Here is a 72,089-nt window from a genome sequence, read left to right as displayed (position 1 = left end):
TACAAATCGGTGATGGTTTATCATTTTTTGCGTGAAAAATAATACCTAAAAGAGTTTATAATTTATCTCGTGAAAAATAATGCAGAAAACCAAACTTTAGCGTCTTGGGTAACCGCCCTTTAGCATACATAGAGGGTGGAAGCTAACCGCCGACGAGAGAGAGAGAGAGAGGATGGTGGCCCCGACTAGAGAGAGATAGGGGTTCTCCTGCCCGTGTAATGATGCGATCACCGGTCGGCGGGCCCGATCCGCGTGACATGGGCTAGACCAATTAGGGCAATGTTGGGCGTACGTGAGAATTTGTGAAGGGAGAGGGCAAAACTGAGTAGTATCAAGAAACCAAGGGCAAGTGAGTAGTAAACAGACTAAGGAATTCAAATATGAGATTTAAAAAATGAAAAATGCGTGTTTTGTACAATGAAACCCATCTTGGCCTACCTCAAACTATTTGCAATACAAATATACATGAGTGTGAAAATTATGGCCTCATTCAGACAAAGTATGTTTTGGGGAAAGCTGTTTTGGGTAGGGCTTATTGTGGAAAACCATGCACCTTCATAGCTACTAGGTGATTTGAGAAGTGGCAATTTGTGGTAAAACTTGATTTATCTACGATTTATCTATGATTTGAGAAGTGGCAACTTGTGGTAAAGACTCCATGAGTAAGTGCCACTCTTTTTCGTAATTTTTTGCACATTAAATAACTCATTTAACTGGTTAATCCCATTTGTTGACTCTCTGTTGACCAGCCACTTGAGGGTAAAACTGAGTATATTGCACTAGCCAGTATTAGCACCCAAGGGGAAAACTGAGCACACAAAAAATGCTAGTATATGACTCGAGGGTATACCTGAGTATATCTAAATTTCCAAGGTTAGACTCGAGGACGTGTTGCGGTGCAGAAGTGGAAGACGTGCCATTGTTGACGCGTGTCGCGGTGCAAACGTGCACTAGTGGACGCGGGTCGCATTTAGGACGCGTAAGCCCCTCTCTCCCTCCCTCTGCACACAGTACGTCTCATTCTCGTTCACGCACGAAACCACGCCTCTCACGTCCCATCAACTTCTCCAAATCGAAGGAAAAACCCCAACCGCCGTACGAGCCCTGCCGGCGATGGAGAAGAAGAATGCACCGGCGGCCATCGCCCCCGAGCCCGTCGCCTACGAGCCCGTCGCATCTGAGCCCGTCGCCGCCGAGCCCGTCGCATCTGAGCCCGTCGCATCCGAGCCCGTCGCCGCCGAGCCCGTCGCCGCCGAGTTCACGCCCTTCCACGCGCCGCTGAGTTCACCTTCCTCCAACTCGGCACATCCCGCTACGTCACCATAGATCTATCGGAAGTTCGTGCAAGGTTCAAATTCCTCCAAATTCCTCCATATCTATAGGGTTAATATATTCTTATTTTCAATCTTAGTGTTGAATGTTATCTTCATCAATATATTTTAGATACTACTTCGTCGGCTTTTGCCGTGGTGTCATCGTGCTTGCCCAGAAGAACCCGCCGCACAAGATACGGCTTCTGAACCCACTCACAAAGGCATCGAACACTATGTTTGAGGCGCAGATGCCATCTGTTTTTGTGAATTCAGTCGCTGTGATCAAATCCTCGACTATGGTCTTAGTTTGCTCACATTACCCGAACGAAATTAGTTGGGTCGATGAGAGCACTCCAACTAAGGATATATATGAAGATTGGGGAGATGGTAGTTTTTCGATGGAGAACCATAGTTTGCGTTGCATTACCCCGTTCAATGGTGAACTGTATGCAATAGCTGTGGATAATTTTGAGTCCGGAAGAATAGTGTGCACCAATGTACAGTTGCAGCAGCGCGCGAGCACTGTCAAGATGGAGACACTAATTTCATTTCCACAACTTGGAAATGACAAGTTCTATCTTGTGAAGTCGGATGGTGATCTGCTGCTTGTGTTGTTGGACAACATGCTTTTGGAGGACCAACCATTGGTGTACCGTGTGGACACTCAGAGCCGCTCTCTCCATCCGGTCAGTAACATTGGCAGTCATGCCTTCTTCGTGCATTATATCCGGTGTATCTCCATCGACACCACAGTGCACCCGACACTTCTACCTGGCTGCATCTACTACGCCGATTTGGGTTATATCAGAGAGTACATTCATGATACAAAGGCCTGGGATGAGTGGCCACGATATGTGAATAGAATGGGAAACTACGGTCTGAGAAATGAACACAGGCCATACCGTATGGAGGATGTATTGGCCGCATACTGCAGACGGAAGGAGTTCAATGAATATTTCCTTGGGATAATGCACGGATGGGACGACAAAGAAATATATGAGCAATGAGGAATCTTCTAGCTGGCCATACATTGCGTGCGTCTTGTATTTTTTTTCATCTTAGTTTGTCGTGAACATTAACAATGTTATTGGCTGCTTTTGGCTGCTGTATGCAGTTTATGTATTATACGTTTTCTGATTATGCTGCTGTGAATTTATCATATACTAGCTTCTAGATTTGCTGCCATATTGGGCAAAAAACGAGGGTCAAAAGGCAGAAATAGAGAAGCTTCTCTAGATTTGATACTAATTTGGTGAAAAAGACAGAGAGAGAAAGAGGAGAAAAGGTGCTCTTAAAAGGGAAAATGCCAATTTGGGCCGAGAGAGACAAAACTGAGCTCCTGCTCACGTGCAACCAAACGCTATCTCGTCCTGTCCCACGCGGTCCCTTTCTACCAGCTCCACGCGACGAGGGCCCACACGATGCGGCCCCACACGTCAGCACAGCACGGAACGGTCAACTTAACGGGAATCCTGCCGTCTGAGCTGCTTCTGCGGGTTTCAAACAAGGACTTGGAGAAAAGTGAGGAAAAACTAAGGGGCTGGGGAAAACTGAGCACAACTAAGGAACCGAGGGCACGAAAATAGAAATCCCAAAATATAATGGCTTTATTTTATTTTATCTCATCATTAATCCAACAAAGTTTGGATACATCTCTTGGATACTTCATCATCACTATGATACTCCAAGAAACGTGAGTTGTAGAACAATTTCATAACTCTCTTAGATGTTCGCTAAAACTCGTAATTCAAATATTTCCACCATGATCCAATCATAGATATTTGACTTTTCTATTACGATGATTTCCATTTCATGCTGAAAATTATTTGAATCCATTTAAATGTTTCAAACTTCTTCCTTATCGAATATATCCACATATATATACTCAATTCATTGTTGGAAGTTTTCATGAAGTAGAAGGATCTCCCGCACACAACTATGCCCAGTGAACCACATACATCATCATGTATTTTTCCACTAAGTTAGTTGCCCGTTCTACTCTTGGCCTATGAACAGTATTTTAGTCATTCTATTTAGAAAAGATTTGCAAGCGCCAAACGATTCAAAAAATCAAATGACTCCAAAAATCCATTTGCATGGAGTTCCTTCATGCGTTCTTTTCTAACATGACCTAAATGGCGGTTCCACAAATAAGTGGAATTCAAATCATTTGCCTTATGGCATTTTAGCGTCAGTGTTATGTATGTGTGTTTCACTATTAAGATTTATAATAACTTATCCATCGTACATGGAGTAATGTCATAATTTGAACAACTCATTTGTTCTCATCTGACCAGAGCAAAATAACATTTATTAAGTTCTTTATTATAAATTCTAAGGGCTAGATAGAATGCCAACAACGAACATAATAACACTTTATTTTGTTCCAGACGTGTATTCCTATCATATTCCTTTTCAGTCACTTAGGCCATTATATTCTTGTCATACCAACCAATATGGTACTAATACCCAAGAATTTCATTGTGTGACCTAACTAGGAATACAACCATAACATGTATATCATTTATATACACCTGAGCTAGACTTTCTAGTCTTTTCTTTTCTTTCTGCCAAAATATCTTTTGCAGTTTCTCTTTTAGCTTTCCTCATTATTCAGAACAACACTTTAACATCATTAACTTCTAGGCTTGTTGGTCAAATACCAATAACCTTGAGGTTCTTATTTTGAAGTTGATCATCAAATGACAAGTGTTTCAGATTTCACTATTAGTAACTTTGTAATACGATGAACAATTTCACTCATAATTTTATCCATCAATTCATGACAACTTTCTGAGACCATGTCCGTACATGCTAGGCTCATAAAGTTTAACCTTAGTATTCGCATGTGCAAATCTGGCTTGCACCCGTTGTATGCACACGTAGAATCTATAACACCCGATCATCACGTGATGCTTCGAAACGACGAGTCTTAGCAACGGTGCATACTAGGGACGATCACTTCATGGATATGCGAATATCGTTAGTGCCCCAATAGATGGAGGATTGGGACGCCTTGCGTCTTCAACCTTCGTACATTCCCATAAAACTTATGAGTTTATGTAGTCTCACCAAATTATATTCTATCATCTTGCAATAAGGTCTTAGATATCACATATATCTCATACCTTGATTATTTCTGAAAACCAAATTTTCAGCTCCTTACTTTTCAAACTGATTTGAACTTCAAGTTTCACGGAGACAAGATAACTTTAGGTACTAATTGAAACCATAGCTCTTTGAATCAACAATGTGAGGTTTACTAAAAGTTTGCAATAGGACTTAATCAATTCTTGATTCTTTAACAATACGGTACCAATCCGTAAACTTTCTTGTCAGATTTTAACAGTATTTCTATCTCAATAACAAGACTAGCGCATGGTAGAAAACGGATGCCAATACTACAAAATTAATTCAAAATACTACTCAGACTATGTTTATGATAATTAGTTCATGTTTTAATCTAATTACTAATGAACTCCCACTTAATACAACATCCCTCATAGTTGTTAAGTGGTACACGATCCAAATCCACTACACCAAAACCGATCATCACGTGAGATGATGTAGCTTCAATGGTGAACATCAACATGTTGATCATATCATCCATATGACTCGTGTTCAACCTTTCGGTTTCCGTTGTCCCGAGGCCATGTCTGTACATGCTAGGCTCGTCAAGCAAACCCAAGTATTCCGCGTGTGCAACATGGCTTACACCCGTTGTATGTGAACGTTGAGTCTATCACATCCGATCATCACGAGATGCTTCGAAACGATGAACTATATCAACGGTGCATACAAGGGGAGAACACTTTATTATCTTGATATTAATGTGAGGGATCATCTTATAATGCTACCGTCGCGTTCTAAGCAAAATAAGATGCATAAAGGATTAACATCACATGCAGTTCATATGTGATATGATATGGCCCTTTTGTCTTTGTGCCTTTGATCTTCATCTCCAAAGCACGAACATGATCTCCATCATCTTCGGGCATGATCTCCATCATCGTCGGCGTAGCGTCAAGGTCCATGGCGCCGTCTTCATGGTTGTTCACCTCATGTAGCAACTATTACAACTACTTTGAAATACTACTCAACATGAAAATTAAAGACAACCATAAGGCTCCTGCCGGTTGCCACAATACAATAATGATCATCTCATACATATTCATCATCACATTATGGCCATATCACATCACCAAACCCTGCAAAAACAAGTTAGACGTCTCTAATTTGGTTTGCATATTTTACGTGGTTTAGGGTTTTCGAGAGAGATCTAATCTACCTACGAACATGAACAACAACGGTGATACTAATATTGTCAATAGAAGAGTAAATTGAATCTTCACTATAATAGGAGAGACAGACACCCGCAAAGCCTCTTATGCAATACAAGTTGCATGTCGAACGAGGAACAAGTCTCATGAACGCGGTCATGTAAAGTTAGTCCGAGCCGCTTCATCCCACTATGCCACAAAGATGCAAAGTACTCAAACTAAAGATAACAAGAGCATCAACGTCCACAAAACCATTGTGTTCTACTCGTGCAACCATCTATGCATAGACACGGCACTGATACCACTGTAGGGATTCGTTGCATAGAAAACAAAAAATTTCCTACCGCGAGAACGCAATCCAAGCCAAGATGCAATCTAGAAGACGGGAGCAACGAGGGGATGATCGAGACTCACCCTTGAAGATTTCCAAAGCCTATAAGAGTAGGCTCTTATTGCTGCGGTAGACGATCACTTGCCGCTTACAAAAGCGCGTAGAAGATCTTGATCACGGTGCCACGATCGAGCAGCACCTCCGTACTCGGTCACACGTTCGGTGTTGATGACGATGTCCTTCTCCCCGTTCCAGCGGGCAGCGGAAGTAGTAGATCCTCCTCGGAATCCCGGCAGCACGACGGCGTGGTGGCGATGGTGGTGGAGATCTCCGACAGAGCTTCGCCTAAGCTATGTGTGAGAGAGAGGTAGGAGGGAACCGCTAGGGTTTGGGAGAGGGGGCGCCGGCTAGGGCAATCTTGAGGGGGTGCGGCCATGGTGGTGTTGTGGTGGCCGACCAGCCCCTCTCCTCCCCTCTTTATATGGGTGGAAGCCCCAAGGTTTAGGTCAAAGTGTCCGAATAAGACCCCAACATAAACCTTCCATGTGACCAAACCTAGGGGGAGTGGGACTCCCCCCTTTCCTTGGTGGGGTGGCCGGCCACCATGGTGGGGAGTCCACTTGGGACTCCTCTTCCCTTAGGCTGGCCGGCCAAGGTGGGTGGAGTCCCACCTTCCATCCTTATTTCTTCCGGACTCTTCTAGAACCTTCTAGAACCTTCCAGAGAAAATACCGGATCATTTTCAAAACTAGAAAATGACTTCCTATATATGAATCTTATTCTCCGGACCATTCCGGAACTCCTCGTGATGTCCTGGATCCCATCCGAGACTCCGAACAAAACTTCGAACTCCATTCCATATTCCATATCTACTTAAACGACATCAAACCTTAAGTGTGTCACCCTACGGTTCGTGAACTATGTAGACATGGTTGAGACTTCTCTCCGACCAATAACCAATAGCGGGATCGAATGAACCATTCACATACGATACCAATTCAACGATGACTTAGTGATCGAATGAACCATTCACATACGATACCAATTCCCTTTGTTACGCGATATTTTACTTGTCCGAGGTTTGATCATCAGTATCACTCTATACCTTGTTCAACCTCGTCTCATGACAAGTACTCTTTACTCGTATCGTGGTATGTGGTATCTTATGAACTTATTCATATGCTTGCAAGACATTAGACGACATTCCACCGTGAGGGTCCAGAGTATATCTATCCATCATCGGGATGGACAAATCCCACTGTTGATCCATATGCCTCAACTCATACTTTCCGGATACTTAATCCCACCTTTATAACCACCCATTTACGCAGTGGCGTTTGATGTAATCAAAGTACCTTTCCGGTATAAGTGATTTACATGATCTCATGGTCATAAGGACTAGGTAACTATGTATCGAAAGCTTATAGCAAATAACTTAATGACGTGATCTTATGCTACGCTTAATTGGGTGTGTCCATTACATCATTCATACAATGATATAACCTTGTTATTAATAACATCCAATGTTCATGATTATGAAAATAATCATCCATTAATCAACAAGCTAGTTAAGAGGCATACTAGGAAGTCTTTGTTGTTTACATATCACACATGTATCAATGTTTCGGTTAATACAATTATAGCATGGTATGTAAACATTATCATAAATACAAAGATATATTATAATAACCATTTTATTATTGCCTCTTGGGCATATCTCCAACACCCAGAATAGACCTGGTCGAGACAGACTCGGACTAGGCCGGTCTGGAACCCAGTTGACCGGGTGCTGGGCCGGGCTGGCCGGTCTAGACCGGGCCAGGGACCGGGCGGCAACCGGAAGTGTCGCAGATGCCCTTCCGGTTGGCCCCAGTACGACGCCCGGTTGGCGCCGGGGTGGATCCGGCGTGCCGCCCAGTTGAACCGGGCCAGGGACCGGGCGCGCCGGTCTGGCGGCCGGTCTGACCGGGCGCTGGGCCGGCCTGGTCGACTTCTTCTCCTCTCGCGCATGCCTCCTGCTCCTCCCTCGCGCGTCCATGAGATATCTTCATGTCCAGCTCCATGTCCAGCTACACGTCCATCTTCACGTCCAGTTGCTCCTCTACTCCTCGTGCGATGCTCGTCTCCTCTTGATACCTGATGATACATAAGTAGTAGGACTTAGGCAGTATAAAGTTCTCATCAATCAAAGTATCGTTTAGAAACAAGTTCATCCGTTGCTTAAGTAGCTTCACACGAGCCCTTGTAATTGGTCCAATCCAAACTTCACTGGACTTGAGTTTCACTGCAGGTTCATCTTCATTTGGCAATGACGGAGGTAGTGGTGTAGTAGGGATGCCCTCATCATCTCCCCCCCCCTTCAAAAGGCGTCGACCTCGACGCTCCAAGGTCTTCTCTGTCATATGGTGTCAAATCAGCAACATTGAAAGAATTACTGACACCAAACTCATCAAGTGGAAGATCTATCGAGTATGCATTATCATTGATCTTGGCAAGCACTTTGTAAGGACCAGCACCACGAGGAAGCAACTTGGACTTCCGTAGCTTCGGGAACCTATCCTTGCGAAAATGTACCCAGACCATATCACCGGGCTTGAACAACATCTCTTTGCGCTTCTTGTTCATCCTTGCAGCATTGCTCTTGCCTTTCTTCTCTATCAACTCTTTAGTCTTCACATGGATCTTTCGCACAAAATCTGCCCTCTTGGATGCCTCCATATTAACTCTCTCATGTATGGGTAAAGGCAACAAGTCGAGTGGAGTAATGGGTTTGAAACCATACACCACCTCAAAAGGACACAACTCCGTTGCAGAATGTACCGCCCTATTGTAAGCAAACTCCACATGCGGCAAACAATCTTCCCACTCTTTCAGGTTCTTCTTGATCATGGATCTCAACAGTTGTGACAATGTTCTATTCACCACTTCAGTTTGTCCATTAGTTTGGGGATGACAAGTAGTACTGAAAAGTAGCTTCGTCCTCAGCTTTCTCCACAGCGTCTTCCAGAAGTAGCTCATAAACTTCACGTCACGATCAGAAACAATAGTATTCGGGACTCCATGTAGTCGCGCAACCTCCCTGAAAAACAAGTTAGCAATATGCGACGCATCGTCGTTTTTGTGGCAGGCAATAAAGTGCGACATCTTAGAAAATCTGTCCACTACCACAAATATAGAATCATGGCCTCTCTTAGTACGCGGCAAACCCAACACAAAATCCATACTAATATCCTCCCAAGGTGTTGTAGGTGCCGGTAAAGGAGTATACAAACCGTGAGGCTTCAGCTTGGACTTGGACTTGTTGCAAGTAATGCACCTCTTCACATATTTGTCCACATCCTGCCTCATCTTTGGCCAATAAAAGTGGTCAGCTAGCATGAGTAGCGTTTTCTCACGCCCAAAGTGACCCATCAAACCTCCAGCATGTGATTCCTGCACTAAGAGCAAACGCACAGACGATTCTGGAACACATAGTTTGTTAGCTCTAAACAAGAACCCATCATGTATGTGATATTTTTCCCATGCTTTACCAAGAGCACATAAGCGATATGGTTCAGCAAAATCATGATCAGTAGCATACAAATCACATAGTACTTCTAATCCAGGAATTTTAACATCAAGTTGAGTTAATAGCATATTCTTCCTAGATAGAGCATCAGCAACAATATTATTTTTTCCCTTCTTATGCTTAATAATGTATGGAAACGACTCAATGAACTCAACCCACTTAGCAAGACGCTTATGCAAAGTAGATTGGGCTTTCAGATATTTCAAAGCTTCATGATCAGAATGTATGATAAATTCTTTTGGCCACAAGTAATGTTGCCAAACCTCAAGAACTCTAATTAAAGCATACAATTTTTTATCATATATAGGATAGTTCAACTTAGCACCAGAAAGTTTCTCAGAAAAATATGCAATTGGGCGACCCTCTTGCATTAACACACCACCAATTCCAATACCACTAGCATCACATTCAATCTCAAATTGCTTATTGAAATCAGGAAGTGCAAGCAACGGTGCAGAAGTTAACAATCTCTTAAGTTCATCAAAAGCATGATCTTGGGCTGCGCCCCACTCAAATATAACACTCTTTTTAGTCAAGTCATTCAACGGTGCAGCAATAGTACTAAAGTTGGGCACAAATCTTCTATAAAACCCAGCTAGATCATGAAAACTTCTTACTTGACTTACATTCATGGGAGTAGGCCAATTTTGAATAGCTTCAATTTTAGACACATCTACTTCTACTCCATGCTTGGAGACAACATAACCCAGAAATATGACCTTATCTTTGCAAAATGTGCACTTCTCAAGATTACCATAGAGTTTATTATCACGCAAAACTTGCAAAACATGTCGAATATGTATAGTATGATCAGATTCATTGTGGCTGTAAATTAATATATCATCAAAATACACAACCACAAACTTGCCAATAAATTCACGCAAAACATGGTTCATCAGTCTCATGAAAGTACTAGGTGCATTAGTCAAACCAAAAGGCATTACTAACCACTCATATAAACCAAATTTTGTTTTAAAAGCTGTTTTCCACTCATCCTCTTCTTTCATCCTAATTTGATGATAACCACTACGCAAATCAATTTTAGAGAACACAGCAGCACCACTCAATTCATCTAGCATATCCTCTAAACGGGGAATAGGATGATGATATCGAATAGTAATGTTGTTTATAGCCCTACAATCTACGTACATACGCCATGTACCATCTTTCTTAGGAACAAGAATAACAGGAACAGCACAAGGACTAAGGCTTATGCGGATATAACCTTTGTCGAGTAGCGCTTGTACTTGCTTCTGTATCTCCTTCGTCTCTTCAGGATTTGTTCTATATGGTGCCCGATTGGGTAGCGAAGCTCCGGGAATCAAGTCGATTTGATGCTCAATACCTCGCAATGGTGGAAGTCCTGCGGGTAACTCATCCGGAAACACGTCGCTAAATTCCTGCAAAACATTAGAAACACCAAGAGGAAGAGGGGTCATGTCATTAGAAACCAAAACCGTACCCCTGTACAAGAGTACAAGAGGCATGGCTGTAGGATCCTCACTAAATTCTCTCATGTCTTCTTTGGTGGCTAATGAGACTAAGGAATTCACTCTCTCACTTTTCGTTATATCACTCACAACATTACAATTCTCTCGCCTATATAAAGAAGCATCCTCCAAGTTTACTTCAACTTTCTGACAAGACTCATTGACAATTTGTTGTGGTATCATAGGCTGTAAGTTGATTTTCTTGCCCTTGAACTCCAAGTGATTATATTGGCACGGCCATTGTGTTGCACAGAACGGTCATAGAGCCAAGTCCGACCCAATAATAAGTGACACACCGTCATAGGAACTACATCAAAGTCAATGCAATCCTTATACGGTCCAATAGCAAACTCAACACGCACCATGTGGTTTACCTTCATCTCACCATTGTTGCTCAACCACTGAATATAGTATGGATGCGGGTGCGGTAGATACTTCAACTTCAGCTTGGTATACAACTCCTTGCTTGCTAAATTGCGGCAACTCCCGCCATCAATAATGACCTTGCAAGCCTTGTCAGGACCAACTAAAGCCTTTGTTTCGAACAAATTGCAGCGTTGAGTAGATGCACTAGGCAATACATTAAGAGCACGTTGCGACACAACAATGGTGCGAGCATCAGACGGATATGCATCTTCACCATCAGTGTCATAGTCATCATCTTCTGGAGCATTAGGATCAACATCATCTCCAGTCTCATACTCATTGTCCTCATTGATAATCATGACTTTGCGGTTAGGAGAATCTCTCCTGAAGTGACCTTTGCCACCACATGTATGACAAGCCATATCACGGTTACGTGCAGTAGACACATTAGAGCCACTCGTACTTGCAGCATATTCGGACTTCTTTGTGTTAGACACATTGGAGACCGGCTTGCCGGTGCCGTAGATGGGGCCACGCGGGGTGTGAAACGCTCAGCTCCTGCAGCTCGACCTTTAATCTTTGCTTCGTCAGCCAACTGTGATTCAGCTTCTCTTGCATGATGTAACAATTGATTCATATTGGTGTAACTGTAGTGACGAACAATGCCTTTGATATCATACTTCAAACCATTGAGGAAACGCTGCATTGTCATCTCGAGAGACTCACGGACACGGCCACGCTGCATAAGCATCTCCATCTCCATGTAGTATTCATCCAGAGTCTTCACACCTTGTCTCAATAGAGTCAACTTATCATATATATTCTGCAAGTAATTTGTAGGCACAAAGCGAGAAGTCATTGCCTCCTTCATGGCACGCCATGTGCGTATAGGTTGCTCACCATCCTCATCGCGGTTACGAACAAAAGCATCCCACCAACGCAATGCATAGCCATCAAATTCGGAAGAAGCAAGCTTGATCTTCCTATCTTCAGTGTAGTTCGGATTTAAGTTCCATAACTTCTCAATCTTGAGCTCCCAAGTGAGGTATTCTTCAACATCAGCTCCTCCTTCAAACTTGGGTATGGAAAACTTAGTCTTACCCAAACGATCTTCCTCATCATGTCCACGACCATGGCGGTCAAGCGGAGCCCATCCTCGAGGATGATTACCACGTGGCGCACCACGAGCATTGTGTGCGTCATCTTGAAGCTCAGTGTAATGTCCCAGGTTTAGAGGCGATCGAGGGGTAGATTTTAGAAAGGGATGTGCATTGCATTGTAATTTACGGGGAAATTTCGTGCTTTTAAAACAAAACTGCATCGAAGGGGGACAGGTTTCTCTCTCGACACCTTACAGGGTTAGGGTTTCGAGAGTGCGATGAACTTGTTCCTACTTGTCTAAATTAGGGTTTTGAGAAGAGAGAAGTGAAATTGCATTGGAATCTTAAGTTGCATGATTGAATTACAAGTTAAGTTGTTTGAATGAATTCAAACCAAAATTGAATTTGAATTTCAAATTCAAACATCAAATGGTTATCACATAATTCAAATTTGAGATAATTTAACAAACAATTATCATTAAGCAAGAATATAAGAAATACAACAATTACATAAAGCTCATTAAGGAAAAATTGAGCTTTATTGATAATCACACACATAATACAATGTCATTACAATATCCAGAATAGATAAATAAATTTACAACACATTGCAAGAATTGAAGAAGTAGAAAAAGAAAAAGGAAAATTACAAGGAATTTAAATGACCTAAACTACATTGTGATCTTCATGAATTCTTTGATCAAGATGATCTTGAGTTCATCTTGAGCATCTTCTTGATCCCTGCACACACACACACAACAAACAGAACATTAAGCCAAGTGGCAAAGCCACTTGGCAGGTTAGCAAACAATTGAAATGAAGAGGATATTATCAAGTCTCTGCCGAGCTGATCCATCTCACAGGCAGAACCAAGTCCAAGTGCACAGCATCAGCACACACACACAGCTAGGCTGCTCACACAGCAGTGTGCATGCAGCACACCACACACACCGCTGGTGAGTCACCACAGGTTGCCAGGCCCTGTTGTCGACCAGAGATGGAGGTGGAGATCATATAAAGTCTCCACAGTAAACCCTAGCCATGCCATCGACAGAATTGCTTTGGTAAGCCACCAAGAACAGCCAAGAACATAAGAACAGGAAGAACAGCTTCACTGTTCAACCTGTGTAATCACACCACTGAATTAAAGCAAGCTTCACAAGCTCACCAGGAGGAGCAGGGCAAGCAAATCAACCAAAGGATCAACACAGAAGCAAACCCTCTACATCAACCACAAATCTAGGAGCTGGAGTGAGGTATACCAAGCATCATGAACAAACCAGATGGTTTTGTTCATATATAAGCATATGCACCAATCACACACAAGCAAAGGGGTGTGATACCCAATTTGTGTCATCATCTGGCTACTAAGCCATATGGTGCAAGCAAAGGTAGTTAGGCCACTAGTAAATCATCTAATGGGAACAACAGCTATGAAAATCAATGCATAACTGAAGAAATCCAGCCAGAGATGAAAACACAGCTAGCCTAGCTACACACTAAGCACCTACAGCTAGTCAGGCCATCAGACATAGACAAGTCATTGTCTATTTGGATTTCAACATAAAAAGCTACTGGCAATCCAATAAATGGAGCACCCAGAAAGCATCTAGTAAGCCACAACAAGCCAACAAGAGGGGAGCTACCCTAGGGCAGCATATGATTACTGCCAGGGTCACCTGAAACCCTAAAACAGCCAAACCACCAAGCCAAGCACTTGTATCATTACCCAAATTGGGTTCAAAGTGGAGCTAGGGTCCCCAACTAATGTTGGCATCCCTCTAGCTCAATCAAGCTAATTATAAGAGTCATCACTGCAAGCAGTTCCTCTCATTTATCCAATAAACAAGAACAAGCTATACAGATAAATGAAATTCCCAAATCACCAGTAACTAGAACACATACACATGATCCAATTGATCACTGCAAGCAACAACAATTGCTTGAGCCAACCACGGCACACACTAGCACAAGGCATGGTGATGCACAGTCACCAGAATAAGCCAGACAGGCACAGGCAGTAAGTAAAGCAAGCAATAAACAAGCAGCTGATGATCACTGGATCACCAAAGCTTACTGAAGCATGCTAGAACCAATTCTAGCATCACATTTACCATATAAAATCAACAGACACATTACTTAATGAATTGCTTCACAGTTAATCAATTAATAACCTTATGATTGTATACAGAAGCACATCAAAGGTTTGATGAACCACTGGATCATGATAAACAAGTAAACCACTTAGTGCTCATCACTGAATCATACCAGTAAGCCAACAGCAATGCTCAGATGAGCATGCTCATGAATTTGAGCACAAGAACTAGCCACAGAAGCTCAGGCACTTGCAAAATTGCAAGAATTACATATTGCAATTAAGCCATGGAAGCCTATATGAATACACTGGAGTGTCAGGCAAGCATAGAAACAAGACAGAGGCACAGGGAAGAATTCTAGCAAGAAATGCAACCTTTTACAAGCTCAAGCATGAATTCACAAGCTAGGGCCATGATAGCAGCATAGCAGCAGCATAAGCATCGCCATTAGGCGGAATAGAGCAGCACAGTAGCTAGGGTTCATGGCAGTAGCACATGCAACACCGCAGCAGTAAGTAACAGCACAGCAGCTAAGCACGGCCAGCACCTCCACGAGTAGGGAGGCCATGGCCAGGGCTACTGGAGGAGGAGGAAGAACAGGCACAGGAGGAAGAGAAAGGTGGAGCACTTACTTGGAGTCGAGCAGAACTGTGGCGCCATGGTGGCCACGGCGGCACGCGCCGGGGCACGGCGGCGCTAGGCCAAGCCATGCCATGGCGGTGCCACGGCAGCTCACGCACACGGTGGCGAAGCCACGGCGGCGCCACGACGCCAGGGGTGTCGGCGGCGACGAATCGCCGCGGAACTCCACGGCCTTGCGAGCAGACGAGTTGGGGACGAGAAGCGGAGGCGGCGAGGACTAGATCGACCCCGTAGATCTGGTGCGCCGTCACGAGGCGGTGCAGATGCGCCCCATCTCACTGCCGGCGATGGCCGGAGGTGGCCGGAACAAAGCGGCGACGGCGCAGGCGACCACCGCGTCGCGGGAGAGGTTAGGGTTTCGCGAGAGGGGAGAGGAAGAGCGCGTCTGGGTCCGACCGAGCCGGTTGGGGCGGCTCGGGTTAGACTCAACCCGTTGGGCCACCTGACAGGTGGGGCCCAGGGGTATTATGGACTTTTCACAATTCAATTAAAAACCAGAAACTTTGAAATTCAATAGAAAATTGATAAGAGCTCTAAAAAAATAATTAAAAATATGAAAATTGATCAGCATAAAATTCTCTATTTAAATAAAATACCAAACAGAATTTTTGAAGACAATTAAGAATAAGTCTTATTTTGATGATTTAAATAATAATTTAAATCACACATATTATTTTCAATAATGAAAATAAGTCCATTAATGCAATTGGGCTTTAAAAACACCTTGACAATATTTCAAGGTTGTATTTACCCTAAATCAAGTATCTACAAGCTGTTCTTAGTATTAACCTCTCACATGAAATAACAACGACATCGGAAGGGGGAACAAACCCTAAAACTGGAATCATGCATAATTGCTTCTTTAACCATTGCCCTTATCGGACAATGATTCTATTTTTCAGAGACAGAGGACAAGGGTCAGTCCACACCTTCCAACTACAAAACTTTGCAGTGTTCAGGCAAGTTCATCACTTGCTCATGTCATTTGAGTATTTCTATCAAATTACTTGCAAAGTACTATGGTTATCACTATTGCATAAAAACCAAAACCACTACTTTCATAACTATGAATATGACTATGTGGTGGGCAATGGAACCATGGATTGTGTTGATATGCTGGAGGTTCCATTGCAAGGGTTTATATCCATCTAGGATTAAACAACAAATGTCGCCAGTGATTCTTGTGACGTAATACCCGTGTTAACCATAAGATCTGGAGTGGGATGGAATAGTCAATTGTATTTCCACCTCTTGTACATCAACGGATGCACTTACCGTAGCAGTTGTATCTGACGGAACAACCGGAGGGTGGGGATCCCATTCTAATTCCCCACGGTAATGCAATGCTTACCGTAGCAGTTGTGTCTTGCGGAAAAACCGGAGGGTGGGGAGCCCATTCTAATTCCCCACGGTAATGCGGTCTATGATGGGTTGCAGCTGCCGGCGAAGGAGTTTATGGTAGAGCCCAGAACTGTTGTCGTGGTCGGGGTCCACCCTGAAATTACGGGAATAATGGGACCGGCGAGGACCCAGGGTCGGTGTTTGCAACAAAGGGTGGGTGTGCGAGGTAGCGGAGGAATATAATTGACTATGACCTTATACCGGGCCTCACACCGAAGGAAGTGTGGACGGGAAAGCTGCCCGGTTGGCACCAAGATTAAGATCTCTTATGGGTAAAGCAACACACCTCTGCAGAGTGTAAAGAACCGTGACCTGTCACTCCCTGTTCCGGGATATGGAACTGCGAAAGCGGCCGGAAAGGAGCTCCATGAAGTTCTAGTAAACCGGTGAAGGCTGACGGACATAGCTCTTTGGAATAAAAGCAATCTCTTGAAGAAATGTTTATCAAAACTTGCATTGGTATTAGACTTTCTGGTCTAATATCGTAGCTAGAGCATCAAACACCTCTTATCTATAATGAACTTGTTGAGTACGCTCGTACTCATCCCAATCTTAAATCCCTTGCTTAGATTGTCTGAATCGTCTGGAGGAGGACTACGACAACAATGAAGGAGCCGAGATCATCGGCTATGAAGAACCAGACCTCTCTGGAGGTATCAAAGGCGTAGACTACCTCATCGTCTACGGATCCGGGGAGGCTTCCGGAGGAGATCAAGCCTAGAAACATCAAGTAGTAGTAGTAGCCGAGCTGCCCGAACTCAAGTATTCAGCTGCTCGAGAGAATAAATGTACAACTTAATGAGACATCTATATTGTAAGCTAAGTTGGGTTCGCCTCGAACCCAGGAGTATTCCTCTTAGGACCCAAGAGGAGCTCCAGGACGATATGTGTATGATATTTGTAATAATAAATGAATGAGTTATGGACCTGCTATGTTCTGTTGTACTACTCTGAGGGATGTAATATTTGCGGAATGGTACTTCGTGAATGTTATATCAACGACTGGCATACTACAACATGCAGTGGTATGCAGGGTCACCACAGTTGGTATCAGAGCAAAAGCTTTGACCTTAGGTTGGAACCTATTAAATGGGACCAAACGTTAGGAGTCAAATAGGACTAGTAAAGAATTCTCTAAAAATATGGTGTATACTCAATTGAGAATAAAACAATCATATCTTTTAGTGCGATAATTCTTTATTATCTCTATTATGATGCATTATTACTAATCTTATAATCTTTCTATTTCTACAGCCAACATGGCAAGTTCACGTCCGGGACGAAACGTGAAAGTGATGGATTCCACACTGAGTGAATACGAAGGAGGACTTGCAGATATTCTACGGGCCATGTTACTTGAATTTGGGTGTGATCCCCAGATCCAAGTAAAGAAATACATGTACTACGATGGTACTGTATTGGCCAAGTGTAGGGTAGGACTGCGACTTCCCGAATCTTTGGGAATGAGTGTAGTAATGCCAGCAGGTGAAGCCAGAACTATCAACACAGCCTACCATATAGCCGTTATGAGAGCCATAACCGATATTCGGGAGCATAAGACGAAAGAGCTTATGGGTTCCGAATTCACCCACATTCCTCATATGCAGGAGGAAGAGGATCCCATGCTTAACCACTACAAATATGCAAAACGCAAACCAATAGCAGCTGCAAAATACATGGACAATAGCCGCAACTTGCTATCATTGCTCTTTCAACTGAATCATCATTTGATAGGAGCAATTGATACGATGCTAGAGGAGTTTACTGAACCCAAGGAGGAGATTAGGGGGAAAGAACCTATGGAGAATGTGGTGCACATACCAGTTTACTCAGCTGGTGATTACATTAGTATCGATCCTCTTGAGCGGGAAACTACACCCGTTACACCTGGGAACTATCTTGGTAGTTCCTATGGGGGATATGAGGGTGGAGAGGAATCCGGAAACAATCAGCGTTCCGAGACTCCTATAGAAAACTCCACGGGTTGGCGTTGGGGATCTGATACTGGAACTCATAGTACTTCAGTGTATTATGACGGAGAGATGAATGAGGATGCCACGACCCAGAACCAGAGTTATCCCAGTAATGGAGGAGTTGATGGAGGGTATCCGACACAGGTTGAGTCGGATACAAATGTTGGAAATACCTATGGTGGAACTACAGGGGAGTACACCCGATGGGTGGACTATGATGCACTTAACGATCAGTTTGTGAACACTGATTTCTCCCTAGGATCATCGTCCGATTCTGATTACCAGCCGACGGAGAGACCTTATGTTCCAGGGTCTATCAGGAGGACGACACGTTCGACCGGATGGAAGCCTGGGATGTACCGGGAGTGAAGATTGACTAGAGTTCACCAAGGAAGGCGGGACTACAATACAAAAGTACCACGTGTATTGTAGTATGTAATATTTGTAGAAATTTGTACATATACCTTAATAAGTGAGTTTGCATACTCACATCGACTTGAGTATTGTAATAAGACCACTTAAGTATGTATATACAGGGTATATGTTTTGTATGATTTGGATTTGCTTCTTGATTTCCATTGCGTGACTAGTTCTGTGCACAAAGTTGAGCTCAGAAAACTTGCGCATGGAGTAATTATGAGTATCATCTTGTGTTGCAGAACTAGGGGGTTATGTCGGGAGCGATAGGTGAGGAGACCGAAGCGCAGCGCATGGAGCGCGAAGCAAAGCAAAAGGAAGAGGCTGATGAAGCAGCCAGAAATCAGTTTCCACCACCATCACCACCCATGATGCAGCAGAATTTCGTCCAGTACATGCAGCTGGTGGAGGAGAGGCAACGTGTAACGTTGGAGCAGCAGAACAAATTCTTTCAGGAGCTGCTGCAACAGAATAGGGTGGAGAGACCCGAGAATCAGGGAGTCACTTTATCAGACTTCCAGAACACCAAGCCTATATCTTTCGCATACGCGCCCGAGCCAATGGACGCGGAGGATTGGCTTATGGATACCGAGCGAAAGCTCAATACTGTTGGTTGTAACGACCAGGAGAAGGTCCGTTATGCTACACACCAGTTGTGTGGACCTGCCGCATCATGGTGGGACAACATCGTAGCCGTTTACCCTGCTGGAAAAGTGTTTACCTGGGAGGAGTTTGCGAGGAAGTTCAGGGAATCCAATGTCCCTGAAAGTATTGTGGAATTGAAGCATCGAGAATATGAAAGTCTCGAGCAGAAGGACAAGGCCATCCTGACTTATGTCAGGGAATTCTCAAAGCTGTCCCGGTATGTTGTTGAAGAAGTCAACACCGAGGACAAGAAAAAGAAGAGGTTTTTGAGGGGGTTAAGTCCCCAGTTCAAGGTACAGCTCCGTATGATGAGAGCGATAGAATTCCAAGAGTTGGTGGATGCAGCCATCACTCTTGAAGATGATTTCAAGCAACTACAAGAAGAAAAGAGGAAGAAGGCCAAGTTTGAGCCTAAGAGGTTTGTTAGTAACAAGCCCAACACCAGCTTGAGTTTCAAGCCAAGATACAACAACAACAACAATAACAACAACAGCAACTACTACGGTAGCAGGAAGAACCAAGCATTTCAGACTGCAAATCAAATTGTTTGCAGAAGCTGTGGATTCACAGGGCATTTTGCCAAGGATTGCAAGAAGCCAAAGATTATATGCTTTGGTTGTCGCCAGGAGGGGCACATGTTGAAGGACTGCCCCAAGAGAAATACGGGAGGAGGTCAGTCAGGAGGAGGAGGAAGCCGAGGAGGAAATAATGGAGGGAACTGGAAGAATAAGAAGCCCTTCGGCAAGCTGAACTGCACTAGTCTGGAGGAGGTGGTCAACTCCGATCAGGCGGTGATAGGTACGCTCCAGATACTCACCCATCCTGGCAAAGTACTTTTTGATACTGGTGCAACTACATCATTCATTTCTCAGCAATTCATCATCAAACATGGGATTAGTTGCACTAAGTTAGATACACCCATAACCATACTTTCTGCGGGGGGAACGATAGTAGTAACCCATACTAAACAAAAACAAGTCATCATGATCAATAAGTGCGCGTTTGACGCAGACCTGTTCATTTTACCGATGAAGGACATTGATGTCATTCTTGGTATGAACTGGTTAGAAGCTAACGGAGCATTGATCGATTGTGTGAACAAGACGGTGTCTTTGAAAAGCCCCGATGGAAGTAGAATGATCTACCAAGGCAACAAACATACACAGATAGAAGTTGAGCTACAGCTGAACAGCATGAAGGAGGTGAAATTAGCGGATATACCTGTAGTGAATGAATTCCAGGATGTGTTTCCTACGGAATTACTAGGTATGCCACCAGATAGGGAGATAGAATTCACTATCGACCTAATTCCAGGAACAGCTCCGATTGCAAAAGCACCATATAAGATGGGGCCTAAGGAGTTGAAAGAACTTAAGGAGCAACTGGACGACTTGGAACAGAAAGGATTCATTCAAGAGAGTGTTTCACCATGGGGATCACCTGTGATCTTCGTGGATAAAAGAGATGGAGGAAGAAGGATGTGCGGAGACTACAGGAATTTGAACAATGTCACAATCAAGAACAAGTATCCACTTCCAAGAATACAAGATCTATTCGATCAAGTTAGAGGCGCGGGAGTCTTTTCCAAAATTGATCTAAGATCCGGTTATCACCAGATAAAGATCAAGAAGGAAGACGTTCCGAAAACTGCCTTTGTCTCAAGGTATGGACATCATGAATACCTTGTAGTGCCTTTTGGATTAACCAATGCCCCAGCAATTTTCATGAATCTCATGAATAAGATTTTCATGCCATATCTAGACAAGTTTGTCATTGTATTCATTGACGATATATTGATCTATTCCAAAGACAAAGCCGAACATGCTGAACATCTGAGGTTAGTGTTGCAAACACTAAGGGAACATCAACTCTATGCCAAGTTTAGCAAGTGTGAATTTTGGCTAGATCAAGTGGAATTTCTTGGTCATGTCATTAGTAAAGATGGAATCACTGTTAACCCGAGCAAGGTAGCAGCAGTTCTAGAATGGGAAGCACCCAAGACTGTCAAGGAAATCCGAGGATTCCTAGGAATGGCAGGATATTATCGGAGATTCATTGAAGGATTCTCCAAGATTGCAGGACCCATGACGAAGCTGTTAAGAAAGAACACACCATTCGTGTGGTCAGAGGAGTGTGAGAAGAGCTTTCAAACTCTGAAAGAGAAACTCACCACAGCACCGGTGTTAGCAGTTCCTGAAGTTGGCAAGGATTACACCGTGTACTGTGACGCATCCAAGCATGGATTGGGTTGCGTACTCATGCAAGATCGGAAAGTGATATCTTATGGATCGAGGCAACTCAGACCTCATGAAGTAAACTGTCCAACACATGACTTGGAATTAGCAGCAGTTGTGTTTGCACTCAAAACTTGGAGAGATTTTCTCTATGGAGCCAAGTGTGAGCTCTATACAGATCATAAGAGTCTCAAATACTTCTTTACTCAGAAGGAACTCAACATGAGGCAGAAAAGATGGCTAGAATTAATAAAGGATTATGATTTGACCATCAATTACACTCCAGGAAAGGCCAATGTTGTAGCAGATGCCTTAAGTAGGAAGAGCACTGGCGGAGTAGAACAAGAGTTATCACCGGAGTTGAGGAAGGAAATAAGTCAAGCCCAAATACAACTTTGGGAGAAGGAAGCTCATGAAGGACTATCGGCTTTGCAAGTAGCCGATGAGTTAAATGTTAACCTGAAGAATGAAATAATGATGGGTCAGCTGGACGATCCATTCATCGTGGAGGAGATGAGAAGAATAGATGAGGGAAGACCATCAGAATTTCACCGCGGAGAATCAGGATCATTATGGTTCCAGAAGAGAATTTGTGTTCCGGATATTGCTGAAATCAAGGAAGTAATACTCCGGGAAGCCCATCAAACACCATACTCCATACATCCGGGAAGTACAAAGATGTACATGGATCTAAAGGAGCTATTTTGGTGGAATAACATGAAGAGAGAAATAGCACAATACGTGGCGGAATGCCATACCTGCCAAAGAGTGAAGGCTGAACATCAGAGTCCGGCAGGGAAATTAAAACCTTTACCCATTCCAGAATGGAAATGGGAGGAGATAGGGATGGATTTCATCACCGGACTACCCATGACCAATAAAAAGAAGGACATGATATGGGTAATCGTGGACCGGTTGACGAAAAGTGCACACTTCTTAGCGGTAAATCAACAGGATAAAGGAGAGAAACTCATCGATCTTTACATCAAAGAGATCGTGAGTAAACATGGAGTGCCCAAGAAGATCGTGTCGGATCGAGGATCCGTGTTCACGTCAGCATTTTGGAAGCAACTACACGAAGCTTTAGGATCCAAGTTGGACTATAGTACCGCCTATCATCCTCAGACAGGTGGACAAACCGAGAGAACTAACCAGATCTTAGAGGATATGCTTAGGGCTTGTGCCCTAGACTTCGGAGGATCATGGGAGGAGCACTTACCACTAGCAGAGTTTTCATACAATAACAGCTATCAAAGCAGCATCAAGATGGCACCGTTTGAAGCTCTGTATGGAAGAAAGTGTAGATCACCGATATGTTGGTATGAAGCCGGAGCAAGCAAAGAGTTCAATCCTGATTATGTCAAGGAAAAGCAACAAATAATTGACATTATAAGAGATAGGTTGAAGATAGCCCAAAGTCGGCAAAAGAGTTACGCCGATCAGAAAAGAAGAACATGGGAACCACGAGTTGGAGACATGGTATACCTTAAGGTGAGCCCGATGAAAGGACTGCAGAGATTTGGAGTAAAAGGAAAGTTAAGCCCTAGGTACATCGGACCTTTCAAAATTCTGAGTCAAAACCGAGGGTTAGCCTTTGAATTGGAACTACCGGGAAGGTTATCTCAGGTTCACAACGTATTTCATGTGTCGCAACTCAGAAAGTGTTTAAAGACCCCAGATGAACCAGTATCACATGAAGAGCTCGAGTTACAACCAGATTTGACATACATCGAGAAGCTAGCGAAGATTCTCGAGGAAAACTGGAAACAACTCAGGAATCGAGCTATAAAGTACTGCAAGATACAATGGAAGCATCATCCCGAGAGGGAAGCCACCTGGGAAAAGGAAGAAGACCTGAGGAAAACATACCCCGAACTCTTTAGGTATTACAACCACAACTTCGGGATGAAGTTTTCTTTAAGGGGGAAAGGCTGTAATGTCCCAGGTTTAGAGGCGATCGAGGGGTAGATTTTAGAAAGGGATGTGCATTGCATTGTAATTTACGGGGAAATTTCGCGCTTTTAAAACAAAACTGCATCGAAGGGGGACAGGTTTCTCTCTCGACACCTTACAGGGTTAGGGTTTCGAGAGTGCGATGAACTTGTTCCTACTTGTCTAAATTAGGGTTTTGAGAAGAGAGAAGTGAAATTGCATTGGAATCTTAAGTTGCATGATTGAATTACAAGTTAAGTTGTTTGAATGAATTCAAACCAAAATTGAATTTGAATTTCAAATTCAAACATCAAATGGTTATCACATAATTCAAATTTGAGATAATTTAACAAACAATTATCATTAAGAAAGAATGTAAGAAATACAACAATTACATAAAGCTCATTAAGGAAAACTTGAGCTTTATTGATAATCACACACATAATACAATGTCATTACAATATCCAGAATAGATAAATAAATTTACAACACATTACAAGAATTGAAGAAGTAGAAAAAGAAAAAGGAAAATTACAAGGAATTTAAATGACCTAAACTACATTGTGATCTTCATGAATTCTTTGATCAAGATGATCTTGAGTTCATCTTGAGCATCTTCTTGATCCCTGCACACACACACAACAAACAGAACATTAAGCCAAGTGGCAAAGCCACTTGGCAGGTTAGCAAACAATTGAAATGAAGAGGATATTATCAAGTCTCTGCCGAGCTGATCCATCTCACAGGCAGAACCAAGTCCAAGTGCACAGCATCAGCACACACACACAGCTAGGCTGCTCACACAGCAGTGTGCATGCAGCACACCACACACACACAGCTGGTGAGTCACCACAGGCTGCTAGGCCCTGCTGTCAACCAGAGATGGAGGTGGAGATCATATAAAGTCTCCACAGTAAACCCTAGCCATGCCATCGACAGAATTGCTTTGGTAAGCCACCAAGAACAGCCAAGAACATAAGAACAGGAAGAACAGCTTCACTGTTCAACCTGTGTAATCACACCACTGAATTAAAGCAAGCTTCACAAGCTCACCAGGAGGAGCAGGGCAAGCAAATCAACCAAAGGATCAACACAGAAGCAAACCCTCTACATCAACCAAAAATCTAGGAGCTGGAGTGAGGTATACCAAGCATCATGAACAAACCAGATGGTTTTGTTCATATATAAGCATATGCACCAATCACACACAAGCAAAGGGGTGTGATACCCAATTTGTGTCATCATCTGGCTACTAAGCCATATGGTGCAAGCAAAGGTAGTAAGGCCACTAATAAATCATCTAATGGGAACAACAACTATGAAAATCAATGCATAACTGAAGAAATCCAGCCAGAGATGAAAACACAGCTAGCCTAGCTACACACTTAGCACCTACAGCTAGTCAGGCCATCAGACATAGACAAGTCATTGTCTATTTGGATTTCAACATCAAGAGCTACTGGCAATCCAATAAATGGAGCACCCAGAAAGCATCTAGTAAGCCACAACAAGCCAACAAGAGGGGAGCTACCCTAGGGCAGCATATGATTACTGCCAGGGTCACCTCAAACCCTAAAACAGCCAAACTACCAAGCCAAGCACTTGTATCATTACCCAAATTGGGTTCAAAGTGGAGCTAGGGTTCCCAACTAATGTTGGTATCCCTCTAGCTCAATCAAGCTAATTATAAGAGTCATCATTGCAAGCAGTTCCTCTCATTTATCCAATAAATAAGAACAAGCTATACAGATAAATGAAATTCCCAAATCACCAGTAACTAGAACACATACACATGATCCAATTGATCACTGCAAGCAACAGCAATTCCTTGAGCCAACCACAGCACACACCAGCACAAGGCATGGTGATGCACAGTCACCAGAATAAGCCAGACAGGCACAGGCAGTAAGTAAAGCAAGCAATAAACAAGCAGCTGATGATCACTGGATCACCAAAGCTTGCTGAAGCATGCTAGAACCAATTCTAGCATCACATTGACCATATAAAATCAACAGACACATTACTTAATGAATTGCTTCACAGTTAATCAATTAATAACCTTATGATTGTATACAGAAGCATATCAAAGGTTTGATGAACCACTGGATCATGATAAACAAGTAAACCACTTAGTGCTCATCACTGAATCATACCAGTAAGCCAACAGCAATGCTCAGATGAGCATGCTCATGAATTTGAGCACAAGAACTAGCCACAGAAGCTCAGGCACTTGCAAAATTGCAAGAATTACATATTGCAATTAAGCCATGGAAGCCTATATGAATACACTGGAGTGTCAGGCAAGCATAGAAACAAGACAGAGGCACAGGGAAGAATTCTAGCAAGAAATGCAAGCTTTTACAAGCTCAAGCATGAATTCACAAGCTAGGGCCATGATAGCAGCATAGCAGCAGCATAAGCATCGCCATTAGGCGGAATAGAGCAGCACAGTAGCTAGGGTTCATGGCAGTAGCACAGGCAACACCGCAGCAGCAAGCAACATCACAGCAGCTAAGCACGGCCAGCACCTCCACGAGGAGGGAGGCCATGGCCAGGGCTACTGGAGGAGGAGGAAGAACAGGCACAGGAGGAAGAGAAAGGTGGAGCACTTACTTGGAGTCGAGCAGAACTGTGGCGCCATGGCGGCCACGGCGGCACGCGCCGGGGCACGGCGGCGCCAGGCCAAGCCAGGCCATGGCAGTGCCTGAAGGAGATATGCCCTAGAGGCAATAATAAAGTGGTTATTATTAATATCTTTATGTTTATGATAAATGTTTATATATCATGCTATAATTGTATTAACCGAAACATTAGTACATGTGTGATATGTAGACAAACAAGAAGTCCCTAGTATGCCTCTTAAACTAGCTTGTTGATTAATAGATGATTAGTTTCATAATCATGAACATTGGATGTTATTAATAACAAGGTTATGTCATTGAGTGAATGATGTAATGGACACACCCAATTAAGTGTAGCATAAGATCTCGTCATTAAGTTTTTTGCTATAAGCTTTCGATACATAGTTACCTAGTCCTTATGACCATGAGATCATATAAATCACTTATACCGGAAAGGTACTTTGATTACACCAAACACCACTGCGTAAATGGGTGGCTATAAAGGTGGGATTAAGTATCCGGAAAGTATGAGTTGAGGCATATGGATCAACAGTGGGATTTGTCCATCCCGATGACGGATAGATATACTCTGGGCCCTCTCGGTGGAATGTCGTCTAATGTCTTGCAAGCATATGAATGAGTTCATAAGAGACCACATACCACGGTACGAGTAAAGAGTACTTGTCAGGAGACGAGGTTGAACAAGGTATAGAGTGATACCGAAGATCAAACCTCGGACAAGTAAAATATCGCGAGACAAAGGGAATTGGTAATGTATGTGAATGGTTCATTCGATCACTAAAGTCATCGTTGAATATGTGGGAGCCATTATGGATCTCCAGATCCCGCTATTGGTTATTGGTCGGAGAGAGTACTCAACCATGTCCGCATAGTTCTCGAACCGTAGGGTGACACACTTAAAGTTGGATGTTGAAATGGTAGCACTTGAATTATGGAATGGAGTTCGAATATTTGTTCGGAGTCCCGGATGAGATCCCGGACATCACGAGGAGTTCCGGAATGGTCCGGAGAATAAGATTCATATATAGGATGTCATTTTATGTGAAATAAAATGTCGCGGAAGGTTCTATGGAAGGTTCTAGAAGGTTCTAGAAAAGTCCGGAAGAAACCACCAAGGAAGGTGGAGTCCACATGGGACTCCACCTCCATGGCCGGCCAGCCCTAGATGGGGTGGAGTCCCAAGTGGACTCCACCATAGGGGGCCGGCCACCCCCACATGGGAGGTGGGAATCCCACCTTTGGGTGGGAGTCCTAGTTGGGCTAGGTTTCCCCTCCTATGGAAGGTTTTGGTTTCGGGTCTTATTCGAAGACTTGGACACCAACACTTGGGATCCACCTATATAATGAGGGGCCAAGGGAGGGGGCCGGCCACCCCAAGACCATAGCTTGGCCGCCCCCCTTGAGTGGCCGGCCACCCCCTCCCAAACCCTAGCTTTGCTCCTCCACTTCATATTTCCCGCGTAGCTTAGCGAAGCTCCGCCGGACTTCTACACCGCCACCGACACCACGCCGTCGTGCTGTCGGATTCAAGAGGAACTACTACTTCCGCTGCCCGCTGGAACGGGGAGGTGGACGTCGTCTTCATCAACAACCGAACGTGTGACCGAGTACGGAGGTGCTGCCCGTTCGTGGCGCCGGAACCGATCGTGATCAAGATCTTCTACGCGCTTTTGCAAGCGGCAAGTGATCGTCTACCGCAGCAACAAGAGCCTCATCTTGTAGGCTTTGGAATCTCTTCAAGGGTGAGACTCGATACCCCCTCGTTGCTACCGTCTTCTAGATTGCATCTTGGCTTGGATTGCGTGTTCGCGGTAGGAAAATTTTTGTTTTCTATGCAACGTTATCCTACAGTGGTATCAGAGCCGTGTCTATGCATAGATGGTTGCACGAGTAGAACACAATGGTTTGTGGGTGTTGATGCTCTTGTTATCTTTAGTTTGAGTACTTTGCATCTTTATGGCATAGTGGGATGAAGCGGCTCGGACTAACTTTACATGACCGCGTTCATGAGACTTGTTCCTCGTTCGACATGCAACTTGTATTGCATAAGAGGCTTTGCGGGTGTCTGTCTCTCCTACTATAGTAAAGATTCAATTTACTCTTCTATTGAAAACATTAGTATCAATGTTGTGGTTCATGTTCGTAGGTAGATTAGATCTCTCTCAAAAACCCTAAACCACGTAAAATATGCAAACCAAATTAGAGACGTCTAACTTGTTTTTGCAGGGTTTGGTGATGTGATATGGCCATGATATGATGATGAATATGTATGAGATGATCATTATTGTATTGTGGCAACCGGCAGGAGCCTTATGGTTGTCTTTAATTTTCATGTTGAGTAGTATTTCAAAGTAGTTGTAATAGTTGCTACATGAGGTGAACAACCATGAAGACGGCGCCATGAACCTTGACGCTACGCCGACAATGATGGAGATCATGCCCGTTGATGATGGAGATCATGTCCGTGCTTTGGAGATGAAGATCAAAGGCGCAAAGACAAAAGGGCCATATCATATCACATATGAACTGCATGTGATGTTAATCCTTTATGCATCTTATTTTGCTTAGATCGCGACGGTAGCATTATAAGATGATCCCTCACATTAATATCAAGATAATAAAGTGTTCTTCCCTCGTATGCACCGTTGCATTGTTCGACGTTTTGAAGCATCTCGTGATGATCGGGTGTGATAAACTTGACATACAACGGGTGTAAGCCATGTTGCACACGCAGAATACTTGGGTTTGCTTGACGAGCCTAGCATGTATAGACATGGCCTCGGGACAACGGAAACCGAAAGGTTGAACACGAGTCATATGGATGATATGATCAACATGTTGATGTTCACCATTGAAGCTACATCATCTCACGTGATGATCGGTTTTGGTGTAGTGGATTCGGATCGTGTACCACTTAACAACTATGAGGGATGTTGTATTAAGTGGGAGTTCATTAGTAATTAGATTAAAACATGAACTAATTATCATAAACATAGTCTGAGTAGTATTTTGAATTAATTTTGTAGTATTGGCATCCGTTTACTACTATGCGCTAGTCTTGTTATTGAGATAGAAATCTCAAGTTAAAATCGACAAGAAACTTTACGGATTGGTACCGTATTGTTAAAGAATCAAGAATTGATTAAGTCCTATTGCAAACTTTTAGTAAACCTCACATTGTTGATTCAAAGAGCTATGGTTTCAATTAGTACCTAAAGTTATCTTGTCTCCATGAAACTTGAAAGTTCAAATATGTTTGAAAAATAAGGAGCTGAAAATTTAGTTTTCGAAATAATCAAGGTATGAGATATATGTGATATCTAAGACCTTATTGCAAGATGATAGAATATAATTTGGTGAGACTACATAAACTCATAAGTTTTATGGGAATGTATGAAGGTTGAAGACGCAAGACGTCACAATCCTCCAGCTATTGGGGCACTAATGATATTCGCATATCCATGAAGTTATCATCCTTAGTATGCACCGCTGCTAAGACTCGTTTTGAAGCATCTCGTGATGATCGGGTGTTATAGATTCTACGTGTGCTTACAATGGGTGTAAGCCTGATTTGCACATGCGAATACTAAGGTTAAACTTTATGAGCCTAGCATGTACAGACATGGTCTCAAAAAGTTGTCATGAATTGATGGATAAAATTATGAGTGAAATTGTTCATCATAGTTACTAATATGTGAAATCTAGAACACTTGTCATATGATGATCAACTTCAAAGTAAGAACCTCAAGGTTATTGGTATTTGACCAACAAACCTAGAAGTTATTGATGTTGAAATGTTTTTCTGAATAATGAGGAAAGCTAAAAGAGAAAGCGCAAAAGATATTTTGGCAACGAAAAGAAAAGACTAGAAAGTCTAGCTCAGGTGTATATAAATGATATACATGTTATGGTTGTATTCCTAGTTAAGTCACACAATGAAATTCTTGGGTATTAATACCATATTGGTTGGTATGAAGTGTCATACAAAACAACGCAATTCAAGAATACAATGGCCTAAGTGACTGACAAGGAATATGATAAGAATGTTCGCCTGGAACAAAAATAAAGTGTTATTATGTTCGTCGTTGGCATTCTATCTAGCCCTTAGGATTTATAATAAAGAGCTTAATAAATTGTTATTTTGCTCTGGTCAAATGAAAACAATGAGTTGTTCAAATTATGACATTACTCCATGTATGATGGATAAGTTATTATAAATCTTAAATGGTGAAACACACATACATAACAAGGACGCTAAAAATGCCATAAGGCAAATGATTTGAATTCCACTTATTTGTGGAACCGCAATTTAGGTCATGTTAGAAAGGATCGCATGAAGGAACTCCATGAAAATGGATTTTTGGAGTCATTCGATTTGTTGAATCGTTTGGCACTTGCAAAATCTTTTCTAAAAGGTAATGACTGAAATACCGTTCATAGGCGAAGAGTTGAACGGGCAACTAACTTAGTGAAAACATACATAATGATATATGTGGTTCACTGGGCATAGTTGTGTGCGAAAGATTCTTCTACTTCATGAAAACTTTCAAACAATGAATTGAGTATATATGTGGATGTATTCAATAAGGAAAAGTTTGAAACATTTGAATAGGATTCAAATAAATTTCAGCATGAAGTGGAAATCATCGTAATAGAAATCAAATATCTATGATTGGATCATGGTGGAAATATTTGAATTACGAGTTTTAGCGAACATCTAAGAGAGTTATGAAATTGTTCTACAACTTACGTTTCTTGGAGTATCATAGTGATGATGAAGTATCCAAGAGATATATCCAAACTTTGTTGGATCAATGATGAGATAAAATATTGATGCCATTATATTTTTGTGGATTATGCTTTAGTGACTACCGCTTTTACACTGAATAGAGCATCATCATGATCCGTTGAAATGACACCATACAAGTTATGGCATGGGTATAAACCCTAAGAGTCAACCAAAATCGGATGAATGTCTTTGTTGGTTATCCCAGAGATTTCATTGGGAATTCTTCCCACGAGACAAAGACAAAAGTGTTTGTCAATGTTTCTTATTTCCGAGAAATTGTTTCGAGTAAAGTATTTGAGTGGGAGGACAATATAATTTGATAAGGTTTATGAACCTGAGCATAATGATCAGAGTAGCGCAGCATCGGAATTTGTTTCGGAAGCGGCCACGACGATCATGGCTCCCATGACTACAAAGTGTTTTAGCCATGGAGATCGAAGTACATATTGAACCTTGTAGGTATGGTTTACTTTGTGATCAAATAAATGATTTGTGAACAAAGGATTGATTTTGAACAATGATAAACCAACTACAAACAAAGAAGTTATGATGGGCCCTGACTCCGTTAAAATGGCTATACGCCATGAAATCCAAGATAGATGAATACTTTATGAAAGTAAATGGATCTATGAAATTGATAGACTTGGATGAAATATCCTTGAAGAAAGCTTGACTTGTCGAAAAATTGTTTACGACAAAATTCAAAGAGTTGAATACGATAAGATTAGATCTTCCGTAGCAATGCTTATAGTCTATGTGGATTATTCTAGTAATCACTACATATTTCTTTTATGAGATATGCTAGTAGGATGGCAAAATACACTACTTAACAGAAGTATGTATACAAGATACAACCAAGAGTTTTGCTGGTCCGTGGAATACTAGATAGCTATACAAGCTTCAATTGGATGAAGTAAGTATCACGGAGTTGGAATCTTCACCAGATGAAATAGTCAAAGAGTTTTTGATTTCATCAGAGACGATGAAGAGGCTTGCATTTGCAAGAAATTAAGTGGGAGCGCTAAGACACATTTATAATACTTTATGTAGGTGACATATAGTTGGTTATAAATGATGTAATTATATACTTGATTAAAAGGTTTCATTGAGAATTAACTTCAATGAAAGGATATGGACTGAAACAAATTTAGTGTCAAGATCTATGAAGATAGATTGAAACACATAAATAAGTTTAAGTCAAAGTACATATGATGGATATTGAAGTAGTTCAATATAGAAATATTAAGAAAATGTTCTTGTCATGTGAAGGTTTAACAAGACTTGAGTGTATCTGACACTCAATGAGTAAAAACACATGAGTGATTATAGATCACGAATAATATGTACACAATCAGATATCATGTGCTATAAAGTGTTATGAGCATATACCAGAATGATTCATATGATGATCATTGGACGACAGTAAGAATATCCTTGAGTACTTTAGAAGAACTAAGGATATATATATTTTTGTATGAAGAAATGACAAACAAATCGCTGTAAGGTGTTACACCGATATTGGTTTTGTCACATATAAATTATAATTTCAATCTCAAATTAGACTAAGTGTTGTTTAAAAGGTAGCACAATGAGCTAGAAGTTGTCTATGCTAGATTTAGAAGAGTTCTAAATATTGTGACGGATTCTACAAAAGAAGGCAGAGTATGTCATTGTTTTGACAATGACAAAGGATGTTAAGTCAAGAGGTTCTTTAAGAACTTGGTGTAGTTAAAGAGTCAGAACTTTGAAGCTATATTGTGTGTGACAATATAAGTGACATATTTCAGACAGCGGAATTAAGGTTCCACCAGAAGATCAAACATATATAATGCCAACTCATTTGGAAATGAGTGATGCGTTGAGACGCAAATGAATTACAAAATACATACGTTTCTGAGCGTGTCAGATCCGATGACTAAAAATCTCTCCCGTGAGCAATACATGGTAAAGCACCAGAAGGCCAAGGTGTTATATCTTTACAAATGTAAACTAGATTATTGACTCTAGTGCAAGTGGGAGACTGAAGGAGATATGCCCTAGAGGCAATAATAAAGTGGTTATTATTAATATCTTTATGTTTATGATAAATGTTTATATATCATGCTATAATTGTATTAACCGAAACATTAGTACATGTGTGATATGTAGACAAACAAGAAGTCCCTAGTATGCCTCTTAAACTAGCTTGTTGATTAATAGATGATTAGTTTCATAATCATGAACATTGGATGTTATTAATAACAAGGTTATGTCATTGAGTGAATGATGTAATGGACACACCCAATTAAGTGTAGCATAAGATCTCGTCATTAAGTTTTTTGCTATAAGCTTTCGATACATAGTTACCTAGTCCTTATGACCATGAGATCATATAAATCACTTATACCGGAAAGGTACTTTGATTACACCAAACACCACTGCGTAAATGGGTGGCTATAAAGGTGGGATTAAGTATCCAGGAAAGTATGAGTTGAGGCATATGGATCAACAGTGGGATTTGTCCATCCCGATGACGGATAGATATACTCTGGGCCCTCTCGGTGGAATGTCGTCTAATGTCTTGCAAGCATATGAATGAGTTCATAAGATACCACATACCACGGTACGAGTAAAGAGTACTTGTCAGGAGACGAGGTTGAACAAGGTATAGAGTGATACCGAAGATCAAACCTCGGACAAGTAAAATATCGCGAGACAAAGGGAATTGGTAATGTATGTGAATGGTTCATTCGATCACTAAAGTCATCGTTGAATATGTGGGAGCCATTATGGATCTCCAGATCCCGCTATTGGTTATTGGTCGGAGAGAGTACTCAACCATGTCCGCATAGTTCTCGAACCGTAGGGTGACACACTTAAAGTTGGATGTTGAAATGGTAGCACTTGAATTATGGAATGGAGTTCGAATATTTGTTCGGAGTCCGGATGAGATCCCGGACATCACGAGGAGTTCCGGAATGGTCCGGAGAATAAGATTCATATATAGGATGTCATTTTATGTGAAATAAAATGTCGCGGAAGGTTCTATGGAAGGTTCTAGAAGGTTCTAGAAAAGTCCGGAAGAAACCACCAAGGAAGGTGGAGTCCACATGGGACTCCACCTCCATGGCCGGCCAGCCCTAGATGGGGTGGAGTCCCAAGTGGACTCCACCATAGGGGGCCGGCCACCCCCCACATGGGAGGTGGGAATCCCACCTTTGGGTGGGAGTCCTAGTTGGGCTAGGTTTCCCCCTCCTATGGAAGGTTTTGGTTTCGGGTCTTATTCGAAGACTTGGACACCAACACTTGGGATCCACCTATATAATGAGGGGCCAAGGGAGGGGGCCGGCCACCCCAAGACCATAGCTTGGCCGCCCCCCTTGAGTGGCCGGCCACCCCCTCCCAAACCCTAGCTTTGCTCCTCCACTTCATATTTCCCGCGTAGCTTAGCGAAGCTCCGCCGGACTTCTACACCGCCACCGACACCACGCCGTCGTGCTGTCGGATTCAAGAGGAACTACTACTTCCGCTGCCCGCTGGAACGGGGAGGTGGACGTCGTCTTCATCAACAACCGAACGTGTGACCGAGTACGGAGGTGCTGCCCGTTCGTGGCGCCGGAACCGATCGTGATCAAGATCTTCTACGCGCTTTTGCAAGCGGCAAGTGATCGTCTACCGCAGCAACAAGAGCCTCATCTTGTAGGCTTTGGAATCTCTTCAAGGGTGAGACTCGATACCCCCTCGTTGCTACCGTCTTCTAGATTGCATCTTGGCTTGGATTGCGTGTTCGCGGTAGGAAAATTTTTGTTTTCTATGCAACGTTATCCTACAGTGCCACGGCAGCTCACGCACACGGTGGCGAAGCCACGGCGGCGCCACGACGCCAGGGGCGTCGGCGGCGACGAATCGCCGCGGAACTCCACGCCCTTGCGAGCAGGCGAGTTGGGGACGAGAAGCGGAGGCGGCGAGGACCAGATCGACGCCGTAGATCTGGTGCGCCATCACGAGGCGGTGCAGATGCGCCCCATCTCACCGCCGGCGATGGCCGGAGGTGGCCGGAACAAAGCGGCGACGGCGCAGGCGACCACCGCGTCGCGGGAGAGGTTAGGGTTTCGCGAGAGGGGAGAGGAAGAGCGCGTCTGGGTCCGACCGAGCCGGTTGGGGCGGCTCGGGTTAGACTCAACCCGTTGGGCCACCTGACAGGTAGGGCCTAGGGGTATTATGGACTTTTCACAATTCAATTAAAAACCAGAAACTTTGAAATTCAATAGAAAATTGATAAGAGCTCTAAAAAAATAATTAAAAATATGAAAATTGATCAGCATAAAATTCTCTATTTAAATAAAATACCAAACAGAGTTTTTGAAGACAATTAAGAATAAGTCTTATTTTGATGATTTAAATAATAATTTAAATCACACATATTATTTTCAATAATGAAAATAAGTCCATTAATGCAATTGGGCTTTAAAAACACCTTGACAATATTTCAAGGCTGTATTTACCCTAAATCAAGTATCTACAAGCTGTTCTTAGTATTAACCTCTCACATGAAATAACAACAACATCGGAAGGGGGGAACAAACCCTAAAACTGGAATCATGCATAATTGCTTCTTTAACCATTGCCCTTATCGGACAATGATGCTATTTTTCAGAGACAGAGGACAAGGGTCAGTCCACACCTTCCAACTGCAAAACTTTGCAGTGTTCAGGCAAGTTCATCACTTGCTCATGTCATTTGAGTATTTCTATCAAATTACTTGCAAAGTACTATGGTTATCACTATTGCATAAAAACCAAAACCACTACTTTCATAACTATGAATATGACTATGTGGTGGGCAATGGAACCATGGATTGTGTTGATATGGTGGAGGTTCCATTGCAAGGGTTTATATCCATCTAGGATTAAACAACAAATGTCGCCAGTGATTCTTGTGCCGTAATACCCGTGTTAACCATAAGATGCGAGTGGGACGGAATAGTCAATTGTATTTCCACCTCTTGTACATCAACGGATGCGCTTACCGTAGCGATTGTATGCGGCGGAACAACCGGAGGGTGGGGATCCCATTCTAATTCCCCACGGTAATGCAATGCTTACCGTAGCAGTTGTGTCTTGCGGAACAACCGGAGGGTGGGGAGCCCATTCTAATTCCCCACGGTAATGCGGTCTATGATGGGTTGCAGCTGCCGGCGAAGGAGTTTATGGTAGAGCCCAGAACTGTTGTCGTGGTCGGGGTCCACCCTGAAATTACGGGAATAATGGGACCGGCGAGGACCCAGGGTCGGGGTTTGCAACAAAGGGTGGGTGTGCGAGGTAGCGGAGGAATATAATTGACTATGACCTTATACCGGGCCTCACACCGAAGGAAGTGTGGACGGGAAAGCTGCCCGGTTGGCACCAAGGTTAAGATCTCTTATGGGTAAAGCAACACACCTCTGCAGAGTGTAAAGAACCGTGACCTGTCACTCCTCGTTCGGGATATGGAACTGCGAACGCGGCCGGAAAGGAGCTCCATGAAGTTCTAGTAAACCGGTGAAGGCTGACGGACATAGCTCTTTGGAATAAAAGCAATCTCTTGAAGAAATGTTTATCAAAACTTGCATTGGTATTAGACTTTCTGGTCTAATATCGTAGCTAGAGCATCAAACACCTCTTATCTATAATGAACTTGTTGAGTACGCTCGTACTCATCCCAATCTTAAATCCCTTGCTTAGATTGTCTGAATCGTCTGGAGGAGGACTACGACAACAATGAAGGAGCCGAGATCATTGGCTATGAAGAACCAGACCTCTCTGGAGGTATCGAAGGCGTAGACTACCTCATCGTCTACGGATCCGGGGAGGCTTCCGGAGGAGATCAAGCCTAGAAACATCAAGTAGTAGTAGTAGCCGAGCATCCCGAACTCTAGTATTCAGCTGCTCGAGAGAATAAATGTACAACTTAATGAGACATCTATATTGTAAGCTAAGTTGGGTTCGCCTTGAACCCAGGAGTATTCCTCTTAGGACCCAAGAGGAGCTCCAGGACGATATGTGTATGATATTTGTAATAATAAATGAATGAGTTATGGACCTGCTATGTTCTGTTGTACTACTCTGAGGGATGTAATATTTGCGGAATGGTACTTCGTGAATGTTATATCAACGACTGGCATACTACAACATGCAGTGGTATGCAGGGTCACCACACTCAGGATCTTCGTCTTCGTCTTGTTGTTGTTGTGCGGTCAAATTCTCAATAGCTAGGCGCATATCTGCAATATTGCGCTATATATCCGTCACTTGATCAGCCATTGTGGTGACGGTTGCATTAGTAGCATCCAACTTTTGGTTGATCTCTTCAACCTTCCCATTAAGCACATCGTCCTGAGCGCGGAATTCACGTCGCATCTCATTACGAAGAGCCTCAAACCCCCTCCATGTGATGAGGTCTGCAGCACTCTTGTTTTCCTGGTTAACAAGTTTATGATCAGTAGCAGACATCGTTAGTAGATTAGTGCACTAAATCAAAAATATATGGTGGTACTCTCACAACTCACTCAACAACTGATAAGAAAAGGAGATCTTACCGTTCCAAAGGAAATTAGTGTTGCTTACCACTTGTAGTAACAACTAGTGCACGGATGTAGCGAAGCGAATATCAAGGGTATAAGAACAAATCACACGGCAAAGCAGGGCATATGTGGGGCTGTAGGTGGGCTACCTATTTGTACCAATAACAAGCTCTAGCGCTGACCGTAGACATCCAATGATACTCACACAAGGCGATATAATGGGGCAATGCAACTATATGGAGGAAAGGTTGCAATGCACTAGAGAGACGCTAGCAAAGCTCAACGAGACAGGCACAAGATTGCTCAACTACAGGTGCAGTAAAGTAAACTTAGGCCTTCACTTGATTCTTCTAGCACTCCACTTTTCTTTTTGTATTTTCTGTTTGTAACGCAACTATGTACCTCTGTTTGCTTCTTTTCAATTTTCCCCTTTTTTATTTTATGACACAACTCCTTGATAACACGGCCAACAAGATATGCCAAGCACCAAAACCCTAATGAGCAGCCTGTCGAGCGGTAAAAAGTAGTCTCTTCTGGGAAGTTCCTAATCACTTTATATCGATAGGCTGTGTCTATGGTTGGGAACAAGCACACTGTACGCTATGTGGACTCGGAGTAACAAAACTGACACTAGCCGATAATAGAGACTCAAACCCTAACAATACTAGATGCAACAAAAAGATACGCAAAAACAACAACGAAAAGCAACTAAAACTTGAAATTAGTGCAATCTAAAGCTATGGCAAACCCTAACCCTAAGTTTTTTTTGGCTTTTTCTGGATAGGAAACACTCACAACTCAACTATAGGGTGGATTGTGGATGGCTTACCGAGGAAAACTGGAAATCTGATACCAAGATGATAAGGGGTGGCCCGATCTTCTCAGTAAGCAACGGTGGTGATGATGATCACGGGGTGATAGCAGCGGAGGAACACGACGATGTAGTGGATGATAACTTGTATGACGCAACGAGATCTCTCGATTGGTCCCTGTCGCCAATGCAACAGCTCTCAACCGTGCAAGATATTCGCAACTCCACACACTTGCGCACGTAGCCGCCGACCACGAAGCGATAAGTTGCAACCGTCTAATTCCCAATGGAACAGCAGATCACACAAGACTTTTTTCAGGATCTACACAATATCAAGCAATATGGTGTAGGGAATTCAATAGTTTTGCAGAGCAAACAACTAAGAACTAGGGTTTATCTTAAACATGGTCTAAAGCAGCTAGGGGGGCGTCCTGGGCACTTATATAGGCGTCCGGGACGAGTTCGGGTCGAAAAGATACAAGAATAACCGACCCAGAATAGATCTGGTCGAGACAGACTCCGGCTAGGCCGGTCTGGAACCCGGTTGACCGGGTGCTGGGCCGGGCTGGCCGGTCTAGACCGGGCCAGGGACCGGGCGGCAACCGGAAGTGTCGCAGATGCCCTTCCGGTTGGCCCCAGTATGACACCCGGTTGGCGCCGGGGTGGATCTGGCGTGCCGCCGGTTGAACCGGGCCAGGGACTGGGCGCGCCGGTCTGGCGGCCGGTCTGACCGGGCGCTGGGCTGGCCTGGACGACTTCTTCTCCTCTCGCGCATGCCTCCCGCTCCTCCCTCGCGCGTCCATGAGATATCTTCATGTCCAGCTCCATGTCCAGCTTCACGTCCATCTTCACGTCCAGCTGCTCCTCTACTCCTCGTGCGATGCTCGTCTCCTCTTGATACCTGATGATACATAAGTAATAGGACTTAGGCAGTATAAAGTTCTCATCAATCAAAGTATCGTTTAGAAACAAGTTCACCTGTTGTTTAAGTAGCTTCGCACGAGCCCTTGTAATTTGTCCAATCCGAACTTCATTGGACTTGAGTTTCACAACAGATTCATCTTTATTTGGCAATGACGGAGGTAGTGGTGTAGTAGGGATGTCCTCATCAGTTAAGATAGGCATTCACACCATTGCTCATACAAGGCTATGGCTCCACTCATGTTTGTTGATCCAGTTGCCCATTTAACCCAGAAAAATCCATATTCACATGTATTTTTAGATAGAAAAGGATTCGAACCAATGAATTAGTAGTGTTTTTTTTTTTTTGAATAAGCATCGATTTATTGATGCCCATGTGAAGTCTTGGCTCCACTTCGAAAACAACGACCTCGATCACTTGCCATCGGTCAACATGTCCAATCCTGTTTATGGCATAAACAATCATATCGTTTACCATGGGGTCTGATCAGCTTGCCAGTATTAATTTGCTTGCAGCCCCTTGCACTCGTGCTCAGCTTCTTAGCAGATTAGGGAAGAATGACAGGCGGAGATGAGCAAGAGCAGAGCCATAACCGACATGAATGGCTATATCCCGACGGGCGAGGTCGGCGGCGGCCGCCCACTGACTCCAACTGGGTGGAAGTGAGGCACATCAACAGCCATGCGGCGTTCATGGGGTACTTGTCGTCCGCCGTGACGGGGCTGGGCTTCCTGGTGTTCACGTGGACCACCGTGGTGCTGCTCGGTGGCTTCGTCTCCATGCTCAAGAAGAAAGACTTTTGGTGTCTCACGGTTATTACTCTCGTCCAGACAAAACAGTGAGTCTCCTTCCTTTTGTATATGCATAGTTTCATGCACAACATCTTTGCTACTCACTTGTATATTTATTCATTATGGAGTTCCACATTAGTGCGTTTGTTTGTTCATGCCATAGTGAGAAGGCCACAAATCCACCATAGCAAAGGCTCGCTGAAGCCTAACTTGGCGAGCACCTCGAGGAGTTCCGAGTCCATCATGTCAAATGCTTTGGTGATGTCCAGTTTTGAATCGAGGAAATGCCCCAGATGCCTTGCACCAACATGAAGTCGTCATTCAAGTAGGTCCGGCCGTCCACCCACAAACACCCCTCCGAGGCAAGCTGAGTCGTAGAAACCTCGGCCACCATATTCACACAGTATGGATCATACTATGAAATCCCGCATCTCCATTCTCCAAACACTCGGGATAGACTCAGGAGCCACCATGATGTTGCCCTGAATGACCGCCCAGCAGGAAGAGAAGAACCTCTCCATGAAGCCTTGTCATGTTCCTGAGACCGGACAACCTGCCACACTTCGTCCTTTGTGAAACCGCAGGTCAAGATGGTGAAGGTAAACCAGGGGCAGTATACGACTAAAATCAGTGGCTTCAAGAAAACTATATGCTTTAGTTAACTTCGCTAGTTAGACCTATTTTTCGTGCTCATATAGTTTCAATGGTGATGACACCTCGAAGTATGCCTCCAGCCTGATCATCGTGGCTCCGTGGCCTGAAGATAATTGATAATAATCGGTATGAAATCACGCACACAAATTTGTGGCTTCCACCAACCTCCTGAACTTTCTGTTCAGTTTGACAGGCTCCTGTATCTACAGGCCCAACTTTTTTTGTTTTTTGAAACGGATACAGGCCCAACTTGATAAACATGATGTGCATCTTAGAATTTTCTATATTTGCAAAGATATATTATACTCGCTTCATGCCCACTGGCAACTGTCCACTTGTAGGGTGTATTAGTTTCAGTTGAGTGAAGACTTTGACCAAGTATACTTTACTAATATGTATGCAATTATCACTAGATTCGTCAAAAGGACATACTGAAAACTGTAATTTTTCGTACATATTAATAGATGATTCATCTTTAAAGTCTTGTATTAGTGAAATTTAATAGCCCTACCGTAGGAATGGAAAATAAAAAGTAGACGTGTAACTATTTACTGTAAAATAACCTCTAAGAAAAACATGTAGCATCTCTAACCTCTCTATGTGCCAAAGTACTGACCATTTATAAGAAGAAAAAAATGGTGTGCCTACATTTTAGGCGACTGAGTTATTTTAACAAATTTGTTCCTACAGTTCTAAACAATGTTCAGTGTGTTGTAATAATTCATTCTTTTAGTGCAAGAATACGTAGCATTGTCTCAGTCAACTGAGAATTAAATAATAATTCTTTGATTTCGCAAATTTGTTCAAACATTTTTGAAACAATGTTCACGTGTTGTAATAGGGGAACTTCTGTCTCATTCTCAGCCGATCTTACAATTTATCATATAAATATAAATGTTCAATGTGTTTTAACAGTTTGTGTATCAAGTATAAATTAATATAGTATTCTCTTTGTTGGCCGAGAATTAACTTAATTTATAGTATCAACATCCAGTATAAAAAATATGTAGTAGCACAAAAAAAATATGTAGTAGCACCACCTAAATCATGTGACCCCTTAGACACCAGAAACAAGGGCATCGCCGTCCAGAGGTCATAGTTGTGAAATTTAGAAAACGAAAGCCACAAACAACTTACATCTTATACGCATGCCGTATACACATTACAGATCAAAGAATCAAATTCCATGAGAATCAAATAATCAATCAAAGAGTTGTGAGCAGAACATTGTGGTATATACAGAGAACAAAAGCAATCTCAGAAGGAATTAGTACCAAAAGGTTGGAAAAAACTGCTAGGTGTAAGCGAGGTGGTTGACATTCTCCTAGCGCCAAGGTTGTTCTTAAAGACCCCACTCAAGAAGTGAGCCTAACTCACTTGGTTAGGGAAGTAGATGTACAACCTAGCCACCCAGGTTCAAGTCCCCAAGAACACAGATTTGGGTTCTGCGCGGCCTAGTCAGACATATACTTTTTATCGAGTGTGTATATGGGCTATTATAAGCATGCTAAAGCGTCGCCTTCTCCAAGAAACTACCAACTACAAGTAGTCACCAAGCAGGTAGCCAAGGTTGAATCTTTGCCTTCGAGTTGTCGAATTCAACCTCACGAGCAAGCAGGCAGACGAATAGTGATCGAAGTGTAACTCCTAGAGAACTTGGAAGCTACATCCACAGCCTCCACTGCAGATCTCCCATGCCGAGGGCCAAGAAGGGTCATCCAAGTGGGGAAGCCATGCCGACTTGTCGAGAAAGGAGAGCAGATGAGTGTTTGGCTCGCGCTGGAGGTAAAACGCCGCTGCTGGAGCGCCGGATGGCATATAGGAGGGTGGGTGTGGCACACTACAAAACATAGGCATCTTCATACATTGTGAAGATATTCTATAGACATGTAAAATTTCAAGATCAAGACAACTGAATTTGTGGGGATATGGATGGACAGTGATTGTTCGATGCTCAACATCATATATTTCATTGTTTGCCAAAATTTTATGTTCCGAACTAGGTCAAGTTTGAAGCTCCAGATTACTGCTACTTTAAAAAAAATTAAGAAAATAGTAACCCATTTTATTTATTTTTAGAAACGAGGAAAACTACTAAAATATGGTTTCATTGATCTGGTAGTTTTCACCAGATTTCTCGTCACTACAGATTTACTCATATTTCCGGGACACCTTTTTCCTGACTGCACTGGATCATGCAACAGGGCTTTTGAGGTCATTCTGGGGGAAAGCGTAAGCAACAGCAGGCATTCGTACATGGCCTTACTCAGTAGTGCACTGAGCATTGAGCCTCCCCATGAGTTGTCAATTGCACTCATGGGGGCATACATGGTAGCACGCGCTGTAATGGCAGTCGTCCGATCCCTGGTGTTCATAACTGTGCTGCTCCCTATAGTTATCCTATATACGTGTGGGCTGTACATTTCTACTGGGATTTCGCTGTGGCGTCTGGTACAGCATGACTACGGTAATGCTGATGGGGATATCAATAAAGCAAATCTGAAGGCGGCGATGGATGCCTTGTACTTGATAGCTCTGGTCCAGGGTCTACTCTTCTTCTATAGGCTCACCTATGTATCTGCAGGAAGGAAGATTGTGAAAAAAGTGGCTGAAGAATATGAGTTTGGGGATCAGGCACAAACTTCAGTTGCGAACTACTTGCGTGAGACCAGGATCGGATGTGAGAAGGACCCATCTTTCGCCAATGGAAGGAACCTGGTCACATACGCTGTGGGACTCATGAAGTCGGAATCATCTGGCTGCTTTCTCTCCGGGGCAAGGATCCTGGGCATGCTCTTGTGGCAGTCAACGCCCTTGGGGCAGCTCACACTGATCAAACAGCTGCTGATTGGTTCATCGGCGTCATCTAGCCACCACCTGCTCCAAAAGTTGTTGCGGGTGCTGGATTCAAGAAGTCCATATGATAGAGAGACAAGAGAGCATGCTGCAAGGATAGTGGCGCACCTTGCTGGCGACATCCGTTTGGAACAGTTCCCACAAGGGATCCAATGCATATCTTCGCTGATTGAGACATTTGAAGAATACCGTCTACTTGAGCCATATCTGCAGAGAGGCTGGTTAGTCGAGAGATATGAGCAAGTCTGGCAGCAGGAAGCTCAGTATCTGTTAACATCAGACAGTGATGACTATTACCTTGAGAATGCCTACAAGGAGCTGCTACTGCAAGGCCTTCTTATCATCCGGAAGTTAGCAGCCGATGAGAACAACTGCAGAGTCATGAGCAGTACCAAAGGTCTGCTCCGCAAGATTATGGCGCCTGTCACATCAGACCTACTCCACCACATCGATCATGGTGCATGGTCCGACATAGTAGAGAAATCACTGAAAGTAATGCGTCAGCTTGGGTCTTGTCCAGGAGAGACTGGGCGCAAGCTGCGGCGCGAGATCTCAAACAACAAGGAAGCAATCAGCACCATGGAGAGGATTCTCCAGTGCGACAAATGCGAAGCAGAGCTGCAGAAACAAGCCATGGGCATTCTCACACAACTATCCATGGACAGCAAAAGCAGAAAAGAATTTATCCAGATGCTAGTAGACATCTTTACTGATGATAACAAGTACAACACCAGAATGTTAGCAGGTGAAGCACTGGCCATGTTATCTTTCGAAGGTGGCATTCATGCCACGATCATCTTACAAGTAACTGGTGATTTTGTGGGTAGCCTCATCAAAATAGTTGTATTTGTCTTGCAAATACTTTTATTTCAATTATATATATATACACACTAATTTTGTGGACATATTATAAGTACAAAACATAGTCAAATTTGTAGGTTGTTGACCAGCAAAAACAAAGGACGCCTTACATTTTGGGACTGAGGAGTAGCAGATGACCTACTTCTGCAATAACACATGGAATAAAGCTTGCCGTTTCACTACAGTTAGTTAATTACATTTTTTTAATACTGTTCTAACTGAATTATTTTATATGCAAATCCCATCCGTACGAGATTTCCAAGGCATTATAATATTCAAAATGTGGTTATTTACATTTGTGAATCATTGACTCACATACATTTTGCCACCATTCACTAATCATTGTCTACTTGCTAGTGGTGGAGAGAGGGAAAACTGTTAGTGGAGGAAAAGTTTTGGAACTTTTTGTAACTGAAAGGTGCATTTACCATATCATAGCAATCTTCAACTAATGCATACTACTATTACCGAGGGGATATTCAAACCTCAAGGTTCAACTAACGAACCCCGAAAGCACAATAAAAATTAGGCAGGATATGACGATAATATCTGGTACTCAAATACTGCATTACATGGATCTATAATCTCCCACCCTTAATTCATTTTCGGAGACTGAGACTGACACTGACTGCTAAATAATCCTACCCCATTACCCATTCTCTTCGGTCGAAGCGTTTACTCGCAATGCAGGACAGAGTTGGGCCTGAACAGTTAGATGAACTGCCTTGCCCTGACTCAAACAGAAGAGTGAAAGAAAGAAAAAAAGATGATCCAATTTTGAACCCTGAACTATTGCTGAAGTTCAATTTTAACCTTGAACTCTAAAACTGATTGTTTTCAACCTTGAACCATTGAATCAGTTCACTTTTTTCCCTCAAACGTCAAAATAGAAATCAGTTCACTTTACCTCGTTGGCCCTATTGAAACACATGTGGGTTTTGTGCCGACCGAAACACACGTGGCATAACAGGCATGTCAGCAGAAACTTAAGTGAAAACTAAAATTTAAGAAAACCAGAAAAAATGAGAATTTAATGAAAACGGATATTAATAAGAAATGGTCAAAAGTCAATACAAAAACCTGATTCAATAGGCCACAGATGACATGTAGCTAAAATATTTGTAGTTCTCAATCTGAAAAAAAATGTTGTCTTTTCCTTAATAAAGTATTTCCGTGGAGTCAAACTGAAAAAGCAGTGGCGAAGCCACCTCCCGGCTACCATACCCAGGCTCATTCTAGGAACCTCTGTTGAAGTTATAGCAGTGTGTGATGATTTGATAGAGAGGTCCATGGGAGAACGCTCACCGGCATGGTCACTGTTAGACTGTACCCAGGCTCCATGAGTACAATAGTAAATCTTTTTTTAAATCCTACTTTCCTGATAATTTTTGTTTTAAAAAATGTTTTTACTTCGTGATTTTTTATGTTTTCTTATTAAGTTGTTGACTTAGAGGGGTCCTTAAGTGTAAAACTGATGCTACTTGTCTGCCACATGCCATCTCAGCCAGCAGAAAACAGCTGGATATTGAGTCAATGGGGCAAAGTTAACTGATGCAAAAGTTAATAACAACCGGTTGCAGAGTTCGGATTTGAAATGTGAACTTCTGCAATAGTTCTGGGTTGAAAAGTGGACTTTTCAAGAGAGTTATAGAGGTCCATACAGAATCCCTGATTCATAGACAACAAAGGTGAAAAAACAAGCATGTCATAGACAACAATACCTGATCCATAATTATATGCAGTTATGTAGTGTTGTCTGGTCTTGGGGCATTGATTGTGCAGGCTTCCTAAGTTAGTTATACGCATGCCCCACTGCAACAAAGAGGTGCACACGTGAATTGATTGAAGTAACATCTGAATGAACACAAATGGAAATGTAGAGGTCCTCAGGAGGAGCACTTTATGAACTTAACTTCAGCACACTTCGCCAGAAGTCTCCACATGAACAATATCAGTGTTAAAATGGTGAAATCTGTACACGTCTTGCAATATAATTTTCTTCCCATGACTTCAGAGGTAAAATTCATCCAAGTGTGGAAACTCAGACACAGAGATTCTTAATCACTCTAAAGGGCATAGAAGGAGGCAAACTCATCAATCCAAAAGAGACAGGTAACTTCTCGCTATGGGCAAAGCAGTGGGTCTGTTTGTTCTTTCTCTTTTTCATGGAAGAGAAATATTCTCTTGCATGTACCCTATTATGTCTAACCTATCATTTAGGTCAGCCAAATACTTGTAAATGTGATCAGCCAATGGGTGCACCCGATGACCAACAAAGAAAGCATGAACCACATTTTTTACTCAATTCAGCTACGGCTAGGTTCTTTTCTGACTCCTGTATTTCATCATCTTTCTGATGTGATCCCTACAAGCCCACTTCCCAGTAACAGCAAATGAATTTGAAAGGAGAACACATGATGCCAAATCATGAGGCTCTAACTCTAGAATATACTTGGCTGCAAACTCTCCAATTTCTATGTTCTTTGTACTCTGCAAGGATAACTACCATGAAAGTTTGAGACAAGAGAGAAACGGGGAGAGGGTGATTACTATGAACCAGTGGAATGGACACTAAGCCAGACATCTCTGTAAGGGTAATCATCATGGGGTATCAAAAGTCCTTCCTCTTAAACATGGAGATGAAGCTATCCAAGAGAATGATGGCAGCACATATAATCACCTGCAAAGACTGTCCCTTCACAGCCATTAACAACAAATGCCCCATAAAGATGGGATAGCTTTGATATGAGGTAAAACCTCCCAGCAGGAGTCATCACTGGACTATTTCTCCCTAAGACAAGAATTCCTTCCCTAACAGAGCAGCCATATAGGCCTGCATCTATATCCGTTGTTAGTCTGCGCTGGCTGGTCCATTCGGACAGCCATCATATGTCCTCAAGGTTGACTACTTCAGCAAACTTCACCAGAAATCTCCACATGAACAATTGCCATTATTAAAATGGTGAAATCTGTACACATCACGCAATACAATTTCCCTTTCCATGACTTCAGAAGTAAATTTCATCCAAGTGTGGCAGTCGTTGCAGACACGGAGATTCTTAATCACTCTAAGGGGCATAGAGGGAGGCAAACTCATCAATCCAAAAACCACAGCTAACTTCTCACTATGGACAAAAACAGTTGGGTCCTTTTGTTCTTTCTCTTTTTCATGGAAGAGAGAATGATTCTCTTGCTTGTATCCTATTTTCTCTAACCTATCATTTAGCTCTGCCAAATATTTGTAAATCTGATCAGCCAGCGGGTGCAATCGATCACCAACAAAGAACGCATGGACCAAATTCTTTACTTCAATCCAGCTACGGCCGGGTTCTTTTCTAACACCTCTTTCTTTCATTACCTTTCTGATCTGATCCCTATGTGCCCACTTCCCAGTAACAGCATATGCATTTGAAAGAAGAACATATGATGCTGAATCATGAGGCTCTAACTCCAGAAGACACTTGGCTGCAAGCTCTCCGATTTCTATATTCTTGTGTACTCTACAAGCACTGAGAAGTGTTCTCCAAACCATTGCATCAGCTGAAATTGGCATTTCCTCAACAAATTTCCTTGCCCGGTCAAGTTGCCCAGCACGTCCAAGAATATCTACAACACAAGCGTAATGATCAGGTCTTGGCTGCACTCCATGCACACTAGACATGGATTTGAAGTAACCAAGGCCTTCCTCTACCAAACCCACATGACTGCAAGCTGCTAAAACGCCTATGAAGGTAACATCATTTGGTTTTAGACCTTCATGCTTCATTTGATCAAAAAGTTGCAAGGCCTCAAGGCCACATCCATGCTGTGAGCAACTTGTAATAATAATATTCCATGAAACATCATTCTTCTCGGACATTTCATAGAACTGCACCTTGGCATCTTTAATGCTGCCACATTTCCCATACAGTGAAACCAATGCATTGGCAACTTCAGTTTCAGAGGTGTGACCTGTTTTAATAACTCTAGCATGAATTTGCTTCCCTTGTTTTATATCTGCGAGGTTAGCTGAAGCACTAATAGAGGAGACAAATGTGAACACGTTATAGCTGATACCTGCTTGATACATCTTAATAAATACCTTGAGGGCCTCTTCATATAGACCACTTTGTGCAAAACCAGATACCAGTCCATTCCAGGTTATGTTGTCTTTATGTTCAATTGCCTCAAATAAAGACAAAGCCTCTTTGCTTCTTCCACAACGTGCATAAAGGTTTGTCAATGCGTTCAAAATCGGAACGTCTGCTGAATAACCAGACACATAAACCCGAGAATGAATCTGCAAACCCTGACGCAGTGCTTTGATTCCAGCACAAGCACTTATAGCACTTGCTAGCCCTATGTTATCCGGCCAGATTCCAAAAAGCTGCATACCTTTGAATGTTCCAAGGGCCTCTTTGCAGAACTCATGTTGCACGTATCCAGCAATCATGGATGTCCACGAGACCACATCTTTTGCTTCAAGCATTTCAAGAATTCTCCGAGCTTTATCAAGCCACCCGTGTTTAGAGTACATATCTATCAATACACCACTGACATACATATCAGACTCAAAGCCAGTCTTTATGCTTAATGAATGAATCTGCTCTCCAAGGTTAATTTGTCCGGTGTAAGTGCAAGTCCTTAACAAGCATGGGTATGTGAATTGGTTAGGGCGTACCCCTGCAGCTAGCATTCGACAAAAGAGGTCAAAAGATTTCGCTAGATCACTAATCTGTCCATATGCAACAAGCATCAGGTTCCACAGCACTACATTGGTCCTATCACCCGAACTGAAGATCTCAAGGGCTTCCTCGACATGACCACATTTCACATAGAGGTCAAGAAGCGAGCCTTCAACTATGTAATCTGGAGACATGCCTGCCTTTAGCAAATAGGAATGGAGCTGCTTGCCCTTATGTAGATCCCCAATAGAGGAACAAGCTGCAAGGAGACTAGCAATGGTCACACAATCAGGCTTCCAGCCTGACAACCTCATCCTTCCAAATACCTCCAAAGCACTCTCACCATGTCCACACTGAGCATGTCGCGAGATCAGTGTATTGAACGTTACTATGTCGCAGCACGGCATGTCCCAGAACACTCTTTCCGCCAGGCTAAAAGATCCAAACCGCAAGTAGAGGGCAATAAGCGCATTCCCCACGACGGTTTCAGAGCTGAAGCCTTGCTTGTAGACTTGGACATGAACCACCCGTCCTTGCTCAAAAAGCTCAGCTTTGGCGCAGGCGCTCAGTACGCTGGACAGAACGTAAGGCGTAGGAGCAACTCCGGACCGATGCATCTGGTGGTAGAGCCCAACTGCTTCTTCTCCGAGGCCATTCTGTGCGTATCCCGACAGCATTGCGACCCACGACACATTGTCCCTGGCAGATAGCTCCTCAAACACCTGCCTCGCCCGCCGCACAAGCCCTTTCTTGGCGTAAAAATCGATCAGAAGGTTGCCGACGATCCGGTCACCTCCGATACCGCACGTGATAGCCTTGGCGTGGATCTCCGGAACGAGCGGCCAGTGCTTGCCGCTGCCCCTGCACACACGCAGGGCGCAAGCGAAATCGACGGAGCTGAGGCCCCTGCACTGCCTGACCTTGGCCGCGAAGAGCGACAGGAGCTTCTCCGGCTCTTCATGCGCGAGGAATCCAGAGAGCGACCTGTTCAGCGATGCTCCTCCACGGCGCGTCATTTCGCCGAGCACCTTGGGCGCGACGCGGTGGAGGACATTGTTCGGGTCGTTCGGTGGTATACGCCGGCGCTCTGGCGTGCGCGAGGGAACACGCGCAACACGGCGAAGTATGAGGTGGTGGTGGAGGCCAGGACGGCGTCGTGCGCTGAAGCGGCGGCGGCGGCGTGCTGTGGTCTGTGGAGGCCTCGGGAGAGAGCTCGCTGAAGCACGTTTTTTGGGGACTTATTTTTGGTGAATTTTTTTTGGTGCCGGAGAGCAGAGGGGCACGTTTCATCGCACTATTCTGTTTAGAGCATCCAACGGCTGAGTAGGTTAGCCTTAACGGAGCATGGAAATTGGCAATTTGCTACACTTTATTTTGGAAATTGATTATCTGTTACACTCTCTTAGGCTGGTCATAGTGGGGAGTAACATAGACTATTAACATATGTCATGTTACTAGTCTAAGTTACTACCTTCATAGTGGGTAATAACTTATATACGGTGTCATGCATTGTATCATTTATTATGATGTAGACTCATTTTGCCTTGAGGTGTGTGATGTTATGGTAACATAGCTAGTTACCACCTCACTTTCTTTCTTCATTTATTAGCATGTCATGTTACCAAAATGCTTTGAGATGTGTGATGTTACTAGCTATGTTACTCCCACTATGAGCAGTCTTAGCCCATGTCGTTCACATCGGGTGGTCGATGTGGCAATCATCGCCTCTTCAGACACACGGGGAAACAGCCACTGTGTCTCCTACTAAACCCTAGCGCTATCTTGGCTAGGCAAGTCTAGCGGATTCTACAAGATCCTATGTCGCTTAGGGCCCATCTTGAAATGGTGGTTTCGGAAGGTTGTATTGGTGGTTTGTTTGGCGTGGCAGAGTAGTTGGATGTCGGGGCGGCTGCCTCGAAACATTGATGGTGTTGTAGGCTCATCGGAGGTTTGGCATCTTCATCTACGCTCGAGCATCCCGTGTTTGCTCCTTCTATACCAGTCACCATGTCTAAACGGTTATCTTGTTTTGATGGAGTGGTGTTTCGAGAAGGCTTGGCCCGTGGGTGTTGTCATTGTTCTATGGCATTTGTCGCGTTTTCCCGTTAATTAACTAGACACCTTCTTTATTAATGGATAAACCAAAGCTTTTGTCTTCATTTAAAAGAACGTCTATTAACGCCCGGGTGTTGAAAGTGGTTAGACATTCACGTTACCAATTCTGTCTGGTCGGATCTTTTATTAGTTTTGGCTAACAGTTTCAGTTTCATATTAGCTTGATTTATTATGTCAACCTTAGTGGCCGATTTACCCTCTTTTGCAATCAGTTTTGCCACAACACCTGCTGTTCTAGCTAAGCCTAAACAAATCCTATTTTTGGCTATGACCTTCTCCAGTTGTATCTCTTGTGCACTAGCGGGCAATCGATGAGTCCTCGCCTCTTCTGCCGGTCGTTCCAGCGGTGGAATGGGATGGGGAACTTGGACTTGCACTTGCTACTGTAACTATGTTCACAATGTTAGTGTTTTGTAATACGATGTGGTTAGTGGTAGCCCGGCTTCAAGCCCATCTCAGCGGCTTGGTTGACGGTGTCAAAGAGTCATGGGTATGCGTTGCCACTAAGCTTGTGTTCCGATTTGTCTAGTGTTGGTCTATTGGTCTTGTATGTGATGTTTTCTCCTTGTGTGCATATTGCAATGCATATTTCTGTCATATAGTGATTCAACTTCTTCTCCAGATTCTATTGTATGCGGAGGAATTTCCATCAACAAGTCTGTTTGGGCCACTCGATTACTTCTCTACGTGTTTTCGTTCTCTCCCCTAGCCCTGATTCGACTTCTTCTCCATATTCCGTTGCATACGGAGGAATTTCCATCCACAAGTCCTTTTGGGTGACTCAGTTACTTCTCTACATGTTTTCGTTCTATCCACCGGCAATGTGACAGTAACCTGATAAGCAGTGATTTTTTATGGTCCTATCTATAAATGTCCTATGTTTGGATGTGTCCTTTGTAATCATGTTTTTTTGTCATTTATATTCTAGATGTTAGCCCTAGAAAAAGTTTACCTTACCGAAAGCAATTATGAATTGAACGATATCAAATAAAACTATCGTAATGTCATTTGTACGAATTGTGTTGATCGGATGATTTTTAGCGTTGATTTAGGACATGTAGAATGGTCATATCTTAGCAATACCACATAGAATAATAGATGATGTGGAGGATAGCATAAAGAAAAAAAAGAGGTTTTTCTCTTAGCTAGGAGGTAATCTCTTAGTAAGAAAGGTAGTTTTTTATCCATTGCATGAGACACCTTACCTTAGTGACACTTTTTCTAGTTTATTCTCAATCTTACCATAATTTAATGAGCATGCAAACGATAGATGTTGGAGTAGTGATAAAGAGAGGTGTAGCCACTAAAAACATAAAAGAAAACAACATCAAACTTTTTACCCTAAAATTTGAATATGCTGAAATAATTCGGCGCCAACTTTGAACACATCTACTCTGGAGATACCGGATACGATTGACGTATCTAGATGTGGCAACTTTGGAGTGCTTTGACACAACTTTAGAGTTCATCAATATTATTGTTGGTCACTAATGTTTTGGTTTATTCGATCTGATGTAACTTCATCGCCTAGTGATAAACTCTGACAGTTGGTCTAAACTAGTTACATGATTACAATGTCATGCTCACTGAATCCTATATGATTTTTTTGCACCAGTGTTTGTTTGATTACATCACATGTGAAGCAAATGACCTTTTTTCAAATGCTTTGAGCGCATGGAAACTTTCAATAAAATGTAGTGACCAAAATTATGTAAATTTTCCTATATTATTTGACCTTACAAATTAAATATCCTAAATAGAAGGAAAAAAAAAATCCTAGGAGTACTCGAATATTCCAAAATCCCTATGAAAATCTTCTGAATTACAGAGGCCTGATCAAACTCTCTATGCTGCATATTTATTCCGACCTAAACACACACATCAAGACACGGTAACTTGGATAGGCAACAATAGTACTATATCTGTTGAATGCCAATTTTATGCTCCTAATTTATCGGTCTCGTAAAATGTTCAGGCTTCTTTTGAATGGAACCCCCAACCCCAATGCTCAGATGATTTCTTGTGGTGCTTTTGCTTCTTGACTATCATGACGGTGCAGTGCGCGTGGTGGGTGCAGTAGTCGCTCACGCTCCCAAGGACGGCCCTGCAATAATTCATCATTTTTTGTATGCAGAAGTGTTAATTTCAATGAAAAAAATAGCGCGCTAACATAAATAGCGTGGGCTTCAGAAAAACGCTATAGACGCTATAGCGTGCTATTTTCCAAAATAGCGCTTAACAAAAAAAATATGAAAATTCAGGATTGCAGCATATATATAATAATAGATATAGCACTCTGCAGCTATAAAATCTCGGATATGATATTTTGCAGCCAAACATCAACCAGAGATAGTTCACATAGTCCATAACTTGATATGACATAGTCTCAAAATCACAAACCATATTTCATATTCACATTGTCCCGAACTAGAAGGATTGAAGGAGGGGAAAGGAGACACCGGGTGAAGGCGTGAAGGTGAAGCTAGGCGTGGCCGCTTACCACCGATTGATAGAGGAGAAGGGGGCGGAGCTGCGCCGTCACGTCGTCGCCTTCCGGGCAGAGCAGGTGACAAGGAGTTGAGGAGTGCGCGATCTGAGTTTCTTAGTCTAGGGTTGCATGGATTAGGAATTTAGGATACGCAAGTGGGTCAAAATATGGAATGAGCTACTAAAAAACTACTCTGCAAAATAGGTGCTATGCGGAATAGCGAATAGCGCCAAATAGCGTGAAATAGCGCGTCTTTAGCGCGTGTAGCGTCATAGCGTGCCTAGAATGCATAGCGTAGCGTCCAACTCGCAAATACGCTATAGCGCCGCTATTAGCGTGAAATAGCGCGCTATTTTTTTCATTGGTTAATTTGTATGTCTAGAAAAAACAGAGTACAAATTAGGGAAAATGTAGCAGGAAACAAACCTTTTGAATGCCCCGTAGCCATGGCTGCCCATGACGAGCATGTCCGCATGGTGCCTCTCGACCGCCTCGCACAGCACATTCCTCGCGTCCCCCTCCTTCACTTCATAGCTCACATCCGTGACCTGCATAGCTTAATTATGGCATGCCGATCGACAAACAAACAATGGATGTCTCCTCGATCCGACGAAGCATAGTAGATATACGTACATGGGAGCAGTGCTCCTTGGCCTTTTCGATGACTCTCGCGGAGGCGCGCTTGAGGTCGAGCTCCACCCTCGGGAGCAGCTCGGCGGTGCCGATGCCGGCGATGCCGATGACGGCGGCGGCGGGCGGCTTGGCGCTGACCACGACGAGGTGGTACTGTTGCGTCTGGCCTGGGGCGAAAAAGTGGTGCATCGTCCACTCCAGCGCGTAGTAGCTGTGCTCGCTGTCGTCGATCCCAAGAACCATCGCCGGCTTCCCGCTCGCCGCCGGTTTCCCGCCGCCGGCCGATTCCATCTTCGCAGGCACCGGCGCCGTGGAGGCCTCTGCATGCTCCACTGTGATAAGGGACTCTGCCTCCGCCGCCATGTCTCCTTGCGTTAATGTACGTGGTAGTGGCCGGAATTTGGTTGGCTTTGACGATGAAGAAAACGGGAGGAATGGCGGAGGACGGGGAGCTACTTATGCCACAGGGAGGTTGGGCCAGCGGTTGAGAGGAGAACCAGGAGCGCGGGAAGCGACGACGCGTCCTGTGGCTGTCAAATTTTCTTCCTTTCTTCTCGAGAAAAGTAAATAACTGAACTTCATAAAAGTTATACTCTCCCTCCACCCATAAAGAAAAGTGTGGCAAATTATAAAAAAATGTTGGAGATTGTCTAAATACGAATGTATCTATACATTAAAGAGTGTCTAAGTATATCTAAATTTAAAGAAATTTGCGACATACTTTTATGAACAGAGATAGTACTAGTTTCCAAGTAGAGACAATATACACACATGTCCACTGTATGGAACTTTCAGTATTGATCACACTACATACTGAATAATTGCATTGCATGCATGATGCATCACAAAAGACATTGTTCTGATGTGCGCAAGGCACATCGATTATTGACCTTCTTAATCCTGATCTTGCAGCAGCAAAGGAGCTGGCTAACTATACATGTGGTATCCAGGGTCCATTTATTCACCCAGATGCACAATCTGGCAATATATACATACGTAAGAACAATACTGATCACAGGGTCCAACGATGAATACTGATCACTGGGTTCAGCGATGAGGCAATGCTGGGGCTTTGCTCAGTGCTTGTGCTTTGGCTTCTTCACAATCATCACCGTGCAGTGCGCGTGATGAGTGCAGTAATCGCTCACACTTCCAAGAACAGCCCTGCAGCAAAGTTCAGCAAAGTCGATGATACAAATGAACAGTGCTCATATGGGCAATTCGAAGCAAGACTACTACTAATATCATTTTTGTTTTAAACATTGAGGTATAATAAGCACGTTTGGTCATTTTTTAGGTTAGCAGAAATCATAGCCTGACGAATTCTAGTCTACTCTTATTACGTGTCATCACTAGAGACACTATCCTGAAGTGAATTCAGAAAGGCAAAGATGATTTGATCCAGGGAGGGCGCTGTGTGATCTGTCGGTAGACTTGGTCTCGCCGGCGTTCTGCAGTGGTGCTCGGTGCTGCCCTTTCCTCTGATTTTTTTTCCATGGGAATTAGACTAATACTTAGGTGCTAGACCTATATGAAAAACAGGGGAGAACAGAGCACACAAGTAGAAAATGCGGCAATACCTTTTGATTGCTCCATAGCCATGGTTGCCCACAACCAACATCTCGGCGTGATGCCTTTCGACCGCCTCACAGAGGACGTTCCTCGCATCTCCTTCCACCACTTCAAACACAGCATCGCTCACCTGCAGCAAAACCATAATTAGGTTTATGGTGAACAAGGATCATGATGATCGAATTCGAAACCAGCGTGCATAGTCTGAAGAAGGAAAACAAATAAGCGTGCACGCCTCTCGGTTCGATTTAGATGTGTTTGACAGTTATCCTACTCCAAACAGATTCTCAAGCCGAGCCAGGCTTATTAGAGTTCAGTCAGGCAACTAAGCTGCTTATGGGAGTAGAAGAAATCGCCAAGATGGAAGGGGTCGTTCCAGTACTATTGTGCGATTATTAAATTGATTTGAGCATGTCATATCTAGATTACCTTGTTGGTAATTATTTACTCATAAGTCATAACGAACTCTTCCATGCTCTTAGCTACACTACTAGGATTAGGATGACCCAATCACGCACCAAGTAGTACAGAAAACAATCATCGAGAAATATAATACTATGCTCGTTAGAAATCTACCTGCGCGCAGAGCTCCTTGGCCTTGCCGATGACGCGCAGCGAGCTCCGCTTCAGGTCCGCCTCCACCATCGGCAGCACATCCGCGGCACCTAGTCAAAATCAAACCGCAATTGACTAATTGTCCATATAAATTCGATCGAACCCAATGAATCCCCAATTCGTAACGCTGAGAGAGGCAAGACCTGGTCCGGCGAGGCCGACGGCGGAGGCCGCGGTGGGCTTGGCGGTGACGACGACGAGGCGGTACAGCTGCAGCTGGCCGGGCGAGAAGAAATGGAGGAGCGTCCACTGTAGCGCGTAGTAGCTGTGCTCGCTCTCGTCCACCCCGACCACCATGGTCATCTTCCCATCTCCGCCCACCGGCGCCGCCGACGCTCCCGCTTCCTCGGCCATGGCTCCACCCAAAGCTCTGGCTTTCTCTCCTGCGACACGGCACGCAATCCTCGCGGTCTCTCGACGAGTCTAGCTAGGTTCTAGAATGGACGCGCAGCTGCGTGTACTCCTGCTAAACCTCGCGATAATAACATGCTCGGCGTAGCTCTGACAGGTGGGGCCAGGGGCGCGAAACTGGCGCCCGGTGCGTTGTATTGTTTTCCGCCGCCGGCTTTGCCTGTCAAAGCTGTGGATTCCTCATCGACAAGTTCGTCGACAGTCGGCCAATCATGTGCTTGGCTGGGTGGCTGGATCTCCCATTTGTCATGGAGATAATTAAGTGGACTGACGTAGACGTCCAAACAGGGGGCGCTTCGTTTGGGTATAAACATGGGGCACTGGCCGCTGGAAGTACTCTGTACGTCAGTTCAACTTGCTACATGGAAAATGCGTTTTGTGTCATGATCATGCTAGTTTTTCAGTTGTGTGTCAAGTTGGCCAAATAACACTTTTAAAAAAGGACTTCAATAAAGGACAACGCTGAGCATCCCCGGGGGATTGGAAACCCGATCCCCCGCCTTCCCCGTTCAACACGTGTCCTTTTGGGACCACCAAGCATACGGAAATAATTCACAGCTCTCCAAAATAGCAACCGCTTAAGCCCCGCGCTCTCTCTGAGGTCGTCCCCAACCACATAACCATGACACCCTGAACGCCGTCCAACTCCGGCTAGGGCCGATCGCAGGACCGCCGTCCAGCTCCGGCGAGGGCTAGCCGCAGCAACGCCCTACAACCATGGTAGCAGCGCTGCCCGTCGTGGGTAGCAAGGCCACACACCCATAGTACCAAGCGCCGCCGTCGCTTCTAGCAAAGCATAGTTTCCATTGTAGCCTGCAGCTTGTAGCGGAGCACCATCGCCATTGTAGCAAGCGCTGCCGCCAGCCAACACTTAGCATCGCCAGATACTTGTGGTAGAAAATCCCCGACGCCAATGTAGCAAGGGCCACCGTTGTAGCAAAATCCGCCACCGACCGTGGTACCAAATCCCTGCCGCCATTGTAGCAAATTGCCTCCACCGTTGTAGCAAGTGCCACTACGGCTTTTAGCAAGCGCCCTGCTCCCAACTCACTGGCAGCCAGAGGCACGCGCCTGGGGAGCCAGCAGTGGCGCGTGGCTTAGATGGGAGCAGCGGAGAGGAAAAGCCACGCGCGGCTCATGGCCTGAGACGGTGGCCATCGATGGCCCTCTCTCTATGGTCATGGCGACGGTGCGGAGCACATGGCGTGGAGATGGGGAGGGCAGGAGCCGGAGAGGTGGACCTAGCCCCTAGGGAACGGTGGATAGGAGTGTGGTCCGGGAAGGTCACCGCCGGTGCCAGAGACGGAGACACGTCGGCGCAGCACCTGTGGGGAGAGGGTGAAAATTAATGGCGTGTAGGAGGTGCTAACCACCGGCGGTAGGGAGGAGAGGTGGGAGGAGAGAGATTCAGGGCGCCGGCGGCGTGGGTAGGAGGTGCTGACCGCCGGCGGTACCGCGGTAGGGAGGAGAGGTGGGGGGATTATTTGGCCAGGGACTCGGGAGAGATAGCGGGAGGAAGAAGAAAACGAGTGGAGCAGAGCAGCGATGAAGAGATAAGATCTGAGATGGGTCCCACGCACGATGCCTCTCCGGGAGTAAATCCGTGGACGCGTGGCGTTCCCTCGAGGAGGAGGATGGAACGCGCATGATCCCTCGGGGGAAGTAAAGCGTTTTCCTTCAATAAATGTCCAAAAAGAATAATGAGCGAACGTTTTTTTCACAGACGTATTGAGCTTCCCGGGTATAATATCTCCAGATCCCGCCTCCACGGATCGACACGTGTCCTTCATCCCAAAAAAAGAAGGAAACCTCAAAAAAGTCAACAAGAAACTATCAGCTCCTCCCAGCACATGTTGATGCCACACAACCGCTCTCTCCTCCACCCCGTGCAGGCGTTGCTCCTCCCGTGACCCAAGACCGTCTACGGAGAATTCGTCCATAGCATCGTCGGAAAACCCTCGCCGCAGAACCCCTCCGCGGGCTTCACCGAAGAACGCCGTCGCAGGCTTAACCGGAGAACCCATTGTGGCATCGCTTATGCCGCATGCTCTCCCCACGCCGCGCATCCCCTCCAGGCACGCCAGAGTCGCCCCTCTGTAGGCCACGACCAAAGTCGCATAACTCGACGTGACATCGCCGGTGCAGCAACACTGCCGTCTATCGTTGCAACAATTGCAACAATGTTGTTGGTCCCATGTAGCACCAGCATACACCACTGGTGGCACCATCTCTCCCCTCTTGCAACATCCCTGATTTCATCTTGTAGCAATGTCGCCTGCTCCGCCCTCATCTCCGACATCCACCCTTGCAGAAAAATACGACGGCCCCTTGTAGCACCACCGCCCACCTTTAATAGCATCGACTCCCCCCACTTGCAACATTCATGAGTCCGACTTGCAGCAATGTCGCTTGCTCCTCCTCCAGTTTCGTCATGTACCCTTGCACCAACATCGGCGGACCTCTGTAGCACTACAGCACACCACCGATAGTAACACCGCACTCCCTTTGCAGCATCCAATCGGCAGCACCACCGACGGATGATGGGAGCATCAAAGGCTGCCCTTGGGAGCAACAACGGCCTTCAATGGAAGCAACGCCTCCCACCACTTATGCAGTGCTGCCATGATCACTTGGTGAATCCTACGGCGGTGTGGTGGTAGCAGCATACACGTCCCTCTGCAGCAACTCCAATGGACGATGGGAGCATCGAGGGCCGCCCTTGGGAGCCGTGCAAACCACTGAGGGAAGCAATGCCTCCCACCACCTGAGCACCGCCACCATGGCCACTTGTAGAATCTGGTGGCGCCGTGGACACTCTATGGGCCATGCATGCTCCCAAAACCTAATTTATCTCGGCCACTAGTGTAGGCTATGGCTCCTCGTGAAAAGAGAGAGAGAGAGAGGAATTTTAGGAAGGGGGGTTACGGGATGAAGACGACGAGCGGTTGGGAGAGGACAAAGAAGGATAGGGCAAGGGGGTGGAGAGCGATGGGATAAGTGTAACACCCCGACCATCCTCTGGTCGGGCCTGTTACACCCGATAGCTCTCTAGGATCTTTAGAGTGGCCCCATATATCAACACATGTCTTTTCTACACACTCTGTCCTCACTTGTGTGCATCCGGCATCAACTTCCTGGTCGACCACCCGTTCTCAAATCGCTTCAGGCCAAGTTGGTCACTTGAGTTGCAGGTTGGGTTCAAATGAGTTTTTTTAGTTGCAAATGAGATGGCAACTAATTTTCAGTTGGAATTAAGGTTCCAACTATGAGATTTGTTTCGTGAGCTGTGCCAATGGTGAGTTTTAACGTAGGCTCCAATTAAAATTCGATGACATCATTTTACTGAGAACATTTCATTCTCAGTAGACTGATCACATTTCATTCTCAGTAGACTGAGCCTAGAGAGATCCCTTGTAAAAATGTGTCTTCATTCTCAGAGAGTGAATATAGTGAACTCGGTGACATATCATCCTACATCAAGTCGGTGTTCCACTGGTCCAGCAACATGTGTGGGGTCCATTTGGAAGGTTGGATTCCCCATATGCAGTGGTAAAAATTACAAGTAGAACATAATACATGAGGGGGCCGCTTTGTAGAGAGAGATAACATTTTTGTTTGCTTCTTCTTGCTCGACGGCTTGATGCTGCACCGGACATGCTACGGTGCTGGGTAGGCTCCATTAGTGCGGCGGTGCAATTCTTCATGGGTGTTGCAGAGATGATGAAATCCGTCGACAACATCAGCGGGGGACCAGAGATATCAGCTAATGGTGGCGCCAACCACGTCTACGTTAAATCTGCAGCAACAACATTGCCAGGTTGCAGGTCTCACGGAGGCTTGCCTGATTGGAGTCGCGGGAAATGAAACGCATCAGTACAGGAGGAGCGCATGGGCAAGGGGCCCCATGTTTTGGAGGGCCCTGTTCCGTCGCCCAGGTCGCACGCCCTGTTGGACGGTCCTGCCGCTCGGAAGGGCGCCACACATCCACTTAAGTGTGGCGTCCGAGCCACCCCCAGCCCGACCCTCTTCTTTTTCTCTCTTCTCTGTTTCTTCAAGACTGCAAGGCGGCCCGGCGGTTCCTCCTCCTCCCTGGTGACCCACAAGTATAGGGGATCGCAACAGTATTCGAGGGAAGTAAAACCCAATTTATTGATTCGACACAAGGGGAGCCAAAGAATATTTGTAAGCCTTAACAGCGGAGTTGTCAATTCAGCTGCACCTGGAAACAGACTTGATCGCAATAGTTTATCAGTAACAACAGTTTTATAGTAGTAGCAGTAGTGAAATATAAACAGCAGTGTAATAAAAACAGCAGTAGTGATTATAGTAAACAGCAGGATTAAAATACTGTAGGCATAGGGATGGATGAACGGACGCTGCATGGATAAGAGAACTCATGTAACAATCAAGGCAAGGCATTTGCTGATAATAATAAAACAGTATCAAAATACTAAATAACCATAGGCATGTGTTCCGTATATAGTCGTATGTGCTCGCAATGAGAAACTTGCACAACATCTTTTGTCCTACCAGCCGGTGTCAGCCGGGCCTCTAGGGAAACTACTGGTAATTAAGGTACTCCTTTTAATAGAGTACCGGAGCAAAGCATTAACACTCCGTGAACACATGTGATCCTCATATCACAGCCTTCCCCTCCGGTTGTCCCAATTTCTGTCACTTTGGGGCCTCGGGTTCCGGACAGCAATATGTGTATACAACTTGCAGGTAAGATCATAAAACAATGAATATCATCATGAATCAATAACATGTTCAGATCTGAAATCATGGCACTCGGGCCCTAGTGACAAGCATTAAGCATAACAAGTTGCAACAATATCATAAAAGTACCAACTACGGATACTAGGCACTATGCCCTAACAATCTTATGGCTATTACATGAACAATCTCATCCAATCCCTACCATCCCCTTCAGCCTACAGCGGGGAATTACTCACACATGGATGGGGGAAGCATGGATGGTTGATGGAGAGGCGTCGGTGGTGATGATGGCGATGATCTCCTCCGATTCTCCGTCCCGGCAGGGTGCCAGAACGGAGTTTCTGATCCCGAGACGGAGTTTCGCGATGGCGGTGGAGTTCTGGATGTCTTCTCGCAAATTGGTCGAACCCCCGTGCGTTTTTAGGTCAAGGGCTTTAAGTAGTCCAGAGGGGAGCGTCGGGGGCTGGCCGAGGCGGCGCCACCATAGGGCGGCGCGGCCCAGGGGCCCACCGCGCCGCCAGGTGGTGTGGGCGCCTCGTGGCTGATGACGCGTAAAGCACACGCCCGTTGGGAACCCCAAGTGGAAGGTGTGATGCGTACAGCAGGAAGTTTCCCTCAGTAAGAAACCAAGGTTTATCGAACCAGTAGGAGATGAAGGCCACGTGAAGGTTGTTGGCGGAGGAGTGTAGTGTGGCGCAACACCAGGGATTCCCGCGCCAACGTGGAACCTGCACAACACAATCAAAATACTTTGCCCCAACGTAACAGTGAGGTTGTCAATCTCACCGGCTTGCTGTAAACAAAGGGTTAAATGTATGGTGTGGAAAATGATGTTTGTTTGCAAAGAACAGTAGAGAACAATGATTGCAGTAGATTGTATTCAGATGTAAAAGAATGGACCGGGGTCCACAGTTCACTAGTGGTGTCTCTCTAATAAGAAATATCATGTTGGGTGAACAAATTACAGTTGGGCATTTGACAAATAGAGAGGGCATAACAATGCACATACATATCATGATGACTAATATGAGATTTACTTAGGGCATTACGACAAAGTACATAGACCGCTATCCAGCATGCATCTATGCTTAAAAAGTCCACCTTCGGGTTAGCATCCGCACCCCTTCCAGTATTAAGTTTGTAACACCCCAAATTTCAAAACAAAGTGAAAATGAATTTCCTTTTTCCAAAAATGAGAACCAACAAAAAACTTTTCAAAAATAGAGTGCTATGCTTAGTGCTCATATCTAATATTTGTGTTTTGCCATGATGAGTGTTATTATGCTTATGTGATAAACCCTAAAACCCTAAAGTGATCAAGTGAAGATCACCAACCAAATGAAATTAAAAGAGAAAGAAATCAAATAAGAAAAACCCTAAACCCTAACCTTCTCAAAAATCATTTGGATCTATTTTGAGAAACCTAAATTAAAGAAAAAGCCATATGTGGGCCTATAGCCTTAATATGTAAATCTTGAACCCTACCTTTTCTTATTTTGCTAAATAGTGGTGAACCATTGCAAAACTTATTAAACCCTAAACCTCATCCCTCTTGTCATCAATCTTTGAGAAATAAAATAAAAAGGAAAGATCTTATTTAAGAAAAAGGCATATGCAAGCCTATGGATACTTGTTGAAAATGAGGTGCTTTGCCTTATCTACCTTGAGTAGATGAATTGAAATACCTCAACCCACTCAACAAAGCACTTACCAACCAATTCAAGTGTGAAACAAAATAAAATCAAATATATGCATAGAAGCATATGTGCCTATGGCTATTTTTGTAAAACTTTACCCTAGGCCTTTCTACTTTATTTAGAGGATTGGAAAACCTTCATAAACCTTATCTAGTACTTCTCCAACCCAATCCAAAATGAAACAAAAGATTTTAAAAAGAAAGTAATAATGCCATAGAGGCATATGAGAGCAAAATATCAAATTTGTGAAATTGAGGATCTTGACCCTAAGACTTCTAGTGAATGGTTGGATCACTCCTATATACCATTTCAACCCTCAACAACATCAATTGGGTCAAGCCTAGTCAAATAAAAAAATCAAATGCCACATATGCATAGAGGCATATGTGACACATAGCCATTTTCACCAATTCTTGTCCTATGCACTTCTACTTTTACCAAATGGTGTGAAACCATCTCTAAACCTAATCTAACCCTAAATTGACCCTCAACCTTGCTCAAGTAAAGCAAGGGGAGCACCTTACAAGAATAAGAAAAATTGACATGTCACCTCTCATGTGTTTATGGCCAATTTTACAAATCTTTGAGCAAGACCATTTGAAATGGTTTCAATGGTTTGAAAATGTTTCTAAACTAATAAGAATCACATTTGAGTCAAGAAAAGTCAAACCAAATGGAGAGAAATCAAATAGGGAGAAAATCCCATTTTCACTCACATACACATTTAGCCAAATTATCAAATCTTGACCTAGTCACCTCCATTGCCTCAAAATGGTTTAACCTTTCACCTAACTCAATCTAACACCAAATAAACCTCACTCTTGTCAAAATGAAGCAAAGAGGAATAAAAGAATAAAAGCTAGAAAATCCCTAAACCCTTACATATGGTGTATGCCATTTTTATAAATCTTGACCCTAGACCATTTTGGCCTTCACCATTAGTTGTAATATGATACTAAACACTTATTACAACTTTTTGAATCCAAGAAACCCAATTCAAATGTTTTTCAAACTCAAATTTGGCTCACATACAATAATGGTCAAAACTGAAATTTATAGCCTGATCACTACTTTGAGCCATTACCATTCAATTTTATCAAACCAACTCTTGCTAACTCTTTGCACCATTTCAAAGTCAACATCAAGGTGAACACTTTTTGTAAAGACCACCTTGCCAAAATCAATTTTGATCATTTGCTATGCTCATCCAAAGTTAGCACTTTTGGTTATGGGGAACAATCTCCACTTAGCCATTTTTGCTTTTCTTTAAATTTGAAAATTCCACCACCACGCATAGTTGTCTCTGATTTTTGGCAACTCAACTAAACCCACCATTTTCCAATTTTGTAACCATGTGCACTTAACCAAATTTGGACAAAAATTGTGAAATACAAATAGGGAACTATGTGACACTATTTGGAATAGTGCTCTACCTCAACCCTAACCTACCCCATCTCCACCCTACCTGTCCCCTTGTCCCCTCTCTTCATCACTCCACCACAGCAACCCTAGGGAGGGGCCAACACATGGCATAGCCATGGCCATGCCGGCCATGGACACATGGTGCACCCTCCTCCCTTCTCCTTCCCCTCAACTCTGGCCCCCATGTCCCTGAGCTTCCCCTTGCATCCCTGAAGCTGCCTAGCCGCACCATTGCCGGAGAGGAAGCCCACACGCATCAGGCAAAGCGCGCCCAGAGCGGCTGGGGCATGCCGCTCGCGTCGCGCGAGTGCACGCCACGGGCACCCCCAGGTCACGCGTCGCCTCGCCGCAGCACACCTCCCCTGGACCCCCTAGCTGCACGTTGAGCTTCGCCGTCGCTTTGCCAACCCACTAGACACGGCCCCGTGTCCTCGCGCCGCCTGTCGCCGTCGACCAGCTCGCCATTTTCCCGCGCCCGTGTCGCCAGTACTCGACGTTGCCCGCACCCATCTGGCCGTCCCCCACCTCGCCGTCTAGCCTCCTAGCACCGCCTCGACCTCGCCTACCTCGCCCTGCCATCGCCTAGCCCTACCGCTCGCCGGAGCCGCCGCGATGCTGTCGCCCTCGACACACACCTCACAGCCACCTTGCGCGCTATAAAAGGAGGACGATCCCGCCTCCATTTCTCACACCAATCGACCTCCCTCCTCTCTCTGATCCTCCTCCACCCCTTATCTCGCCGCATCGTCGCCGGTAGCTCCCCAATTGCTCGCTCAAGTCCGCGGCAGAGCTGCAGAAGGCGCCGTCGATTTCGGCCACCATCGGCGTCGCCGTGAGTACCAGCGGCCTCGCCATCGTCCGCAACGTCGTCCAGCATCCTCGCCGCCGCTCGCCGGAGTCCAGGAGCGCCGCCGACCCCCTACCCCCGCCGTGGCAGCAAGCCCTTCTCCCCGACGGAGACGACGAGCCTCGGCCGCACGATCCCGTTCTAATCCGACGGCTCACGATCACCAGTACCGTTTCGGTAAGCATCGCTCGCTGACGAGTGGGTCCCCCTGTCAGCTGGCCCGCAGCGTTAGCTGGGCCGGCCCAACTCTTCCTCACTGCGTTTTAAACTGATTCGGCCCAGTTTCTTTCCCGCGCAGCCATTTCGTTTGAATTTGTTAAAAACAATTAAACCCAAATTTAAATACTGGTGCCTTGCTAGAAATCAAATATCTCCAATTCTACTTGGCCAAATTTTACAAATTTTATATATCTGGAAAGCTTAGAGTTTTCTCTACACAATGCCTTTGGATTCAGACCCATACCTATTGTAGAATTAATGTAGCAAAATAAAAAAGACAGGGACTTTTCTGCTTTAGAATAATTCTTAAAAATCAACCAAAATAGATATGAAGTTAATTCCAACTCCAATAGCTCACATTTGACTTACACTAATTGTTTATGCAAGAAAATGGTGTGTTCACTTTACATGATCATGCCCTAGTTTAAGTAATGGAGAATAGGGCTAGTTTAACTAGTGGATATTGTCCAAAACTATTAAGTAATTCTTATGAAGTCCTATACTTCATTTAAACCTTGTCTCAAATGAATTCATGTGAAGTTTGGACCCCTGGTCCAAACTCTCTTATATGAAGTACTTAGAGATTTAAAGCCTATGTAGTGTTATTAAATGGTATGAGGTACTCTACCTCATTTAAATAAATTTCTCAAATGATGATGATGAATGGTTGACTTGGGTCAACATGATTTCATGTATGATTGTTTGAGAAATTAAATCTTAAGAAGATTTCAATGAGAGAAAATTATTTCTCAAAAACTATATGGAAACTATCATTTACATATGTAAGGAGAGGAAATTATTTTTCCTCAAGCAACACCACCAATGCACCCTAATTGTAGTAATTGTGAGAATAGAATAGTTGGTGTGAATGCAAGTGATGTTTAGAATAGCCAATGAATTGTTGATGATGTTAAATCACCTCAATGGTAGTTGTTAACCTAGTTACAACTATGTGTTAAATCATATGAGAGGTTTTCCTCTCATTTAAATCTTGGTCTCAAGTAATTCAACATGAGGTAGTGACCATGGTCTATATAATCTCATATTGAGTATTTGGTGACATTAAATCACTACCATGTTAGTATTAAATTGTATGAGGTATGGAACCTCATTTAAATCATTTTCTCAGATGATAAGTGTGAAGAGGTTGACTTTGGTCAACCTAGGTCATATATTATTCATAAGAGAAATTAAATCTTAATAAGATAAGGAGAGGAAATTATTTCTCTAAGTAATTGAATGTAACACCTAAGTTAGTATGAGAGGAAATTATTTGTCTTAAAATAAGAAAGGAACACATCCACCAACTTAATAGTAAGGTATGAGGCTAGTTTAAGTTGTGTAAAGCTTGTGTGTGCTTAGTTTAGTATGTAAGTTTGGTATGATGATTGTGTACCCCGCATTCGTATTTTAGACGCTAGTACCGGAGACTACCAGGAGGAGGAGGACTTCTACAAAGAGGAAGGAGAAGAGAACTTGGACCCTCACTTCAACCAAGGCAAGCTAATATTCTTGCAAGCTAACACCAATGCAAGCTAGACTTTTGCAAGTTATATGGTTGCAAGCTAATATTCTTGCAAAGTGCAAAGCCCCTTGGGGCCAGGCACCATGAATCTTACCTTTTCTTACATAAGCCTATCCCAAGTTTATACATTACAAGTTTTTACTTGTTTTCTCAATAAGTTGCTTTTATAGTTAACTTTGGTCAAAGTAAAGAACTTTACTAGAGTAGTAAAGTTAGCAAGTTATTACCAATACAAGCTAGATTGATGCAAACCATTTTGGTTGCAAGATAATACTCTTGCAACGTGCAAAGCTCTCTATAAGCAAGGCATTCCCCTATTTACTTCATGCTTATGATCCTATTTCCCAGTTCTACCTTACAAGCTTTATTTACTTTTGCTTTATCAAAGTACCTTTTTGATTCATGATTCACTTGGTTAGATTTGGATTAGTACAAAAGTATCGAAGTTAGCCTAGAAGCAAAACAAAGTACTTAGCACCCCATTATACTTAGATGCTAGTGCTAAATTAAAGATGACTAGTCTAGATGGGAACAAGTGTGTATGAAATGACTTTGAAAACCTTGGAATGATGAGTCATTCTATTGAGAGATTTTGAAGGTGAATATGACTGGTGAATGACTTGGTGAATTTTACAAAAAACACTGATGGTTGGGTTCGGATGCGATACCATTCCAATTTTACAAGTACCCCCACAATACCTGAATCTGGGTAGGGCTTGACCGGAAGTTTGTGTGTCTTAGTATGGGTTCCCTCTAAACAAGCGTCATCGGGGTTATGCCGAAAGCTGCCTCTACCACAATAGAAATGATATGATATGATGCGAAATGAGGTGAATGTCCGGCCCAAGCCCTGTGCAGTTCCCAGGTCGACAGTTGGTCTTCACTGGGAGGCCAAGCTCATGGGGAGAGGTGCCTATACTAGGGTATGTAAATGAAAGGTTATGATTGGTAGTTCGCGTACTGCGTACGATAAATCAGGGCCAGTTACCCCTGACGAGCTATTGCAATTGTTGTGGCACAAGTGTACAACCTCTGCAGAGTTAAACCTATTCGAATAGCCGCGTCCTCGGTTATGGACAGTTGGAAAGGCCATACTGTTCCGTCATCAGAACTTTTCGAAAACTATGAAAGGTGAAGGGTGACTTGTGAATTTGAACTTGAAAGGTGACATTGACTTTGAATCACAACTGAATTATGGGAATGACACTAATGTTCCCACTTGAGTTAGTTAGCACATAAAGAGTTGTTTTACAAAAATGTTTGTGAACTAAAATTGGCTTTATGCAAAATAAACTAGAGCTTAGCACCCCTTACTAGAATTGTTAGCACTTACATTAGTATTAGTTTGCGAGTACTTTAAAGTACTCACGGCTGTGTCCCTGGCTATTCAAATGGCCAGACTATGAAGAGGAGCAGAACTATCAAGATGACGGCAACCAAGATGTCTATGACAACTAGGGAATCTTCTGACGTCAGACGTTGGCCTGTGGACTAGAGAGTCCCTTCTATTTACGCTTCCGCTATGAAACTATGAACTTTGTGTATGCTGATCGATAGATCAACTATTTGTGTAATATGGATCATGTGATCTCTATTTGTAAGACGACTATGGTATGTAATGAATGATGACTTATGATATTCAACTGTTATGTCTCGCAACAACAATATTCCTGGGATTGCGATGTATGGCATAACAGGCATCTGGACTTAAAAATCCGGGTGTTGACAAAGTTGCAAACAACAGACAATTGCATTAAGTATGGTGCGTAATGTAATCAACACAAATATCCTTAGACAAAGCATTGATGTTTTATCCCTAGTGGCAACAGCACATCCACAACCTTAGAACTTTCTGTCACTGTCCCAGATTCAATGGAGGCACGAACCCACTATCTAGCATAAATACTCCCTCTTGGAGTCACAAGTATCAACTTGGCCAGAGCCTCTACTAGCAACGGAGAGCATGTAAGATTATAAACAACACATATATGATAGATTGATAATCAACTTGACATAGTATTCCATATTCATCGGATCCTAACAAACACAACATGTATCATTACAAATAGATGATCTTGATCATGATAGGAAGCTCACAAGATCTAACATGATAGCACAATTAGGAGAAGACAACCATCTAGCTACTGCTATGGACCCATAGTCCAAGGATGAACTACTCACACATCAGTCCGGAGGCGATCATGGTGATGTAGAGTCCTCCGGGAGATGATTCCCCTCTCCGGCAGGGTGCCGGAGGCGATCTCCTGAACCCCCGAGATGGGATTGGCGGAGGTGTCTCTGGAACTTTTTCCGTATCGTGGCTCTCAGTAATAGGGTTTTCGCGACGGAGAGTTTAAGTAGGCGGAAGGGAAGAGTCGGAGGCGGCACATGGGCCCCACACCATAGGCCGGCGCGGGCCCCATGCTGGCCGCGCCGCCCTATGGTCTGGGCGCCTCGTGGCCCCACTTCGTATCCTCTTCGGTCTTATGGAAGCTCCGTGGAAAAATAATACCCTGGGCGTTCGTTTCGTCCAATTCCGAGAATATTTCCTGTGTAGGATTTCTGAAACCAAAAATAGCACAAAACAGGAACTGGCACTTCGGCATCTTGTTAATAGGTTAGTGCCGGAAAATGCATAATAATGATGTAAAGTGTGTATAAAACATGTGAGTATTGTCATAAAACTAGCATGGAACATAAGAAATTATAGATACGTTTGAGACGTATCAAGCATCCCCAAGCTTAGTTCCTACCCGCCCTCGAGTAGGTAAACGATAACAAGGATAATTTCTGAAGTGACATGCTATCATAATCTTGATCAATACTATTGTAAAACATATGAGATGAATGAAGTGATTCGAAGCAATGGTAAAGACAATGATTAAACAACTGAATCATATAACAAAGACTTTTCATGAATAGTACTTTCAAGACAAGCATCAATAATACTTGCATAGGAGTTAACTCATAAAGCAATAAATTCTTAGTAGAAAGCTTTGAAGCAACACAAAGGAAGATATAAGTTTCAACGGTTGCTTTCAACTTCAACATGTATATCTCATGGATAATTGTCAACGCAAAGTAATATGATGAATGCAAATAAGCAAGTATGTAGGAATCAATGCACACAGTTGACACAAGTGTTTGCTTCTAGGATAGAAAGTAGTAGGTAAGCTGACTCAACATAAAGTAAAAGAAAGGCCATTCACAGAGGGAAGCAAGGATTACTATTTTTGTGCTAGAGCTTTTATTTTGAAAACATAGAAACAAATTTGTCAATGATAGTAATAATTCATATGTGTTATGCATAAGACATCATATAAGTTGCAAGCCTCATGCATAGAATACCAATAGTGCTCGCACCTTGTCCTAATTAGCTTGGATTTGTATGGATTATCATTGCATAACATAAGTTTCAACCAAGTGTCACAAAGGGGTACCTCTATGCCGCCTGTACAAAGGTCCAAGGAGATAGATCGCATTTGATTTCTCGTTTTTGATAGATCTCAACTAAGGACATCCATACCGGGACAACATAGAAAACAGATAATCGCCTCCTCTTTAATGCATAAGAATTCAACAACAGATAATATTCTCATAAGAGATTGAGGATTAATATCCAAACTGAAACTTCCACCATGATACATGGCTTTAGTTAGCGGCCCAGTGTTCTTCTCTAACAATATGCATACTCAAACCATTTCACTACTAGGGAAAGGCCTAGCCGTAAGACTGACTTCAGTGGCGCACCATGAAGGCCATGCTCCACTACTACTTAACAGTGGCGCACCATAAAACGGTGGGCCACTATTACAAATGTAGTAGTGGCGCACCTTGTTTGTGGTGCGCCATTACTAATTCCTGGCAGGAGGCCAGCTCCTACCCCAACCTAATAGTGGCGCACGTCGGCGAGGTGCGCCACTGCTACTTTGCTTACCTATGGCGCATGGCTTAGTGGTGCGCCACTGCTAGGAGGTGGCCAGGGCCCCATTAGAAATGAGAGCCTTAGCAATGGCGCACTGCCGCGGTGCGCCACTACTAGCTATGGCGCACCACCAACATGGTGCGCCACTGCTAAGTTGGGCAGGGGCGTGGGGTGCAGGTACCAGGTGAGCAGTGGCGCACCACGACGCAGTGCGCCATTGCTATGTGACCTTAGCAGTGGCGCACGGCTACGTGGTGCGCCACTGCTAACCGGAACCATTTCCTGCTTTTCCCCCTCCACTCACATGTGCCACCCACTTTTCCCAAACACTCTTCCACCACCACCTCCCACCAAATCTGGATCTGGTCGTGTTGCTCCTCCTCCCACCTCATTTTGACCTCTTCATTCACCCAAATTAAGTGGTAAACTTAATTTTCTTCGTAGGTAAGTAAGGGTGACACTTTCTATAGCTCAATACCTACTCAATCTCAACTTTTTTCCTCATCCAACACTCTCGGTCTCGCCGTATCGGTAACTTTGTTGGTTTTATGCTTTGTGTGTGACCGGTTACGATCGTCTTGC

General features: G+C 43.9%; 4 protein-coding genes across 5 annotated transcripts; 1 reads left to right on the top strand and 3 right to left on the bottom strand.

The window, feature by feature from the left end:
- Positions 1 to 40,031: 40,031 nt before the first annotated feature.
- Positions 40,032 to 44,792, top strand: LOC127303385 (uncharacterized). The gene is made up of 3 exons (XM_051334126.2): positions 40,032 to 40,331; positions 43,143 to 44,637; positions 44,733 to 44,792. The coding sequence occupies exons 1-3, from the start codon at positions 40,051 to 40,053 to the stop codon at positions 44,790 to 44,792; spliced, it is 1,836 nt and encodes a 611-aa protein (XP_051190086.1). The 5' UTR covers positions 40,032 to 40,050.
- Positions 44,279 to 50,573, bottom strand: LOC127299330 (pentatricopeptide repeat-containing protein At4g13650). 2 transcript variants are annotated; one of them, XM_071819899.1, is made up of 3 exons: positions 46,569 to 50,573; positions 46,377 to 46,467; positions 44,279 to 44,412 (listed from the first exon to the last, which is right to left on the bottom strand). In XM_071819899.1, the coding sequence occupies exon 1, from the start codon at positions 50,333 to 50,335 to the stop codon at positions 47,576 to 47,578; it is 2,760 nt and encodes a 919-aa protein (XP_071676000.1). In that variant the 5' UTR covers positions 50,336 to 50,573; the 3' UTR covers positions 44,279 to 44,412; positions 46,377 to 46,467; positions 46,569 to 47,575. The 2 variants fall into 2 exon arrangements, with proteins under 2 accessions (XP_071676000.1, XP_051185232.1); XM_051329272.1 differs by having other exon boundaries at positions 46,377 to 50,573.
- A 2,438-nt stretch (positions 50,574 to 53,011) lies between these two features.
- LOC127299328 (universal stress protein PHOS34) lies at positions 53,012 to 55,200 on the bottom strand. Its single transcript, XM_051329270.1, has 3 exons — positions 54,556 to 55,200; positions 54,349 to 54,470; positions 53,012 to 53,538 (listed from the first exon to the last, which is right to left on the bottom strand). The coding sequence occupies exons 1-3, from the start codon at positions 54,916 to 54,918 to the stop codon at positions 53,406 to 53,408; spliced, it is 618 nt and encodes a 205-aa protein (XP_051185230.1). The 5' UTR covers positions 54,919 to 55,200; the 3' UTR covers positions 53,012 to 53,405.
- A 152-nt stretch (positions 55,201 to 55,352) lies between these two features.
- LOC127299329 (universal stress protein PHOS34) lies at positions 55,353 to 57,198 on the bottom strand. Its single transcript, XM_051329271.2, has 4 exons — positions 56,886 to 57,198; positions 56,704 to 56,792; positions 56,136 to 56,257; positions 55,353 to 55,719 (listed from the first exon to the last, which is right to left on the bottom strand). Exons 1-4 carry the CDS (start codon positions 57,094 to 57,096, stop codon positions 55,632 to 55,634), a joined length of 510 nt encoding a protein of 169 aa, XP_051185231.1. The 5' UTR covers positions 57,097 to 57,198; the 3' UTR covers positions 55,353 to 55,631.
- Between the last annotated feature and the right edge of the window lie 14,891 nt (positions 57,199 to 72,089).

Source organism: Lolium perenne, chromosome 5 (assembly GCF_019359855.2).
Source record: "Lolium perenne isolate Kyuss_39 chromosome 5, Kyuss_2.0, whole genome shotgun sequence".
NCBI lineage: Eukaryota > Viridiplantae > Streptophyta > Magnoliopsida > Poales > Poaceae > Lolium > Lolium perenne.
This window is presented reverse-complemented; position numbering and strand designations above follow the sequence as displayed.

Excerpts from the sequence above, each read along its gene's own strand:
- LOC127303385 (XM_051334126.2), top strand. The coding sequence starts at position 40,051 with ATGACAGGCGGAGATGAGCAAGAGCAGAGCCATAACCGACATGAATGG. Across the intron at positions 40,332-43,142 it reads ACTCTCGTCCAGACAAAACA|GGCTTTTGAGGTCATTCTGG; the intron begins GTGAGTCTCCTT and ends ATCATGCAACAG. Across the intron at positions 44,638-44,732 it reads GTAGCCTCATCAAAATAGTT|GTTGTTGACCAGCAAAAACA; the intron begins GTATTTGTCTTG and ends TCAAATTTGTAG.
- LOC127299330 (XM_051329272.1), bottom strand. The coding sequence starts at position 50,335 with ATGACGCGCCGTGGAGGAGCATCGCTGAACAGGTCGCTCTCTGGATTC.
- LOC127299328 (XM_051329270.1), bottom strand. The coding sequence starts at position 54,918 with ATGGCGGCGGAGGCAGAGTCCCTTATCACAGTGGAGCATGCAGAGGCC. Across the intron at positions 54,471-54,555 it reads CCAAGGAGCACTGCTCCCAT|GTCACGGATGTGAGCTATGA; the intron begins GTACGTATATCT and ends TAAGCTATGCAG. Across the intron at positions 53,539-54,348 it reads GGCTACGGGGCATTCAAAAG|GGCCGTCCTTGGGAGCGTGA; the intron begins GTTTGTTTCCTG and ends GAATTATTGCAG.
- LOC127299329 (XM_051329271.2), bottom strand. The coding sequence starts at position 57,096 with ATGGCCGAGGAAGCGGGAGCGTCGGCGGCGCCGGTGGGCGGAGATGGG. Across the intron at positions 56,258-56,703 it reads CCAAGGAGCTCTGCGCGCAG|GTGAGCGATGCTGTGTTTGA; the intron begins GTAGATTTCTAA and ends GTTTTGCTGCAG. Across the intron at positions 55,720-56,135 it reads GGCTATGGAGCAATCAAAAG|GGCTGTTCTTGGAAGTGTGA; the intron begins GTATTGCCGCAT and ends ACTTTGCTGCAG.